This window comes from Bufo bufo, chromosome 5 (assembly GCF_905171765.1).
Source record: "Bufo bufo chromosome 5, aBufBuf1.1, whole genome shotgun sequence".
NCBI classification, from domain to species: Eukaryota; Metazoa; Chordata; class Amphibia; order Anura; family Bufonidae; genus Bufo; species Bufo bufo.
The window spans coordinates 13,144,915-13,217,003 of NC_053393.1; positions in this window are offsets into that span (position 1 = coordinate 13,144,915).

Below are 72,089 nucleotides of genomic sequence, written 5' to 3' on the forward strand. Positions count from 1 at the left end.
ACCATCACCTCCGAAAGGCTCAGAGACATTTCCAGATGATTTCAGCGTTCTTGTCATATGCATCTTCTCTGCTTCTCTCCTTGCTTCTGACATCAGTAGCAGCATGACGACCACGAAGTAGCCATGAGTCGACATATTTAGAGGGATCAAAACAACGTAGAGGAGGACCATTAACTCTGATAAACAGTAGTCCTGAAATGGTTGTTGTCAGAAGGGAAGCTCTGTTGGGAGTAACTATTAAATTCATTTGTGAGAATCCTCTTTCACACTCACTGGATGAAATTGGGATACTTTCAATGGCATTTATAAGAGGGCACAGGTCATCAGGCAAAGTTTTCTCAATCAAATATTCTCTGAAAGCATGTATCATTTTCCTTTCATTCAACTGGAATCTAATGGACAAATTTCTAATTTCATCCTCTCCAAAAGTAAGCTGTTTCTCAACATTGTCAGGCCAATGTTTGGAGTCAAGCACCCTGGTGCAGTTGGCAAAAGCAGAATCATTTTCAGTGAGCAGTCTACTCTCTATTGAAGATTTGAATTTTTCATACAACGCATCAGGATCTATGGGAGGGTCTTTCTTAGCTTCTTTTCTGTAAAGGGAGATTCCCTGGAAACAGAGCTTTTCAGAGGCAACAGCTGCTTCTTTATAATAAGAACCTGGCTCTGTTCTTCTACTTTTAAAGAGTTGTACAACAGTTTGTATTTTTTTATTTGCCCTGTATAGATTTATTCTTCGCTCTTGCAACACCAAGCTTAATTCAGACAACTCTTGAAGAGCATCGCACATGAGTCCCAAATCCAATAAGAAGTTTGTGCTGGTAATTTTTCTCAATTGGCCTTCATACATACAGCGTTCAGTCTTGTCCCGGGCGGTATTTTGCTTTGCTTCTTCAAAATGACGAACCAACACTCTGTAGCTTTCCCACACTGCTGACACAGAACGAAAAGTAGATGCCACCCATCTCGTACTGAGAACTCGTCCTATTTTCAAAAGCTGCGCCTCTAGGGAGCTAGCACAGGCTTGCAGTTCTCTGCTGTTTTTGGGAGATGCATGATATAGTACATACAACTTATCCATAAAGGCCTTAAACCTATTAATTCCTGATGTTTGTTTGACCGTATCTCCAACTGACAATTCTAATCTGTGATTAGCACAGTGCCACAGAATAATTGAAGGAAATTTCTCCTTCAACAATGTTCCAACACCGCTCTTATTGCCTAACATCACGGCTGCACCATCACATGTAACACTGATCAAATGTTGTCTTAAGTAGTCGTCCATTATCCCATAAGAATGCAGGCAGTTAAGGAGAGAAGTGCAAATTCCTTTTGCGTTCACGCTTTCCAGTTGAACCAAATCAAGAAAGAAATTTACAGGGAATCCATTGCACTGTTTGCAAGAAGAAATCGAACATATACAATCAGTGTAGATTTTTGACTTAAAGTGGTTGACTCATCAATAATAAGGGCGATTTTACTTTTTGATCTTACAACTTCATTGACCAAGTTTTTTCTCATTTCTTGTGCGATGTGATTCACAATATTAATGCAGGCATTTGTTGAGTGAAGAATGCAGCCCATATTAACGCCATTTAACTCCTGCAGATCTATTTCAGAGCAAAAACTATTGAAGGACTGGTTTTCTTTGGCTATCTTGTATGCAGTGCGAAAGATCTTCATAGTTATGTCTTTCTCTTGGGCCAAGTGTTTTAAACAAATCGTTTCAAGATGTTCATTTTTTCGTTCCAAAAGAATTTTTAAGGCGGCTTGTGTACAGAACTTTCTTTGTGCTCAAACATTTTTTTTCTTAAAGAAGTGAGCTGCTGTGATCGCTTGGTGCCATAACTGGTTACCTCATTATTTGCCCATTCCTTTGATATCTTCATGCCATTTTTTTTTTCTACGCCAAGACTACCAACTCTTTTGCACACCTTGCACCCAAGCTTCTGATCATGGAAGTCAAGCCAATCGTACTTCTCGCAAAAAGAGTTTTTTTGTTCCAAAGTCCAGCAACTTGGCCAGGCAGTTTCAAGACTTTCAGAATAATCTGGATCAGTGCAAGAAGGATCATCAAGTGTGTCTGAAGTAGAAGGCAGAACTTCATCAGAAGACACAGAATCCAATTCAATTGGTGAAGAAACACATGAAGATGCAGACTGTAAAACAGTTTGACTGCTCTGCGTTCCCTCTCCTTGTTCACTTATTTGTAATTTTTTATTGCCGTGGGCAAAAAAGCTAGTTATCTTTTTCATGGTAAAAAATTTGGGAAAAAATGTACTTCTTTCTAAAGAAGTCTAGTAGATGATTAGATGGGGGTGATGGATGAAGATGATCTGAAAATATAGATGAAAACTAACTAACAACGAAGGTAATGGCTTCGTATATTGTAAAGCACTAAGTTGTCAGGTCATATGAATAAACTAAAAAAGGTTATGTAGTTCTGAGAAATCCTCAGTTCCTGTTCTTCTGGTAACTCCACACAGTAATGAGAGGCTTTCTCCATGGTGTGGAGAAAGCCTCCTGAGGGGGCGAGCAGGAGTGTCAGGACGCCCACTAACACACAGCTCCTTTCTCTATCTGCAAATCTCCATCTCCATCTCCATTAGTGAACCTCTGTTAGAAGCAGTCCCCTCCAGGCCCCAGTATAGACTACAATTGAGGGCTAATGGGCCATGGAGAGGGGTCTTTCTAGCAGAGGCTATCTCAGTGTCCTTTAGAGAGTGTGTTCGAAAGAATCTCTCCAACACTCTGGTTCCTATTCACAATATAGCAACACAACATAGCTCGCTGATACCTAGGCCAAGTTGGCTCCTCTTACCTCAATTAAGGTTGCTGGCTGGCAGGCTGTGGGCTTGCTGGCTGCGGCTGGCAGGCTGTGGGCTTGCTGGCTGCGGCTGGCAGGCTGTGGGCTTGCTGGCTGCGGCTGGCAGGCTGTGGGCTTGCTGGCTGCGGCTGGCAGGCTTTGGGCCTGGCTGGCAGGCCTGTAATCCAGAGAGGGATTGTAGAAGCTATGTAAGTAGTCATAAAAAACAGTAGAAGGGCCTGTTGGACAGTGGATGATGGTTATTTGGAGGTTGGAGGGAGAATAACTATTGTGAGAGGACACATGTCTGGGCATAACTACTGTGAAGGGGGCACATATCTGGGCATAACTACTGTGAAGGGGGGGGGGAGGCACTTTACAGTAGTTATTAATCCCCTTCAGCAGTCCCCCCATCAGTGAATGGGGGACTGCTGAAAGGGGTTAATAACTACTGTGAAGGGCCTAGCCGTCTGGGCAACCCCACAGATCATTCCCCCACCCACCTTGTACTTGTTCCACTGATCCGCTACTTGCGGGCTACGTGGGCATGAGTTCAGTCACTTTGGTGTGCAATCCCATCCTGCAGGGCGTGATCCCGCAAGACCCGTGACCTACAGCGGCGGATCTTGCGGGATCACGCGCGGCAAGACGGCATTGCATACCGAAGTGACTGAACTCATGCCCGCGCAGCATGAGTGGTTTTTGAACTAATGGTGGTCTGTGGATGGCACTGTTATGGGGGCTCTGTGGATGGCACTGTTATGGGGGCACTATGGGGGCTCTGTGGATGGCACTGTTATGGGGGCTCTGTGGATGGCACTGTTATGGGGGCTCTGTGGATGGCACTGTTATGGGGGCTCTGTGAATGGCACGGTTATGGGGGCTCTGTGGATGGCACGGTTATGAGGGCTCTGTGGATGGCACTGTTATGAGGGCTCTGTGGATGGCACAGTTATGGGGGCTCTGTGGATGGCACGGTTATGGGGGATCTGTGGATGGCACTGTTGTGGCTGTGGGGATCTGTGGATGACACTGTTGTGGCTGTGGGGATCTGTGGATGACACTGTTGTGGGGGGGGGATCTGTTGGTGACACTTACATATAGCACCTTATGCTATATATGTGTCATCCACAGATCCCCCCATAACAGTGTCCCTGTGAGGTAAATCCCCAATACAGGGTCTGGGGGCCGGCATCTGGTGTTGAACTTGTAATGGCAGCGGGGCCCGGTGCAGTCACTGTCACTGTATTCAATTTCTATTACACCGCTCACTGTCACACTGTAATATTGAGGCATTCATTATTAATTTAATAACAGATTAATGCCGCATTAATGTAGGCAAAAATAGGCATTATAATATCCATTGACAGTTAAACAAGAGAAATCTCTGCGAATGCGATCCTCTCTCTCCCTCTCTGTACTCACAAACTCAGTGACAGGCAGGTCGGGCAAAAGCGCAACTCACTGACGTCACGCGCCTACTCCTCCCACTTTATGAATGAAGCAGGCGGAGCAGGCGCGTGACGTCAGTGAGTTGCGCTTTTGCCCGGCCTGCCTGTCAATGAGTTTGTGAGTACGGAGACCGGAGAGGATCGCAGAATCACAGACGATTTCTCCTGTTCACAACTGGGTTAGTTTCTTTGCGGCGGCGGGCGGACGCCCATGAGGGGGGCGGGGCGATCCAAAATAGGTGGCGGAACGCCGTTCCGGGGCGTTCCGCCAGAAAAAAAGGCCTGGAAAGCTGTATATACTAAACTTGAATTTAACACTTGCAGATCAGGAAAATAGTGATTTTTGGCAAAAAAAAGTGTGTTTTTAAAACCCCAAAAAATGATGGGTGTATTTCTAGCTTAAATTGCACACTGACTAATCAAGATGTTGTATATTGCCCAAAAATGTTTGATTTTCAATGTCCCAAAAGCTCAGATGCAGTGCTGGTGCACTGAGCTTGCATAAAATGGCCGCCGCCGCCCACATAACTGACTTATTAAAGTTTTTTTTTTTTCGGTCCTTGGGCTTGAAAGGAATCCGTGTTCTTTTTTATGTCAAAACCAATTTTGCTTTTTGCTGAAGTTTCGTTTCTCTGTTAGGAACTAACTCTGATTGCTTGGAAACTAATTGCTGTAAAGTTTCTATTCTCTGTAACCCTGAATCTTATCTCTTTGGCAGTTGGCACTACTCCCGGACAATATTCCTAATATGGAAGTTCCGTTTTTGTTTATCTTTTTCTGTCTAGAATAAAACGTGTTAATATGATAGGTTGAGTACATAACTTACGATGATATGCTAATAAGGGGGGTAAAGCCCCCTCTATATAACCTGTGTGCATTAAAAATAAACCTCAGAGTGTTCATTCAGTACATCACTGTTGTGTCTTTTATTACCTACTGAGTGAAGCGCTCTCCTGACGTCAGAAAAGGACTCAAACCAAGCCGATACTAGAAGTTTGGTGCCAGGGGTACCAAGTGGGACTCTGTGATTCCTATCAGTTTCAGGAATCCAGGTATATCCAGGTAACTACACATGTTACAAAGGGAGTACACATGGGAGGAATGTACAGAATTTCACCAAAGGTTATTGTCACAAATACAGCAATCTGAACATATCCCTCACTCAGAACCAAGTGTACTCCATAGGAGATGTGTACTGGATCTGTGGAGATGGAAAAATAAGATCCAGATTGGAAGGTGCCTGGAAAGGTGAATGTGCGCTTGCCAAAGCTATAATGAACATGCACATTTTTACTGAATCAGATATTACAGACAAAGGGGTGCTAAAGATAAACAAAAGAAGCACCCCCCTTTCAAGTTTTGATCCCCATGTGTATATAGATGCAATAGGTGTTCCCAGAGGGGTCCCAGATGAGTTCAAAGCTAGAGATCAAGTAGCCACCGGATTTGAATCAATATTTCCCATCATTACTGTGAATAAAAATGTGTATTGGATAAATTACATATACTATAATCAGCTTAGGTTTGTAAACTATAGCAGAGATGCATTACAAGGGGTAGCAGAAGAACTACAAGCAGACTCAATCATGACATTCTAGAATCGAATGGTGTTAGATATGATTCTTGCAGAGAAGGGCGGAGTGTGCCGAGTATTGACTGATCCAACCTCCTGCTGCACATACATACCAAATAATACTGGCCCCACTGGTAAGGTCACAATAGCTATAAAAAAGCTTGAAGATCTGTCAATAGAACTGAAAAAGAACTCAGGTATAAATAATCCATGGGATCAATACTTTGGGTGGTTCACAAGTTGGAAACAAGGTCTCATGCAACTAGGGATTGTCATACTAATAGTAATTGTAGTAATAGGTGTAGTAGCATTATTTGTTATTCCTTGTGTGAGACGAATGCTAGAAAAAGGGCTCTCTAATATGTCATTATATCAGACTACTCTACCCCAGGAGGATCGAAGCCCAGATGGGTATAAGAATTACCTAATATCATATAGAGAGAAAAAGGACAAGAAAGAAAAGAACCATGTAGTGTGATACACTAAAGGTTCTTAAGAGGGGATTTAAAAGGAATCCATGTTCTTTTTTATGTCAAAACCAATTCTGCTTTTTGCTGAGGTTTCGTTTCTCTGTTAGGAACTAACTCTGATTGCTGTGAAACTAATTGCTGTAAAGTTTCTATTCTCTGTAACCCTGAATCTTATCTCTTTGGCAGTTGGCACTACTCCCGGACAATATACCTAATATGGAAGTTCCGTTTTTGTTTCTCTTTTTCTGTCTGTAGAATAAAACGTGTTAATATGATAGGTTGAATACACAACTTACGATGATATGCTAATAAAGGGGGTAAAGCCCCCTCTATATAACCTGTGTGCATTAAAAATAAACCTCAGAGTGTTCATTCAGTACATCACTGTTGTGTCTTTTATTACCTACTGAGTGAAGCGCTCTCCTGACATCAGAAAAGGACTCAAACCAAGCCGATACTAGAAGTTTGGTGCCAGGGGTACCAAGTGGGACGTTGAGATTCCTATCAGTTTGGGGGCTCGTGTCCGGGGATCGAGAAGGTCATCTTCCGGTTCGGTAAGAAAGACATCTGTTATTGTCCTCTGGCCGATCCGAGAACCACGTCTCGATCTAGTAAGTAGAACCTACAACTTCTAGTATAATTACTGTATCAGGGATACAGGGAACAGACTCCGGGAGTCTGGGGGAGTCACCCGGGGACTCCGGGAGTCCGCCGTGAGGATCACTCTGAGAAAATATAGTGCGCACTACATAATATTATCTCAGGGAGACAAGGATGGAGCTTGGTTTGACTCTTTTAAAGTTGTTTTAAAGTATAAGATTATTAGAGTTGAGATAAGGATACTGATGTCCGGGTGGTAAGTGTACGGACTGAAGTTCACTATTTGCATAGAGTTATAAGGACATTGCATTGTTGTTTTACTGTGTTGCGGAGGTCTGCAATACGCCCCACCCCCGGCTAGGAGCAATCCATTAACCCGGGGATAGGTGAACACAAGTGGCAGACCAAAGCAACAAATTATATGTTTGATGAAACTCTCTGATATTTTGTGATCAGACCTGAGTCCTTTGCCTAGTTGACAGGATTAATTTCTCGGAGCCTTAACGCTTCAGTACAGCCAGTCCTAGGAAAGTAGCATCATTAAAATATCAGACGGAATGGGGGCACAAGGGTCTAAAACAAATTATCCCAAACCTGAGACGGGAGAAGCATGCAAAGTTTATGTTGCACGGTGTAGTCCCACAAATTACTTCCTAGTTAACCCATGGGTGGATAACTTAGCTGGATGGACTAAGTTCATGCAAGCTGCTAGCCCCTTTTCCCAGGGACGGCGAGACAAAGAAGCATGGCCACATTTTGACCATGACCCGTCCTAGGATATGGATTACATGATACAAAGGGGTAGGGAATCCTGCAGAGTAAGTAATGTTATATGTGTAATATTATTATAGAAGACAAAAAAAAAATAATTGTTCAATCATTTTCTTTCCCCAGCAGTGTAATGTGAGAATCCAGCTTTTAACAAGAATTATTATATATGTACAACATTAACTAAGAACACCTGACATATAAAATGATTTGGGTTTAACAAAATGACTGTATGATTATAACATGTATATTGTCTTCTTATAAGAGTTGATTAATCACAGAGTGAAGATCAGAAAACATTGGAAAACAGCACAACAGCAAGATATACTATTAGTAATTCTGGGTGTGGTGTGGCTATCTTTCTCCAGGAAAGCTGTGTTTGTCTGTGCTGAACGTTTTGGGATGAAACAAAGACAATTGTGTGATTAGGTTGGAAGACAAATGATTCAGTGGAATGTGAATGGGTGTGGCTTTGAGTTGTAGTGGAGTTGAAAGTGTGAAAGAGCCCTAATGGATGCTTTTAGCAGAGCTGTGTGTGCAATTCAGTTTTTATGTGTAAGGGCGTGGTTATGAGCTGTTTTGTGAAGATGAGTACATGAAAACATGTATGTGAATGTGTATGGAGTACGATATTTGTTTTCATATAATATGCGCATTGAGAATTTTATTTTATTTTTCTTGGAAGTTTTTGGTTTTTATTGGTGCCAACAGCATTGATCAAGCTGTAATTTTTTTTATTGAAGTCAATGAAAAGTTTTTATGGGCCTTTTGTGCGTTTATGTCTGTATTGTCAGATCTGTTTGTTTCAATGTTTGAAGTTATGTGTTACATGTTAAGTGTTGTGCTTCACATCAGAGCTCTGTCCTCATGGGCAGCTGGGACACTAATGACAGACAGAAGGAGGACCACAGCGTCCGACTAAAAGGGGTGGACTTTGATGACTGAGAGTAGGATTCATGGTAGATAGCAGTGCAACCTCAAGTGTGTTAAGTAAAGATTTGTTCATTAAGCTTGACTTACAAGTGTCAGCCAAAAATCAGGGCATAAGAGTACACTCAGATCTCATTCCAATCTCTACACCAGTGCCACTGATTCTTGCAAACATACAGAACCACCCAGAACTTAACAACATTAACCCTGCATTATGGTCTTCAAATGAATATGACACAGGATTCATAGATTGCACACCTTACAAAGCTACTGTGAAACCAGGTGTCATCTCAGTGTTCCAGAAACAATACCTACTGCCAAAAGAGAAACTCGATGGACTTAGGCCAATGATAAAAGAATTCCTACAAAAAGGGAATCCTGGAAGAGGTTATTTCACCCTACAGCACACCTGTAAACCCAGTGACAAAGGCAGATGGTACTACCCGCTTTGTACAGGATTTAAGGGCCATCAACAACATCATTGTGCCTAATGCCCCTATTGTACCTGATGTCACTCAATTACTATCTGCCATTCCAGCAGACGCTGTTTGGTTCAGTGTGATAGATCTGAAAAATGCATTCTTTTCTGTCCCAGTTGACAAGAAGACCAGACTAATTTTTGCTTTTTCCTTTGACAGACGTCAACTGACCTGCGGCAGAATGCCCCAGGGATGTGCTGATTCACCTGTAGTGTACAGCATAGTCCTCCAAGCCACGTTAGAACCATGGTACCCCCCCAAGGTTCCGTGTTGTTGCAATACGTAGATGATTTACTGTTGTGCAGTATGTCAGTGGAGGCCAACATTGAGGATGGTATAACACTGTTACAATGGTTATTTGAATGTGGACACAAAGTGTCATTAGGGAAAATGCAATGGTGTAAACAGCAAGTCGAATACTTGGGGTTTGTCCTCACAAAGGGGGAAAGCAGGATCAGTCCAGGGAGAGTTCAGTCTGTAGCGGGATTGGTCACCCTGCACTCCAAGAAGGAAATGCTATCCTTCCTTGGAATGATAAACTACTGCAGACAATGGATCCCAGACTGTTCCTACTATGACAATATCTTGAGGCAGGCAACACTACAGGAAAACCTGATTTAATAAAATGGTCTTCAGAAATGTACAATGCATTTGATTATCTGAAATGTTCATTAATGTCAAGTCCAGGATTGGGCCTCCCTGACTACAAACTGCCCTTCCACATGTTTGCACGACAAAATTGTAAAACCATGGCGGGTGTACTGACACAAGAACAGGGAGGCAAGTTGCGTCCTTGTGTATTTTTCTCAAAGGTAATGCCCACCCCTGTTCAAGGGATGCCGGCATGTCTGTGTTCTCTTGCAGCCTGTGCTATGATGGTAGAGTTGGCAACTCCTTTCAAAATGTGACGTTACACCATTTTTGCACACTACACATGATGTTGTAGGCCTACTCAAGGGCATCCACACTCAACACAGCAGGCAGCTGAGATCATTGCACTCACTAGAGCATGTATTCTACATGCTGGGAGACCTGTCACCATCTATACTGATAGTAGATACGCACATGGGGTAGTGTGGGACCATGGTATGATTTGACAGAGGAGAGGATTCACGGCAGCAAATGATAAGGATCATGTCTCACAGGGCAATGCGCTGGCAGATAGGGTGGCGAAACGAGTGGCCAAATGCAACCCCACAGGTCCATGTAACCATTGGGAGATGCCATGTTTGGCACCTCCAACCCCTGAGATGTCACAAATACTTACTGATCTTCAAAGGTATGCCACTGAACAGGAACAGCAAGACTGGTGTTATCCAGTATTGCAGAAAAATCCTAAGACAGGATTAGTCTGCAAAGAGGGGGCAGGATATAACAGCATTGAGAATCCTTACAGATACTCATGGGAAGGCCTTTCCCCACCCGCCCAACAATAGTGCAGGAATGAGACATTGATTTAATAAGGGAAGAAAATGTCACCAAATTGATACAGGTACTTAATAAAACTGAGAAAAAATGTTGCTTGTAAGTCTCCCTCTCTTCCACAGGTACCCACCCACCCATACAGGGTGGGGGATGAGGTAGTGATCAAAACACTGAAGAAAGGAAAATCCCAAGGTGACTTCGTATATGGCCCACCCACTACCGTGGTCGCAGTAACCAGAACAGCCGTGCTGACTGAACAGTCTCCAACTTGGATCCACGCCACCCGAGTGAAGCTTGTGAGAACAAGAGAGGAGGCAGGAACGGAGGCAGACAGCCTTGGCCTTGAAGAAGGACGAGAGGTACTAACGGGGGCAGACAGCCCTGACCTCCAACAAGGCCCAGAGATACTAACGGGGGCAGACAGCCCTGACCTCCAACATGATGAGCTCCTCACTCTTTTCTGGAAAATGGTTGAATGTACTGACTAAGATTGCTTAAATAATCTTGTTGATTTTACCAATTAGTAGTATGGGAGAAGTAGCCGCAACTAGCAAGGGTGGCGTCATCACTTTTTGGTATAATTCATCTAACACCCACGTAGCTACCTACACCTTTTGTCTCTGCGATTTACTAAAAAAGTGTACACCTTATCACTACTGTTCCAACGACTATGTAGAAGGACAGGCCTATATATGTATAACAGACTCATACTGGGGAAAAGGTTGTGCATACTGGGGATCAGTGGGATGGAATACAGGGACTGAATGGGGATACAAGCCAGAAAGCGCCCTCAAAAGGAGGGATAAAAATTCTAAGTCCCTTTTGACTAGAATGACACTCCTTGAGAGAGGGACGTGTTATGTGGACACCTCCCCATTGAATTATTGCAAAAAAGGTCAGCGGAAATGAAAATTGTACTGACAATAGAAAACCCTGGTAAATATGATGAAGGCGATTATGTACTGGGATAGTACTTCCATAAAATGTGGGGAGCGGCGACTTCCCGGGTAACACAAATGTTCAGACATGATATTTATAAGTCTAAGGAATACCAGCCCATCACAGGTGTCCCCAAAAACCCACTAGCCCCACATATAGTTTCTCTAAAAAACCTGAGGGCCATATCTAATCCCACATATGAGGATACTTTGGCCATGGGGACGGGTTTTTCTGATGCTAATTTGTGGCTGGAGTGGATGAAGTATAGTGCAGCCTCTGTGAATAAAAGTAACTGTTACATATGCGGTGCTGCCAAGCCACACCTAGGTACCGTACCCCTAGTGCAGGGATGCACAACCTTTTTTGGTCTGGGGGCCGCATTGTCACATCGCTCTATTTCAAGGGGCCGCAAATAAAAAAATGTTGCTCGGCGCTCATCTGCCTATTACACAAGCCAGTGCAAAGTGACTGGGGAGGAGTGATCACTGCCACAGTCGTGCTGCAGATAATCGGACATCTTTCATCCTGATAAAATATGCAAATCAGCCGACAAATGAGCAATTCCTTGTTTATCGACTGATCAGCTGCACGATTATACCGGCCAGATATAAGATATAAGCGCTCCTATGAACACTTGTTCCCAGTAATTGTCCCAAATATCGTGCTGCAGCATAGCCCCTGAAACCGAAGAGTTATACTTACCTGCTCCCCGCCTCTCCGGTTCTTCGAACTGCCTCCGCTGTTTACACCTGGCAGTGCATGGACATGGTCATACACCACTCCAGACAATGACTGGCTTAGGCGGTGATGTGGCCACAAGCAGCGTGTCACTGCTGAAGCCAGTCATTGACTGGAGCCGTGCAAGTGACCATGGTTATGCACTGTCAGGTGTAAACAGAACAGGAACCGGAAGATGGAGGCAGCGGAGGCAGCGCAGAGGACCAGAGCGGAGTGGAGCAGATAATTATGAATTTTCTATTTCAGAGGCCATGCTCTAGGCCTCATTTTTACCAGAAAAGGGGCGACATTTCCTTCCATCCTGCCTCCTATTTATAAATCAGCGGTTTCCTTCACTGCAGAGGACGGAGCTCACTGGTTATCACCATCTCCTGCCAATCCAGTTATAGGCGTCCTGCAGTAACCAGTAAGCACATTACCTTGCTAGTGGGGAAGGCGCCTATTGGTTAACGCTTGAATGACCAGACCCCACTAAACTCATTTTTTTTTTTTTTTTGTGTACTTATAATCCCTATCCTGCCATATTGCCATACATTATGTTATTAATAATTTTCGTTCAGTCGATTTAGCAAAAAACTTACTTTTATGATATGGTAATTACCTTTCTACCAGCAAGTAGGGCGTCTACTTGCTGGTAGCAGCCGCAGAAAACCGCCCCCTCCTTCTGTTGATTGACAGGGCCAGCCGCGATCTCCTCCTCCGGCCGGCCCTGTCAGCATTTCAAAAATCGCGCGCCTGTGTTGATTCGGCGCAGGCGCTCTGAGATAAGGAGGCTCTCCTCCTCAGCACTCCCGCGCCGATGACGTCTTCTCTTTCGGTGATGTCATCGGCACAGGCGCACTGAGGGAGTGCTGAGGAGGCGAGCCTCCTTATCTCAGAGCGCCTGCGCCGAATCAACACAGGCGCGCGATTTTTGAAATATCCCCCAAGAGGTCATAAAAAGATCTTGAGGGACACTGTCACTTTTTTAAATTTTGCACTTTTTCATAAAAAGACTGTGGTGGGACAGTGAACACTCTTTTATTAAGCACTTTTTCCTTTATATTTTATTTTATTTTTTAATTTATTTAGTTTTCAAATTTTTTAAAATCATTTTTTTACTTTCTTTAAAATATATTTTTACCACATAATTTGTCCCCAAGAGGTCACTGAAAGACCTTTGGGAGATAATAAGTGACTTTTTTTGTACTATTTCCACTGTAACTGGAGCATCCAAAGGAGCCCCAGTTACAGGGAATACCAGCCTGCTGCGGAGGCTTTGTACAGGGCAGCGCTCCTCTGTTCCCGAGACACCCAGCGATCACGTGATCGCTGGGTCTACACTGCAGAGCGCTCATAGAGGAGAAGGCAGAAGCGCTAATAAAGCGCTTCTGTCTTTTGCTCGGCTTCCCCGCTCTCACTAATAGCCGGGGACCCTTTCTGCTCCTGCTACAGTGCAAAACCTGTGATCCATCTGCTGTGCGGTGCTCTGTGCAGAAACACACGAGATTGCAGGATCAGCTGTGTTTCTGCCCAGCAGGGCGGGGGCCGCAAACCATGGCCCCGCGGGCCGCAGGTTGTGCACCCCTGCCCTAGTGTTACCAGAAAGTGTTGAAGAATGTTTTTTGACTCTTTTTGTTAATATGTCTTATAACCACAGTGCATGTACAGAATGGAAATCAAAATACCCTCTTTTGTTAAAAAATCCTCGCCCAGGGGCAGGTATCCAGGTATATCCAGGTAACTACACATGTTACAAAGGGAGTACACATGGGAGGAATGTACAGAATTTCACCAAAAGGTTATTGTCACAAATACAGCAATCTGAACATATCCCTCACTCAGAACCAAGTGTACTCCATAGGAGATGTTTACTGGATCTGTGGAGATGGAAAGATAAGATCCAGATTGGAAGGTGCCTGGAAAGGTGAATGTGCGCTTGCCAAAGCTATAATGAACATGCACATTTTTACTGAATCAGATATTACAGACAAAGGGGTGCTAAAGAGAAACAAAAGAAGCAGCCCCCTTTCAAGTTTTGACCCCTATGTGTATATAGATGCAATAGGTGTTCCAAGAGGGGTCCCAGATGAGTTCAAAGCTAGAGATCAAGTAGCCACCGGATTTGAATCAATATTTCCCATCATTACTGTGAATAAAAATGTGGATTGGATAAATTACATATACTACAATCAGCAAAGGTTTGTAAACTATACCAGAGATGCATTACAAGGGGTAACAGAAGAACTACAAGCGGACTCAATCATGACATTCCAGAATCGAATGGTGTTGGATATGATTCTTGCAGAGAAGGGCGGAGTGTGCCGAGTATTGACTGATCCAACCTCCTGTTGCACATACATACCAAATAATACTGGCCCCACTGGTAAGGTCACAATAGCTATAAAAAAGCTTGAAGATCTGTCAATAGAACTGAAAAAGAACTCAGGTATAAATGATCCATGGGATCAATACTTTGGGTGGTTCACAAGTTGGAAACAAGGTCTCATGCAACTAGGGATTGTCATACTAATAGTAATTGGAGTAATAGGTGTAGTAGCATTATGTGTTATTCCTTGTGTGAGACGAATGCTAGAAAAAGGGCTCTCTAATATGTCATTATATCAGACTACTCTACCCCAGGAGGATCGAAGCCCAGATGGGTATAAGAATTACCTAATATCGTATAGAGAGAAAAGGGACAAGAAAGGAAAGAACCATGTAGTGTGATCCACTAAAGGTTCTAAGAGGGGATTTGAAAGGAATCCGTGTTCTTTTTTTATGTCAAAACCAATTCTGCTTTTTGCTGAAGTTTCGTTTCTCTGTTAGGAACTAACTCTGATTGCTCTGAAACTAATTGCTGTAAAGTTTCTATTCTCTGTAACCCTGAATCTTATCTCTTTGGCACTACTCCCGGACAATATTCCTAATATGGAAGTTCCGTTTTTGTTTCTCTTTTTGTGTCTGAAGAATAAAACGTGTTAATATGATAGGTTGAATACATAACTTACGATGATATGCTAATAAGGGGGGTAAAGCCCCCTCTATATAACCTGTGTGCATTAAAAATAAACCTCAGAGTGTTCATTCAGTACATCACTGTTGTGTCTTTTATTACCTACTGAGTGAAGCGCTCTCCTGACATCAGAAAAGGACTCAAACCAAGCCGATACTAGAAGTTTGGTGCCAGGGGTACCAAGTGGGACGTTGAGATTCCTATCAGGGGCTCAAGGCAGGATAAAAACACAATGGGCCAGATTTATCATTACTCTGACAGCTCACTCCACTTTCACATATAGCTAAAGTCAGTTTTAGCCAAGTCAGATTTATGATCGGCCCTTTAAGACTGTAATAAATGTGGTTTGACGGTTTATCCATCAGTAAGCAGCTTTACAAAAGTCGCACGTCTTTACGAAAAAGTCGCATGTTCTATTAAAAAGTGTCATAAGATAAGCATGGTCCTCACTAAAGTGAAATTGCGCATTTTTTTGTGACTTTTTTGCGACTTTTTACGGACTTCATGGAGATAATTAATGATAATGCTCTCGGTCTAAGGTTTACATCTGAATCTAGTCATGATTCACTACCATTTCTAGATGTACTAATTGAGCAAGGCCCAAGCAATAACATAGTTACCTCTGTATATCGCAAAAAGACAGCTACCAATAGTTTGCTCCGCTGGGAGAGCTCTCATCCCTATGCTCTACGCAAGGGCATACCCAAAGGCCAGTACCTAAGACTCAGGTGCATTTGCTCCACCATGAGAAAATTTAAAAGTGCAGCAAAGGATCTAAGGTACAGATTTAGGGAGAGAGGATACCCAGATGGAGTACTTAAGGTAGCATATGAGGCAGCTTGCTCGGAGAACAGAGACATGCTCCTCATACCAAAGAAAATGAGGTTGGAGCCTATCATACCCTCAAACACGACTAATATCATAGGGACCTTTGATGATGCCCATCAGGAGGTCAGAAGGGTACTTTCAAAGCACTGGGATATCCTTAAAACGGACCCAGATCTGGAGGATATGATAGGGCCATACCCTATGATCACTTACAGGAAGGGAAGAAGCCTCAAAGACAGACTGGTTAACAGCCACTACCAGCCTCCTACTAATCCAGGCAATTGGTTGTCAAGGAAACCTACTGGCACCTATAAATGTGGTAGATGCAGGGCGTGTAGCCAGGTACTTAAGAGCAAGACCTTCACATGTTCACATACAGGCAGAGAATATGTCATCCGTGACTATGTGAACTGCCTAACTATGGGTGTAGTGTATCTGGCACAATGCTCCTGCCCCCTTGACTATGTAGGGAAAACAAAAAGAGAATTCAGGCGACGGATTAGAGACCACTATAATGATATTGAAAACAACAAAGACACATCAGTGGCACGTCATATTAATCTCTGCCATGGCGGAAACTCTGCCTGCCTTAAATTCATAGGCATCCAACAGGTGCCTAAGCCCAGGAGGGGAGGAGACTGGGACAAAATGATTTTGAGGGCTGAAACAAGGTGGATCTATAAAATGAAATCAGTTACACCAAATGGTCTAAATGAATATCTTTCGTATAAACCCTTCCTGTGATATGTGCAGTGTATACCTGTATGTACGTGTAGGCAAATAGCGCGTATATGTACATGTATATATGCATAAACAAATGGACCCAGTATACCTCCATATTCATTTACTGTCCTCTACTATATAAAAACAATATATTTTTGAATGATCTTGTCAACCATATACAGGGAGTGCAGAATTATTAGGCAAGTTGTATTTTTGAGGATTAATTTTATTATTGAACAACAACCATGTTCTCAATGAACCCAAAAAACTCATTAATATCAAAGCTGAATATTTTTGGAAGTATTTTTTAGTTTGTTTTTAGTTTTAGCTATTTTAGGGGTATATCTGTGTGTGCAGGTGACTATTGCTGTGCATAATTATTAGGCAACTTAACAAAAAACAAATATATACCCATTTCAATTATTTATTTTTACCAGTGAAACCAATATAACATCTCAACATTCCCAAATATACATTTCTGACATTCAAAAACAAAACAAAAACAAATCAGTGACCAATATAGCCACCTTTCTTTGCAAGGACACTCAAAAGCCTGCCATCCATGGATTCTGTCAGTGTTTTGATCTGTTCACCATCAACATTGCGTGCAGCAGCAACCACAGCCTCCCAGACACTGTTCAGAGAGGTGTACTGTTTTCCCTCCTTGTAAATCTCACATTTGATGATGGACCACAGGTTCTCAATGGGGTTCAGATTAGGTGAACAAGGAGGCCATGTCATTAGATTTTCTTCTTTTATACCCTTTCTTGCCAGCCACGCTGTGGAGTACTTGGACGCGTGTGATGGAGCATTGTCCTGCATGAAAATCATGTTTTTCTTGAAGGATGCAGACTTCTTCCTGTACCACTGCTTGAAGAAGGTGTCTTCCAGAAACTGGCAGTAGGACTGGGAGTTGAGCTTGACTCCATCCTCAACCCGAAAAGGCCCCACAAGCTCATCTTTGATGATACCAGCCCAAACCAGTACTCCACCTCCACCTTGCTGGCGTCTGAGTCGGACTGGAGCTCTCTGCCCTTTACCAATCCAGCCACGGGCCCATCCATCTGGCCCATCAAGACTCACTCTCATTTCATCAGTCCATAAAACCTTAGAAAAATCAGTCTTGAGATATTTCTTGGCCCAGTCTTGACATTTCAGCTTGTGTGTCTTGTTCAGTGGTGGTCGTCTTTCAGCCTTTCTTACCTTGGCCATGTCTCTGAGTATTGCACACCTTGTGCTTTTGGGCACTCCAGTGATGTTGCAGCTCTGAAATATGGCCAAACTGGTGGCAAGTGGCATCTTGGCAGCTGCACGCTTGACTTTTCTCAGTTCATGGGCAGTTATTTTGCGCCTTGGTTTTTCCACACGCTTCTTGCGACCCTGTTGACTATTTTGAATGAAACGCTTGATTGTTCGATGATCACGCCTCAGAAGCTTTGCAATTTTAAGAGTGCTGCATCCCTCTGCAAGATATCTCACTATTTTTGACTTTTCTGAGCCTGTCAAGTCCTTCTTTTGACCCATTTTGCCAAAGGAAAGGAAGTTGCCTAATAATTATGCACACCTGATATAGGGTGTTGATGTCATTAGACCACACCCCTTCTCATTACAGAGATGCACATCACCTAATATGCTTAATTGGTAGTAGGCTTTCGAGCCTATACAGCTTGGAGTAAGACAACATGCATAAAGAGGATGATGTGGTCAAAATACTCATTTGCCTAATAATTCTGCACGCAGTGTATGTCTAAATATGAATAGATAACTATATGGTAGTCTAGCCTATGACTATCTATTTGATATGTTCCTCTATGCGAGGGTTTGTTTACCCTGGGTAGTATGCTAACGGAGACATTATAGTATCTTAAAATGCATCATAAGATCGATAATAGTTAAGGATGATACAATGTCTATTTGTATAATTGCTAACTCCCTCTTTTAAATTTCATCTAGCCCAAGATGACATATAGTCATCACCAACCAGTATCCTACTATACAGAGAGTCGGCCGGGGACGCGGCGTGAGATCCCCATGACAACTAGCCACTCCCCAGTACCATGTCACTTCCGGTTAGCAGCGGAGGGCAGCGAGACCGCCGAAGTGAGAAGGCGGCACCTGGCTGAATTCATCCCCGCCATGATCTGACAGGTAACTGGGGGGGGAGGGGAACTATAGAATGCGCAGCCCACATTTTTCCGATTGGTCAATTAAAACATAGGTGGAGCGGGACGCACATAAAGAGACGCGATTGCATTAACACTTTGCCACTGCCGCTTGATCCTAATAGGCGCACAGCCACTGCTCCAGGCGCCCGAACATTCCTTTTTTGCTCCCTGAAGAGCCAGGTTCCTACCTGGCGAAACGCGTCGGAGGAGGACACAGATCATACCTACTAGGGAGGTAAGAGCATAGGGACATATATTCTAGGCCCGAGGTTCCAGAGGCTGGGGGTCGTCCTTTTAAGGACGAGTGCCCCGACTACAGCCAGAGAGGCTCTTCCACTGACCAGACTAGGCCAAGTAGGGCTAGTATATAGGGAAAGTCACTGGTCCAGTGAGGCCCATCCTCAATATACACCATACACCCCCTACAGGCATTCTAGCAGGCCTATATCCTATCTATAGAATACCTATCCTACCTTCCCTAAATTAGCGCAGGAATTCACTATATTCCACAGTCTCATTTATTTTATGGATATAAAATTTAAAGTTAAATCTTAACCTAAATACAATAAGGCACACTCAGTACAGATTATAAACTTTTTTGAGACTACTGAGGATTTTTTATGAGAGGGTCTACCTAAACTTAGACACCAACCATAAACGTATTAAAGACTTTTTAAATAGTCACAATTGTAAATCTGTCTAGAGATTCATTTACATAAGAAAACATACCCACTTTCAGAAAACTGGCGAGCATAGTTCAGAGCAGAAAAAAAGTCGAAAATTTTTGCGCAGTTTTAGCGATTGCGCAAATATTTGCGACTTTTTCACTCCATTATTCTGACTTGAGCTAATGATAAATCTGGCCCAATGTATGTAGATCGCTGAGTTAGATTCTCTCCTATTCTCTCCCTGAAATCACCAGCAGCATCCTCTCCCTACACTAGTAACAGCAGAGTGACGTGCAGCGCTACGTGACCCAAGCTTATATAGAGGCTGGGTCACATGCTGCACTGGCCAATCACAGCCATGCCATTAGTAGGCATGGCTGTGATGGCTTTCTAAGGTCAGACAGTTAAACGCTTGTTGATTGGCTGCTCTGCAGGCTTTCAAAAAGCGTCAAGAAAGCGCCGAACACCGAACCCAAACCTGAACTTTTACTGAAATGTTCAGGTCCAGGGTCCAAAAATCCTAAAGTTCGGTACGAACCCGAACTTTATAGTTCGGGTTCGCTCAACCCTACTCTTTACCATTTTTGTGGCTGCACCTACACATTTTGTAGCACTTTTAATTGATTTTTCACTATAGAATGGCAGCTGCAGTGCACACCAGTCAGTCTACTGCTTTGGACTGCAACAGTGACACGATGACTGTGATCAGTAGTGATGAGCGAAGTTATGAAAAATTCACAAAGCGCATTCCTTTGTAGCTGGTGCGTTCATCGCTGATTTTAGCATCTGATGTTACAATTTAGGCCTTTCAGGGGTTAATCAGGTAAAAAAAAAAAAAAAACTTCATCTTATCCATTTGCACTCAGAGTGGCCGTTGCGGCCATCTTGATTGAAGACACCATGTGAAACCTGCGTGGCGACGTGATGAAGTGCGAGGCAAATCAAATTTTACCTGAAATTCGGATCAAAGTCAGTTCCGACACCTAGATGTCACACATGCTCAGTTGCATTCTTCAACTTCCACCAGCTGTATCTACTGTTAGAAGATGTGAAAGATACAGGGAGAGAGCTTCAGCAGAGAGGACACATCCCCTGAGCTGTCATAGGGAGAGAGCTGCAGCACAGGGGAAACCACACAGAATTGTGCTGCAAAAAGGACACGACCCTGAGAAAGACATGGGAAAGGACAAGTCTCCCTGATCTGTTATAGGGAGAGCTGCAGCAGAAAGGACATGTCTGCTGAGAAAGGACACGTCCCTTGAGCTGCTAGCGTGAAAAAATTGTAGCAGAGCAATTGCAACAATCCATGTTGGGTACAGGGTGATTAGAAAGAGACTGTCATGTTCTTTATCATGTCTGATTTTCATTTTTTTACACTAATCATGGGAGAACCCTGCCGCAAGCCTATGACTGGGTTATTGGCTATTCGCCAGGGCCTACTGCCCACTATAATAAAAATCCCCTACCCCCAGCCCCTTCTTACCCAAAATGAACACTAACAGACTGGGTTGGATTAAATCGGGCCACAGCAGCCGTTTATTAATAAAATAAATACATAACATATATATAAATATATATATAACAATAACATTGACATACCCCCTGACGAGGGAGGTCATAGAAGCCCCAAATTTCTAAACATATGTGTATGTATAAAAACACGCCAACCCGGCACTTCCATCTTGCCTCCAGCCGCAAAACTCCAGCTCGGAGACACCAACTGATGGACACCTCTCTGAACGAACCAAAATGCCCCAACTATGAGAGTCCAGCCCCCTCCTGGAGGCCCTCCCATTTTCCACACCATCCAAGACCACCAGCTTCTATGACCTTCCCCCGCCAACAACGCGCAGCTTGACTCCTCCCTCAAGCCTGCGCGTTCCTCCACATACCTAGCGCCCTCTCAATACCACCCTGCAGGCCCAAGGACCACAAATCAATTCCCACCGCGTTCAAATGAACCCCGTCGGCCCTCCAAAATCCTCCGGTACCCGCTTCCAAATCCACATGTCTAACCACTACCGTCCTATTCCTGGCCACAAACTTACCTACCGCCCTATTCACTTTTATCCGTGCCTTATTCAACCTCTCCACCGACCTGGCCTCCCGCCACGACTGCCGATACACCATGTCCGACCAAACAGTTATCCCTAACTGCCGTCCGTTGGGCCGTACATCAGCCCGCAGGGCCCCCCAAAAAACAAACGAATGCCCCAGGATCCAGACTAACGCCGCCTCACCACCTGCAATAAAAGAAGAGACGAAAATAAAACACAGACAAAAATCGGCATCCATAACACAAAACTCACAAACCCCCCAAACGTACATATGACTTGAAACAAACCGATTCCCACCTCCCAATCTTCTTAATCACTTCGTCCCCCAGACCCATCCTTGCAGCCTCAGTCGCCGCCCCAATCCGGAAGGAATGACCCGTGAAACCTCTGGAGTCCATTCCCAACGCTGCCAGACATTTTCTGAACACTGTCACAAACTGGAATCTGGACAAAAACAAACCATCCTCATGCCGCAACAAAGGACCCTCTCCCGCCCAGCTAGCCCCCGCCCTATACTCCCTCAAACAATTAACCGGGCAAACTAAGCACCCCGCGACCGCATACAACGACACACTACAACCCTTGCCTTCCCTATCAGTCTTAGACACCCTAAGTCGCACCACTACCCTATCCCCATACAAATCAACATCCCCCCCCCCCCCAAACCCCCCGGACTAACTATACTCTTACTCACCAACTCCCCCAACCGGAAAGCCCCAAAAAAGGCCAATGAAAAAGCCAGTCTAAACAGGCGCACCTCACTAGCCGATCTACAAACCGAATCAACACAAACCCCTACCTTCAACAAAAAATCCAAGGAAACCGGCCTCCTACAGTCGGCCACTCGACCTCCCCGTCGAAAACCCTTTAGCACCTGTTTTACCAAAAAAGTCTTTGTAACATCCGGAAGGCCCCTCAATCTAAAACCAAAAACCAATCCAGCCAAACAACGGTTAACCCTTGCCACCGACCAACCCTCCTCAACAATATGCCCCAAAAACAATACCAACGGGGCCTCCTCACCATCAACCCCCACTCCCAAACCAGCACACCACAGCTCCCAAGAACGCCATGCCTTACCATAAGCCAACCAGGTACCCTCACTCATTGACTGCCTAAACAAACCCGCTATTGTACCTCCAAGAGATCCCAGAGCCACACCGGGCACTCCAACCCCTCCTTCTCCGCCTCCGGCGCCAGCTGACGAAAACGCTCCAACAGCAAACAAGAAAGTGAATCAGCCACTCTATTAGCAACTCCTGGCACATGCACCGCCACAACCCACGTGTTCAGAGGCAAACACATCAGCACCAAATGCTGCAACAGCCTAACAACAGGAGGGGAAGACGCCGTAAGACTATTGACCGCCTGCACCACACCCAAGTTATCACAATGCCATCTCACCTTCTTGTCCCTGAACTTGTCACCCCACAGCACCACCGCCAGCACTATAGGAAACAATTCAAGCAAAGCCACATTCCTCACCCATCCCCTCACAAACCACACCTCAGGCCACTTACCCACGCACCACTGCCCCGGGCCCTCACACAGTACACACCAAAACCCACCCCCCCAGCTGCGTCCGAGAACAACTCAAAACTCTCAACAACCTACCCCATAACCAATGCCCTACCACTAAACTGCCCCAAAAACCCATCCCAAACCTCCAAGTCTCTCCTCAACTCCTTTCCCATCCGAATAAAATGGTGACCCGACACTACACCTGTCGTTGCCGCCGCCAGTCTCCTACAAAATATCCGACCCATCGGAATAATTCTACAAGCGAAATTCAACTTCCCCAACAAAGATTGTAACTCCTTCAAACAAATTTTCGGCCCACCCCTCGCCGACCTCACTGCGGCCTTCAGATCTAACAATTTGTCCTCAGGTAGCCTACACTCCATTCGCACTGTGTCCAGCACTATACCCAAGAAACACAGCTCCGTAGTGGGACCGACCGTCTTCTCCGCCGACAATGGCACACCAAACGATTCAAACACTGACTGCAACGACGCCAACAATAACCCGCACACCCTGGAATCCGCCAGACCCAAACACAGGAAATCGTCCAAGTAATGAATAAATGAATTACACCCCGCCACATCCTTCACCACCCATTCTAAAAAGGAGCTAAACTTCTCAAAATATGCGCAAGAAACCGAACAACCCATTGGCAAACACTTGTCCACAAAATAACCCCGTCCCAAAAACAACCCAACAAATGCAAACTATCCGGATGAACCGGCAACAGACGAAACGCCGCCTCAATGTCCGTCTTTGCCAACAGGGTCCCCGGCCCCCACTTCCTCACCCAACCAACCGCCGTGTCAAATGATGTGTATACTACCGAACATAACTCCGGATCAATGCCATCATTCACCGATGCCCCTTTTGGGAACAACAAATGGTGAATCAGGCGGAAAGCATTCGGCTCCTTTTTCGGAACCACCCCAAGCGGAGAGACCCGCAAGTCCCCCAAAGGTAACTCCTCAAGAGGCCCATCCATCCTCCCCAAAGCCACCTCTTTTGCCAATTTCTGAGTCACCACCTCCGGGTGCATCAAAGCCGACTGCAAATTCTTAAACCTCCCGCCCCCAATTTCCGCCGGACAAGATGGAATCACAAACGCCTCCTCAAATCCCTTCCTTAAAAACTCCGCCCCCTCCTTATCCGGGTACCTACTTAAATACTGTCCCATCACGCCCACCCGCACTGGCGTCCACCCCTTTTCCAACCGCCTCACCGCCCCTTGACCTTGGCCCCCGGAAACAACGACTGGCCCCATGACTCCCCCCACACACCGAGCATTCATGCTTAAACTTACATTTTTGTCCGAACTCACAACTCCCCTCGTTGAATAAAAAACACAAGCCATTGGCCGAGGCTGCCGCAAAACCTGACTGCGCCGCCCACCCCCCCTGCTCCGCACGAAAAAGCTGCCCCTGTCTCCCTGGCGCCATCACCCTCATCCACAACCCTATATCTTTATGGTCCCACCGCATGCTGGAGCGGACCGCCTTCCTCTGACGAAACTGCTCGTCATACCGCAACCACCCAGACCCCCATAAACCCTATAAGCCTCCCCTATCGCATCCATGTAGCAAAAAAGGGGGAGAACAACTATCCGGCGCCTTCTCACCAATCACACTCGCCAAAATAGCAAAAGCCTGAAGCCAATTGCTAAAGGTACGGGGAATCAGCCTATAACGCCTCTTCTCCTCCTCCTCCTTCTTCCCCACATCCTTCCTAGCAACATCCAAATTAAAACGTTCTAATGGGAGAAGCGAGAAAATATCAACATATTCCCCCTTCCAAATCCTGTCCCTCAACTCCTGCTTTAAATGCACCCCCAAAGGGCCTTCAAAGCAAACATATACCTCTCCCCTCGCCGCATCATCCACCCTCGGCCTATCCCCCTCGCCGCCCGCTTGCGTTAGTACCGAAACTCCCCCCACTCCCACCCCGCTCGTCACCCCCCCCGTGCCCCGACCCCCCCGATGCCTGCACTGATCCACCCGCTGACCTGCCGCTTTCCCTCACTGCTCAGCCTATGCGAACACCCCAAAGGTGGATGGCCGCATATCCACGTTCCTCGGCTATCTATTACCTGAAGACCCTACAATAGTGAAGGGACACGACCACCGGCTCCCTACACTGACACGGAGGGAGTCAGGGTCACCTGGATCCAGAAAAGACAAAATCATAAATACATAAACAGCACTTATCTTGCAGACGACTGACGACTGAGGACTGGGAGCTGGGAACTGGGAACAGCATGCACACACACTCCAGGAAGTTGTATCAGCCGCACACTACTGCATTATGGGGAGGAACTTAAAGGGAAGCAATCAGTCCAACTGCATGACAGCTGAGATAGACTAACGAGATGAGAAACTAAACCAAAACAAAACAAAGAAATTCAAGGAGGAGGATCTGAGAAGCTCCTGTGAGCGCTTCTCAGCTGTCTGGCTGTGACAGTACCCCTCCCTCTATGAGTGGACTCCAGACACTCAGAGCCCACCTTCTCAGGATGGGACCTATGGAAAGCCCTGATGAGACGAGAGGCCTTAATGTCCGTCACTGGGACCCACATCCTCTCCTCAGGACCATAACCCTCCCAATGAACGACCATAACCCTCCCAATCAAGGTTCCCTCCTGGAAGTTAGGTCCTAGGTTTATTGGGCCTTACAAGATCCTGTCTGTCATCAATCCTGTTGCCTACCGTCTTGATCTTCCTCAGACTTGGAAGATCCATAATGTTTTTCATAAGTCCTTATTGAAACCTTATGTTCAACCTATTGTACCCTCGCCTGATGAGGGAACCGCGGACAAGACGAGAATCCACAATCCTAGAGACCTGAAATTCAAGATTTCCATCAACCATAATCGGAGGAGGAGGCAAAGGCGAGGGTACAATAGGTTGAACATAAGGTTTCAATAAGGACTTATGAAAAACATTATGGATCTTCCAAGTCTGAGGAAGATCAAGACGGTAGGCAACAGGATTGATGACAGACAGGATCTTGTAAGGCCCAATAAACCTAGGACCTAACTTACAGGAGGGAACCTTCAATTTGATATTCTTGGTAGACAACCACACCAGATCACCAACATTCAGGTCCGGACTAGGCACACGTCTCTTATCCGCCACACGCTTATATCTCTCACTCATGCTCTTTAGATTATCCTGAATCTTTTGCCAAATAGATGACAAAGACGAGGAGAATCTGTCCTCATCAGGCAAACCAGAAGAGCCCTCTCCCGAGAAAGTCCCAGACTGCGGATGGAACCCATATGCACCAAAAAATGGTGACTTATCAGAGGACTCCTGACGACGGTTATTTAAAACAAACTCAGCAAGGGACAAAAAAGAACACCAATCCTCCTGATTCTCCGGCACAAAACAGCGCAGATATGTCTCCAGATTCTGATTGACGCGCTCTGTCTGGCCATTCGACTGCGGATGGAAAGCAGAAGAGAATGACAACCGAACCCGCAAGCGAGAACAGAAAGCCTTTCAGAATCTGGAAACAAACTGCGTGCCACTATCAGAGACTATGTCTGAAGGAATCCCATGCAATTTGACAATGTGGTCAATAAATGCCTGCGCCAGCGTCTTAGCATTGGGCAAACCAGGAAAAGGGATAAAATGCACCATTTTGCTAAAACGGTCCACCACCACCAGAATCACAGACTTCCCCGAGGAAGGAGGCAAGTCCGTTATGAAGTCCATGGACAGATGTGTCCAAGGACGGGAAGGAATGGGCAAAGGAAGGAGAGGACCTGATGGCCGTGAATGAGGGACCTTGGCACGAGCGCAAGTCTCGCAAGCTGCCACAAAACCCTCAACCGACTTACGAAGCGCAGGCCACCAGAATCTCCGAGCGATGAGATCCAGTGTGGCTCTTGCCCCCGGGTGCCCAGCAAGGACCGTGTCGTGGTGTTCTTTAAAAATCTTGTGTCTCAAAGCGAGAGGCACAAACAACCTCCCAGGAGGACAAAGATCAGGAGCTTCTGACTGGGCTGCCTGCACCTCTGCCTCCAATTCAGGAAAAAGAGCAGAGACCACCACACCTTCAGCCAAAATGGGACCCGGGTCTTCAAAATTCCCACCTCCTGGAAAACAACGTGACAGGGCATCTGCCTTCACATTCTTAACCCCAGGGCGGAACGTAACAACAAAATTAAACCTTGAAAAGAACAAAGACCATCTGGCCTGTCTCGGGTTCAGACGCTTGGCTGACTCCAAGTAGGCCAGATTTTTATGGTCAGTAAACACGGTAATAGGGTGTCTGGCTCCCTCTAGCCAATGGCGCCATTCCTCAAAAGCCAACTTGATGGCCAACAATTCCCTATCTCCCACATCATAATTTCTCTCTGCGGAGGAGAGTTTCTTTGAGAAAAAGGCACACGGTTGCCATTTGGCAGGAGAGGAACCCTGAGACAAGACCGCACCCACCCCTACCTCAGAAGCATCAACCTCAACTATGAAGGGTAACGAAATATCAGGTTGTACTAGGATGGGAGCGGAAGCAAAACTCTCCTTGATATTAGAAAAGGCCTTACGCGCCTCTACCGACCAGGAAGAAAAATCTACCCCCTTTCTGGTCATATCAGTGAGTGGTTTAACAACAGAGGAATAATTCAAAATAAATTTCCTGTAATAATTGACAAAGCCCAAAAAACGGATCAGCGCCTTCTGATTCTCAGGAAGCTCCCACTCAAGCACAGCGCGGACCTTCTCGAGGTCCATGCGAAAACCAGAAGCAGAGACAAGAAACCCCAGAAATTGGATTTCTGGAACCGCAAGACCTGACGTAAGTGTTCCTTATGAGTCTTGAAATCAGGAGAAAAAATCTAAATGTCATCCAAATACACTAATACAAAATTTTCCCATTAAATGATAAAAAATGCTGTTGACGAAATGCTGAAAAACGGCTGGGGCATTCATCAAACCAAAAGGCATAATCAAATTCTCAAAATGGCCCTCAGGGGTATTGAAAGCCGTCTTCCATTCGTCTCCTTCTCTGACCCTAACCAGGTTGTATGCCCCTCTTAGGTCTAATTTGGAAAAGACTTTAGCCCCAACAACCTGGTTAAACAGGTCCGGGATCAGAGGAAGCAGATAAGGATCACGAATAGTGATACTGTTCAGCTCCCTGAAATCCAGACAAGGTCTTAAAGAACCATCTTTTTTCTTAACAAAGAAAAAACCAGCGGCAACAGGTGACTTCGAGGGTCGTATGTGTCCTTTTCTCAGACTCTCAGAGATATAAGCCCGCATAGCGACCCTCTCAGGTTGGAAGAGATTGTATAAATGAGATTTAGGCAGCTTGGCGCCTGGGATGAGATTAATAGGGCAATCATACTCCCTGTGCGGAGGTAAACCCTGAACTCCACTCTCAGAGAAGACATCCAAAAATTCAGAGAGAAAAGGTGGTACAGTCTTAGTAGAAACCTCAGAAACAGATGTTATGAGGCAATTCTCTCTGCAAAAGTTACTCCAACCATTTATTTGCCTCGCTTGCCAATCAATGGTGGGGTTATGTTTAGTGAGCCAGGGTAGCCCCAACACTAGAGGAGTAGGCAAACCGCTAAGGACGAAACATGACACATCCTCAACATGAGCATCACTCACAATTAAACGGATATTGTGAACTATGCCCTTTAATGATTTCTGAGAAAGTGGAGCTGAATCAATAGCAAAAACAGGAATATCCTTTCCCAAAGTGCATACCTGCAAACCATGAGTTATTGCAAATTGATTATCAATGAGGTTGACAGCTGCTCCACTATCCACAAAAATCGCACAAAAAATGCTCTTGCTCTCTAGCGCCACCCTAGCAGGCAGGACAAAACGGGAACTACAAGCAAACGGAAAACCTTCAATTTCCGCCTCAACCCTGCCAATAGTAACAGACGGAACATTTTTAAAAGATTTTTTCCTTTTTGTCTCTTTATTACTCCCAGAAAACTGCCTGAATCTCCTAGAGGGACAAACATTTACCAGATGATTTATACCTCCACAACAAAAACAAACCCTCCCCTGCGGGCTGAATCTTCTATTGTCAGAGGCAATCAACCCCAGCTGCATGGACTCCTGCTCAGAAGGGGCTGACAGCGACTGAGACCCCTGTGCACAGAATAAGACCGCTGCACTGTCCCGGGACTGTGTATGACAGGAAGGAGAGATCTCTCCTCTCTCTCTAAGACGCCTGTCAATACGAACAGCCTGAGACATAGCAGAATCCAAGGAGGTAGGTCTTTCATGAAATGCAAATGCATCTTTCAATCCCTCTGAAAGACCATAGCAAAATTGACTTCGGAGTGCAGCATCATTCCAACCTGTATCTTCTGCCCATCTCCGAAATTCTGAGCAGTATATCTCTGCGGATTGTTTACCCTGGCATAACAGACGTAGTCTAGACTCAGCCAGAGCAATACGATCCGGATCATCATATATCTGACCCAGGGCTAAAAAGAATTCATCCACTGAACGAAGGGGCCGTGCCCCCTCCGGCAGCGAAAAGTCCCAGGACTGAGCGTTACCCCTGAGCAGCGATATAATGATCCCCACCCTCCATTCTTCATCACCAGAAGAATGGGGAAGAAGGCGAAAATGGAGTTTGCAAGCCTCTCTAAAACGCACAAAATTCTCACTACCCCCGGAGAACGTATCCGGGAGCGAGATCTTAGGCTCAGCACAAACTCCATGAACGCAAGCTGAACCGGTCACTTGAAACTGAGAAAAAGTCTTACGGAGATCAGCTACCTCCAAAGAAAGACCCTGAAAGCGTTCAGCCAAAAGTGAAACCGGATCCATGCTTGAGACGGTTTTGGCGGCTGATAATGTCACGGATGGTGTACAGGAAACAAGACATTACCATATAAACAATGTCTCTCTGGATCCACAACTAAGGAACAAAGGGACACCCCTGCAATAGACCTGCCGCTCTCCCTCACTGCTCAGCCTATGCGAACACCCCAAAGGTGGATGGCCGCATATCCACGTTCCTCGGCTATCTATTACCTGAAGACCCTACAATAGTGAAGGGACACGACCACCGGCTCCCTACACTGACACGGAGGGAGTCAGGGTCACCTGGATCCAGAAAAGACAAAATCATAAAAACATAAACAGCACTTATCTTGCAGACAACTGACGACTGAGGACTGGGAACTGGGAACAGCATGCACACACACTCCAGGAAGTTGTATCAGCCGAACACTAGTGCATTATGGGGAGGAACTTAAAGGGTAGCAATAAGTCCAACTGCATGACAGCTGAGATAGACTAACGAGATGAGAAACTAAACCAAAACAAAACAAAGAAATTCAAGGAGGAGGATCTGAGAAGCTCCTGTGAGCGCTTCTCAGCTGTCTGGCTGTGACAGCCGGATTGGGACAGATGCACACTGGCGCAATGTTAATGGTTTTTAGTTCGTGACGCCAATTGCCGCTTGCGCAGGTACTGTAACAGGGCCCTTTAAGATGTTATGAGCACACGTACTAGGCTAGGAATGCCAGAGGGGGGATATTATCTAGTGTCAACGGTGTCTCCTACCTGTAGTACGGCTAGACTCCTGTATCCTGGCTCACATGCAATAAAATGAGTGTTGTAAATAGGAATGATGGAATTCCACACAGATAATAGGGTCCAACTTGTCTTTACTTGATGTTATAAGTGGCAGCTTCAGATCCATACAATTATACAGCAATAGTCTAGGGTCCCAGCAGGTGTTGGCAATATGTGGCAGGAATAATATATATCTATTCTGCATCTGAACATACGCCTATAGATCTGGCAGGTATCTGTCTTCTGCTCTGTCTTGGGTTCTGCTTGGTTTGGGCCTGACTAGCTATGGAGGTACTTATCTTCTCCTTGTTTCTGGAATCTGTACTTACAGGACTGCTCGCAGGGAATGGTGGTTTCGTCCTGGAGATCTAGAAGTTCTGCAATTGCTGCTTTCTTTGTTCATCCAGCTGAGGTAAGGAACTCAGGCTGGGAAGGTTGCTTTAGGCCTCAGGTTAGGCCTGAATCCTTGGTTGGGATCCCTGTCTTCTGGGGGCTCCTATTCACACAGCCTGCCCCAACATGGGGTGGCTGGTACACTGCCTAGAACCTTCTGTCCTCCCTCTGAAGTAAGAGTGGGCACATTCCACTCCTCCTCAGATGGGGGAAGCTAGCCTGGAATAGTCCATTCCAGTCTAGGTATACTAACTTTCCTACAGACTATCTGCTACATACTGCTGCCACTTGCTGGTGTACATGAAAATTACAGCAAATATATAAAATACAGATAAATACATGGCAATGCACAGTGAGATTACATCAGATATTAACACATTCACATCTTAACATCATGAAGCTGGGTGACAGAGTTTAGTGACATACTCTGGGATGTTACATACCCGCTTACTTTAAGTGAAGCCGTCCTCGGCGCAAGATAGGCGGTAAAGGAATAAGCTCTGGGTACCCAATTAATACAAAGTGCTGCATGAATTTACACATAAGACATTACATAGACAAACATTTAACGGTTTGCTTGAGGTTCCTGCCCGCTAGCATAAGGTGTCCAACACACAGTTTCCTTATCTTGGTATAACCAGTGAACCTATAATACTGCAAAAAGCATACATTACTGACTGACTTTGTATGTTCTGGATCCTTTAAACATCAAAGAAAGTATGGGGGTGTCTTTACTCCCTAATCCCACCATTGTGTAATGCAAAGCCCGCAAATAGAAGGGTGGCTTTATCCTGTTGTCCCTTCCCTGCATCATAGCCTGAAGAAATTTGGCTTATAGCACGATCACTATGATGACTAAGAGGAAGCTAAGTAGTGGCTCTAAGGCTTGAGGTACCATACCTTAGGCAAAAAGGCTCAGAAGGGGAGGTATGCGCCGTCTCCGTGTCTTCTGGCAATGTCACAGGAGGAGGGTCTTTAATCCCGTGCGCTCCTGGAATAAGACACCTACCTCCAGATGGGAACAATCCGGAACATTTAACAAGCGGGAAGGAGCAGCCTAGGGCTTCTAACGATTCCCGAAGCAGCAGGGGTACCTGTGTAATAACTAGACCTGTCAGGACTTACCATTTGGTCCTACCCTGGGTACCTATGGGTATACTTCACCAGGTGTAGGCCATTGGTGTACAACGTCCATATGATGACAGTCCGTATAAGGGGGAGAGAACAAGAGCTGTGAAAAGGCACACTTTAGGTAAGTTGCTACAATTTTTGTTAAGTGCAATGGTAAGTGCAATCATTTGGAATAGTGCATAATTTCACATTGTGGCACCTGGATGGATAATACACACAATGGGCAGGTTATCTTGAACATTAAATAACATTTGTAATCTGGTTACAATGGCATAAGTTATAAAGTGCAAGCTTTTATGTTGCAATAAAACATTTTATAAAATAGTACAAATTTATAAATGCAAGGATAGGCTCAACAGTAACTTGAGTCCTTATTCCTGGAAGTGCTTGAAGTAGAATCCTCTGGAATCTGATAAAAAGTTCCTTTGCAATCCACAGGGCAAAAGAGTCAATTGTAATCCAAAGGGTTAAAATGACATAAAATAGCAGCAACAGGCTATCAGGTAACCTGAGAAAGGGGATAAAACATTCAACTTGGAGTTGAGGGGGTTAAGTGCTGATGGGGGAAGTCCTAACTGACATGACCATCTGGATGAGGACAACAATGGCAACCTGGAACACAAAAGGTTAAAATAGCACACAAACAATGCCAAACAGGTCCTCACCCGTCAGGTTGCAGTCCACGGAGTGGCTCCCAGAACAATGTCACTGGTGGTTGACTTTTCTGATGGGGACACCCTACAGGTAGGTGTCTATCTCCTTGTCACTGCTGGAGCTGCTGAACCTCATGAGAGGAACATCTTGCCTCTGCTGATGGCTTAAGGTGGTGTTTACTGTAGTGCGCCAGCGACCTCTACCGGTGACTGTAGGTATAGTCTGGACAGCTAGCCTGGAGAATGTGGCTGTGGCTTGCTGCAGACCGGAATCCCTAGCCGGTGCAGGAAGGGGCAACACTTCTGGCTTCAGTGGCTCAAGGAGTGCTGGAGCAGCTGACTGGGGCTGCTTCCATGGGAGCACATAGGGGGGTATAAAACATGGTTGCACCTTAGGGTTGAAGGTTAACACGGAATTGTTAATTTGTCCTACCCTCAGGGTTGGTGGAGGTGACAAATCTGGAATTAAAGGTGCAGGAGCTGGTTCCGCTTTTTCTTTGAAGACCAGCCGGCCATCTGGGGTCTCCTGTAGACATCTTGTTCTAGCCGCAGAGCCTGGATCTTCCTGCCAGGTCTCTGGGGTGATGGCAGGGGAGAGAGGTTTCTGGAGCAGGGTGACTCCAGCCGCAAATAGTCCTTGCATGGACCGCATGGGGGTACACTCTACCTGGTCCCCAATGTATAGATTGTGCCTTTCCTGGGGCAAATAGTGGCGCTTTACAGATCTGCGGCCCACAAACACCTCAGTTCCTGAGTGGTTATCCTGGAGAAAACCCATACCTCTTTCAACAGAGAACCATAGGACGGTTCCTGTGCGTCTGGTCAGGACGGGATCTCCGGACTGGGGGTGGTCAAGGACTTCCTTCACCCATTCCTCTACGGCCGACTTGTACTCCCAAGCCGTCTGGGCAAATGCGGTGATCTCATGCGGCACCTAGGGGTTGAGGCTGCTGAGCTGGCTATAGCTGGGCGGTGGAGTGGAATCCCTGGCCGCCTCCACCGCACCAGTAGGTGGCTGTGGCTTGGTAGGCCTCAGGTTGATTGGCGGTGACGGGGTCTCTGGACGTGGCGGTGGAGCGGACATGGACCTGGCCTGGGCCTCAGGGAGCGGGGTAGCTCCTACCTGACGTCGCGGCCGGGTGGCCGGTTCCAGTGTCCTCCGCTGGTCCTCTCCGGATTCAGGCGCCATCTGGATCACATGCTTCTCTTCTGCTGGAGGAGTGACGTCAGCGACGTTCTCTGCGGGAGCGGGTATCACATCCACTTCCATCCGGACAGGTTCTTCAACTTCTGCCGATGCGCTATATACAGCAAAGGGATCCACGGCCTCTTGGTACTCAATTACCACGTCGGGGACGCCGCTGTCAGGAACCGGGACTTCTTCACTTTCCTCAGACATCTCCGGTAGCTCTGGTAACGTCACTGCAGCAGGGTTCTGCAGCGCAGGGGTATCCACGGCCTCCTGGCAGGCAGCAAGAGCTGAGGGTCCGCGTCTCTGTACAAGTTGAGAGACCCGGATCTCCATAGGTTGTTCTGAGTATACTTCTTCCCCAGCGATGGACATGGCATTCCACCTTGGTTTTGGATAGGCCATCTTGTTCTCCTCCTTCTCCTGGCAAATGGTAGGTTCTGAGGGTGCAGCCCAAGGGGTGGAGACTTTATCACCTTGGTGCACAATAGAAAGTTCATGGTGGGCAGGCTTAATTTTTCCTGCTCCTGAAGGGGTGTATTCACTATCTTCGCGCCGCTCCTGAGGGGGTGTAGTCATATTTTCCCGCTTCTGGGGGGCGTATTTCTCATTTTCGCGCTCCTTGGAGGGCGTTTCTGACTTTCTTTGTCTTTCAGCATGAAGACGCCGCGCCATTTTGGGACGAATATGGCGAATCTTCACAATGCCGAATTAACACTTTGTGCACAGCAGCGCACGTGCAGCGCTTTCCTGGGCACAGCAATGTAAGTAAGCAGTTCACTTTATAAGCGGTTTTGGTGCAATCTTCAGCCCTGATTATTATACTGTGCAGATGCGATTTTGAAGTCCGTTTTTGCGCACAATTAGATGCGGTTCTGCTGTTTAGGGATGGACACACAATTTCAATCCGATCCTGTTCATAGTGACGCCAAAATATGCAGTAAGCCGGATTGGGACAGATGCACACTGGCGCAATGTTAATGGTTTTTAGTTTGTGACGCCAATTGCAGCTTGCGCAGGTACTGTAACAGGGCCCTTTAAGATGTTATGAGCACACGTACTAGGCTAGGAATGCCAGAGGGGGGATATTATCTAGTGTCAACGGTGTCTCCTACCTGTAGTACGGCTAGACTCCTGTATCCTGGCTCACATGCAATAAAATGAGTGTTGTAAATAGGAATGATGGAATTCCACACAGATAATAGGGTCCAACTTGTCTTTACTTGATGTTATAAGTGGCAGCTTCAGATCCATACAATTATACAGCAATAGTCTAGGGTCCCAGCAGGTGTTGGCAATATGTGGCAGGAATAATATATATCTATTCTGCATCTGAACATACGCCTATAGATCTGGCAGGTATCTGTCTTCTGCTCTGTCTTGGGTTCTGCTTGGTTTGGGCCTAACTAGCTATGGAGGTACTTATCTTCTCCTTGTTTCTGGAATCTGTACTTACAGGACTGCTCGCAGGGAATGGTGGTTTCGTCCTGGAGATCTAGAAGTTCTGCAATTGCTGCTTTCTTTGTTCATCCAGCTGAGGTAAGGAACTCAGGCTGGGAAGGTTGCTTTAGGCCTCAGGTTAGGCCTGAATCCTTGGTTGGGATCCCTGTCTTCTGGGGGCTCCTATTCACACAGCCTGCCCCAACAGGGGGTGGCTGGTACACTGCCTAGAACCTTCTGTCCTCCCTCTGAAGTAAGAGTGGGCACATTCCACTCCTCCTCAGATGGGGGAAGCTAGCCTGGAATAGTCCATTCCAGTCTAGGTATACTAACTTTCCTACAGACTATCTGCTACATACTGCTGCCACCTGTTGGTGTACATGGAAATTACAGCAAATATATAAAATACAGATAAATACATGGCAATGCACAGTGAGATTACATCAGATATTAACACATTCACATCTTAAGATCATGAAGCTGGGTGACAGAGTTTAGTGACATACTCTGGGATGTTACACCAGCACCCCAGAACCTGCTAAAGGACCAGCCAGGGGCTGTCCGTAATCTGAAAGGGGCCTGTGCACCTGCTCCGCATCCTGATGCACAGCCCCGTACTTCCTGGTGCCGCTTGCTCTCCCACGCCGAGCGGGCCCCCCCCCCCACGGACCGAGGAGAGGAGCCCGCAGTACCTGGTCCCGTATCCCTGCCGTCTGCAGCTGCACGCGGTGGAGGGGGCCGCCCCCCTCCCTTCACTGAGTCCCGCCGTCCGCCTGGATTCCTCCCGAGCCAGGAGGACTTAGGAAGGGGCTGAGAATGTCCCCCCGGCCCGGAGGGTCCCTAGAGGGGCTCCTTACTCGGCGCTGGACTCTGGGGGTGTCCTCTGCTATCAGGCGCGCCGGCGGCCTAACCCGCCGCGGCCGTTTTTCGCTTGGCGGCGGGCAAACTGCACCCGCCGCCTCCCCATGCAACAAGCTGGCTACCTGCTCCTGTAGCCAGCCCGAACCACGGGCCTCCCCCGCTGCCCTCAGCCTCGCCAAAACGTCTTCCACCTCGGACATGGTGAGTAGAGCAGATGTCCTCTCTCCTTCTCTTCCTGTAAAATGGCGCCGGTCCGCATGCGCCCACCCCCTTTTTTATTACCTATACCCTGCCCTCTCAAACTCCCGCCCCACTCACTCACAGTAACCCTTACTCACCCGGCCCTGGCACCCAAAACCCCTCATGCCGGCCTACCTCTAGTGTCCGGCCTCTCTGGAGGAGTTCGAGAGGAGGATGGGAGTGATAGTGGCTCTGGTTGCAATAGCTGTTCACAGTGGCAATCCTCACTCCACTGATCCCTAGGTCCAAGCAGAGACAGAAGGGCGCACCTTTTCATCCCTTGGGGCAAACCTTGATGTTGGGGCCCCTGCCTGATGGTAGTTGGGGTGCTCTTAGTGTTATGAGTGTTGTACGCTGCAGGGCCAGAGATATAGATACATGCGGAATAGATACGGACTCATTCTACGGACTTCTGAATGGAGCCTTAAAGGGAGTCTGTCACTTAATCTAAGCGTTTTAGACCGCTCAGATCAGGTTATATGTAGACTCCTTTGCCCTTATTCCAATGTTACCTTTATTTGTGCTGTCCCTTGCCGAGATCTTCCAAAGACTTAACCCCTTAAGGACTCAGCCCTATTTCACCTTAAGGACTTGGCCATTTTTTGCAAATCTGACCAGTGTCACTTTAAGTGCTGATAACTTTAAAACGCATTGACTTATCCAGGCCGTTCTGAGATTGTTTTTTCGTCACATATTGTACTTCATGACACTGCTAAAATTGGGTCAAAAAAGTAAATTTTTTTGCATAAAAAAATACCATATTTACCAAAAATTTAGAAAAATTTGCAAATTTCAAAGTTTCTGTTTCTCTACTTCTGTAATACATAGTAATACCCCCAAAAATTGTGATGACTTTACATTCCCCATATGTCTACTTCATGTTTGTAGCATTTTGGGAATGATATTTTATTTTTTGGGGATGTTACAAGGCTTAGAAGTTTAGAAGCAAATCTTTAAATTTTTCAGAAATTTACAAAAGCCCAATTTTTAGGGACCACTACAGGTCTGAAGTCACTTTGCGAGGCTTACATAATAGAAACCGCCCAAAAATTACCCCATTCTATAAACTACACCCCTCAAGATATTCAAAACTGAGTTTACAAACTTCGTTAACCCTTTAGGTGTTGCACAAGAGTTATTGGCAAATGGGGATGAAATTTGAGAATTTCATTTTTTTTGCCTAATTTTCCATTTTTAACCCATTTTTTCCACTAACAAAGCAAGGGTTAACAGCCAAACAAGACTGTATCTTTATTTCCCTGACTCTGCCGTTTACAGAAACACCCCATATGTGGCCGTAAACTACTGTACGGGCACACAGTAGGGCGTAGAGGGAAAGGTGCCCCGTATGGTTTTTGGAAGCCAAATTTTGCTGGACGGGTTTTTTGACATCATGTCCCATTTGAAGCCCCCCTGATGCACCCCTAGAGTAGAAACTCCATAAAAGTGACCCCATCTAAGAAACTACACCCCTCAAGGTATTCAAAACTGATTTTACTAACTTTGTTAACCCTTTAGGTGTTGCACAAGATTTAATGGAAAATAGAGATACAATTTCAAAATTTCACTTTTTTGGCAGATTTTCCATTTTAATATTTTTTTTCCAGTTACAAACCAAGGGTTAAAAGCCAAAAAAAACTCCTTATTTATGGCGCTGATTCTGTAGTTTACAGAAACACCCCATATGTGGTCGTAAACTGCTGTACGGGCACACGGCAGGGCGCAGAAGTAAAGGAATGCCATACGATTTTTGGAAGGCAGATTTTGCTGGACTGGTTTTTTTGACACCATGTCCCATTTGAAGCCCCCCCGATGCACCCCTAGAGTAGAAACTCCAAAAAAGGGACCCCATTTTAGAAACTACGGGATAGGGTGGCAGTTTTGTTGTTACTAGTTTAGGGTACATATGATTTTTGGTTGCTCTATATTACACTTTTTTGTGCGGCAAGGTAACAAGAAATAGATTTTTTGGCACTTTTTTTTTGTTATTTACAACATTCATCTGACAGGTTAGATCATGGGGTAATTTTATAGAGCAGGTTGTCACGGACGCGGCGATACCTAATATTTATACAATTTTTTTTATTTATGTAAGTTTTACACAAGGATTTCATTTTTAAAACAAAAAAAATGTTTTAGTGTCTCCATAGTCTAAGAGCCATAGTTTTTTCAGTTTTTGGGCGATTATCTTAAGTAGGGTCTCATTTTTTGCGGGATGAGATGACGGTTTGATTGGCACTATTTTGGGGTGCATATGACTTTTTGATCGCTTGCTATTACACTTTTTGTGACGTAAGATGACAAAAAATTGCTTTTTTTACACCGTTTTTATTTTTATTTTTTTACGGTGGTCACCTGAGGGGTTAGGTCATGTGATATTTTTATAGAGTCGGTCGATACGGACGCGGCAATACCTAATATGTATACTTTTTTTTTTATTTATTTAAGTTTTACACAATGATTTCATTTTTGAAACAAAAAAAATCATGTTTTAGTGTTTCCATTGTCTAAGAGCCATAGTTTTTTCAGTTTTTGGGCGATTATCTTGGGTAGGGTATGATTTTTGTGGGATGAGATGACGGTTTGATTGTTACAATTTTGGCGTACATACGACTTTTTTGATCACTTTTATTACCTTTTTTGGGAAGTAAGGTGGGCAAAATTTCAATTTCATCATACTTTTTTATTTTTTATTTTTATGGCGTTCACCGTTCGGGTAAAGTAACATGACCGTTTTATAGATCAGGTCATTACGGACGCGGCGATACCAAACATGTGTAGGGAATTTTATTTTTTTCATTTTTAATCAGTGATAAATGTGTTTTTTGATTTTTACTTTATTTTCACTTTTTTCACTTTTTTTTTTTGACCCAGACCCACTTGGTTCTTGAAGATCCAGTGGGTCTGATGTCTGTATAATACATTACAGTACAATATATATTGTACTGTACTGTATTTTACACTTTGTCTGAACAGATCTATGCCTTGTACTGGTCAGAACTGCGCAGACGGGGAAGGGTAAGGACGGGGCTGTCGGGGGGCTCTCTGGGAGCTCTCTCCCTCTCCATCGGGGGGCTGCAAAGGCACTGCAGCCGCCCGATGGGAGAGGGAGGGAGCTCCCTCTTACTGTTAACTTTTTCCATACAAAGGGCAAAGGAGTCTATAACCTGATCTGAGCGGTCTAAAATGCCTTTAAGTTACAGCTGGTCAGACCATGTCCAAGTGTGACGGGGGTCTCAGCAATGTGCCCCTTATTGCAGTAAAGTCTATCAGCCTTAAACAGCTAAAACCTTACTGACTGACTCCAGTGTTCGGCTATGCAGATTCTGGACCTTCTAGACTTTATTTTGCTCTCTTTTCCTGAAGTATTGTTAAGTGGAGACAGTTTTCTCTCTGATGTCCAAGAGATAGTGATTCCCTGGGACTCAGGCCTAGTACTCTGGGGAGTCAGCATATGCAGCTTCTCACACTTCCTCACAGACAGGAACTGACTAAACTAGGAGTGGACCTAAGGGCAATCTCGACTAATCCATACAAAATTATAATGGTGCAATACAATACATTAGATAACATTACATAACAGTTAGGTATTCGATTCTGAGGTACTGCAACCCCTTTAAGTTTTAATTGAGCACTAAACTATATAGCACAGTATCAATTAAATAGGATGGGACTGATTTGGGTGGCATCAACATTACATAAGACATTGTACTTTGTTCAACTCTGTCTTTAAATATTCCTGAAATTTCAGAGAAGAAAAGACCAAAGTGATCACCTGACAGCAGCCCTGGGGTGACACCATAATTATGTCACCCATCCAACCAATTAGAATCTGTGCTTCATACTATTCATCTTTCTGGGCTGACACCCAACGCTCCCAGTGCCGCATTTCTCACAGCGAGGCACAATCCCATGGTGATTGACAGATATACCTCCAAAGTGACTGCTGTTCTACATAGTTCCTCAGTCTGCTTGACTATGGTCTTACTTCTCCAAAATCAGCCCTGCCTAGCATAGCACACATTCTTAGCTGGTCTGTCTACTCCCTGCCCCTGAGTACAATGATCTGGTCCCTCTACGTCCTGCCCTGCCTGAAGGCAAAACCACTTCTCTGAACTGTTGTCTTTTCTCCTGTGTCACACACCAGGGGTCATGACCACTCAAAGAGAGAACAAGGGAGAACATCCACCCAACGTTGTGGTGCCAATTAACCCTTTTAATAAGGTCCTTTTGCCCAGAGGAATACCATAAAACACATCTTTGTGCCCCTAAATTCTCTGATGTTAGGATAAACCTATACATGACAAGCCTGCAGCCAAGAATACAGTTCCCACCATCTATCCACTAGACATAGTCAGGAGACACATCCCTCAACCCTCTGCCCAGGTCTGACACTCTCAAAGAGTCAAACGCCACCATTGTCCACTGAACCCTACAAACCCCATGCCGAACAATGGCTTGTCGTCAAAGAAAAACACAACAGGCAGATTTATTAATCCTTTAGATGGCGAAAACTTAATGTAGGTATTCAAAAGATGAACCAAAATTATCACAGGGGCTCAGGCTGGAGGATAATTTGGCTCAGGTCTAGATGCTTTTGTCTAACTTTATACAAACTATTGGGTTTGTACTTTGTAAAAGAATTGTATACCAAAAGATTACTGCTATAGTTGTTTCTTATATATTTGAACGTTCTTAGAACACATTTTGATCAAATTTTGTGAGACTATCTTCCATGAGAAGATGACCCAAATCAAATGGGTCCCTAGTCTACATATGTAACCTACCAATGCAAGCAGACTCTGTTGAGGGACGTGTGGTCACATTACAGGATTAGCAGGTGCTTATGTCATACAAGAGAACTGTTCCTGTTCAGGCACACGTGTGCTATCGCGTATTGATGGAGCACACGTATACATATTGTATTGGTAGAGCACACGTATACATATTGCATTGGTAGAGCACACGTATACATATTGTATTGGTAGAGCACATGTATACATATTGTATTGGTAGAGCACATGTATACATATTGTATTGGTGGAGCACACGTATAAATATTGTATTAATATAGCACACGTATGCATTTCGTATTAGTACAGCACACGCATACATATTGTATTGGTAGAGCACACGTATACATATTGTATTGGTGGAGCACACGTATACATATTGTATTGGTAGAGCACACGTATACATATTGTATTGTTAGAGCATTCAAATATATATTGTATTGGTGGAGCACACGTATACATATTGTATTGGTGGAGCACAAGTATACATATTGTATTGTTAGATCACTCACATATACACTCACTTAAAGAATTATTAGGAACACCATACTAATACGGTGTTGGACCCCCTTTTGCCTTCAGAATTGCCTTAAACTACCTCAAGGTTGTGCGTGTTGTGGCTTCACAAATGCTTTGCTGCATACCTCGGTTGTAACGAGTGGTTATTTCAGTCAACGTTGCTCTTCTATCAGCTTGAATCAGTCGGCCCATTCTCCTCTGACCTCTAGCATCCACAAGGCATTTTCGCCCACAGGACTGCCGCATACTGGATGTTTTTCCCTTTTCACACCATTCTTTGTAAACCCTAGAAATGGTTGTGCGTGAAAATCCCAGTAACTGAGCAGATTGTGAAATACTCAGACCGGCCCGTCTGGCACCAACAACCATGCCACGCTCAAAATTGCTTAAATCACCTTTCTTTCCCATTCTGACATTCAGTTTGGAGTTCAGGAGATTGTCTTGACCAGGAGCACCCCCCTAAATGCATTGAAGCAACTGCCATGTGATTGGTTGACTAGATAATTGCATTAATGAGAAATAGAACAGGTGTTCCTAATAATTCTTTAGGTGAGTGTATATTGTATTGGTAGAGCACACGTATACATATTGTATTGGTAGAGCACACATATATATATATTATATTGGTAGAGCACGCGTATACATATTGTATTGGTGGAGCACACGTATACATAATGTACTGGTAAAGCACACGTATACATATTGTATTAGTAGAGCACAGGTTTATATGTTGTATTGGTAAAGCACATGTATACATAATGTATTGGTAGAGTACACGTATACATATTGTATTGGTAGAGTACACATATACTGTACATATTGTATTGGTAGAGCACACGTATACATATTGTATTGGTAGAGTACACGTATACATATTGTATTGGTAGAGTACACGTATACATATTGTATTGGTAGAGCACACATATACTGTACATATTGTATTGGTAGAGCACACGTATACATATTGTATTGGTGGAGCACACGTATGAATCCAGAGGAAACAAAACAGGCTGGTTTTGAGAGCTCCATTTATATAAGCAGGCATATAATGTGAGTTTGCGCGTCGAGTGTTTGATTTAAGTGTGCGACTTCAGATTCAGGGACTTCAGTAAATCAGTTTCCTATTACTGCATTATATTATATTTTTCGCTTTCGTTGTGTAATCCCCATTTGGTATGTGTTCCATTATTGACAGCGCAGTCCAGTGCACATCTTGTCTGATGTATGCAGTCCTAGAGCAGCCGTTCTAAAATGTGAGCAAAATACCCATTTGGAATCGCAAATCGAGTCTCTAAACGGGCGAGTTTCAACACTGAGAGGCATTAACAATTTGGAAAAGTGTTTGCTTCTCACTGAGCAAGCACTCTATGGGGTAGATGAGGGAGAGGGTTAAGGCGAGGAGGCTGAGGAAAGTGAGGTAGCTAGCTGGGTAACAGTTAGAAAGTGGGGTAGAGGGAAGAGTGCCAGGGAGGCTAGCCCTGATCTGTCACACCCCAACAAGTTTGCGCGTTTGGCGGATGAGGGGGATGTCAGTCCAGGGACGGCACTGCTGCAGCCGGACACTTCCTCTGCCAGTCAGGGGAATGTCAGCTCCAGTAAGCAGAGGACCAGGAGAGCAGAGCAGGTCAGACAGGTGCTGGAAGTGGAAGACTCAATTATTAGGGGCACAGATAGGGCGATCTGTCACAAAGACCGGGATCGCTGAACAGTGTGCTGTCTTCCTGGCGCTAGAATTCAACACATCGCGGATCGGGTTGATAGATTACTGGGAGGGGCTGGAGAAGATCCAGCGGTCATGGTCCATATCGGAACCAATGACAAAGTTAGAGGTAGGTGGAGAGTCCTAAAAAATGATTTTAGGGATTTAGGTCAAAAGCTTAGGGCAAGGACCTCAAAGGTAGTGTTTTCCAAAATACTGCCTGTACCACGAGCCACACAAGAAAGGCAATGGGAGATTAGGGAGATTAACAAGTGGCTCAAGAACTGGTGTAGGAAGGAGGGGTTTGGGTTCCTGGAGAACTGGGCCGATTTTTCTATCGGCTACAGGCTCTATCATCGGGATGGGCTGCACCTCAATGGGGAAGGGGCAGCTGTGTTGGGGGGAAAGATGGCTAGAAGGTTGGAAGGGTGTTTAAACTAGGGACTGGGGGGGAGGGTAATTACGTTATAGGAGGGGAAGATAGAAAAGATAGAGACCGGGGGCAGGGTAATGGGACTGGGGGAGGAATGGAAGGAGGGACTAGAACAGTTCAGAAGGAAAGGTGTAGGGTAAAAAAATATACATAAACCTCTCAAATGTATGTATACTAATGCCAGAAGCCTGACTAATAAAACTGATGAACTGGAATTAGTGATGTGTGAGGAGGACTATGATACAGTGGGAATAACTGAGACATGGCTGGATGATAGCTATGACTGGGCAGGTAATGCACAGGATTACAGTCTGTTTAGGAAGGATTGTCAAAACCGGAGAGGGGGAGGGGTCTGCATTTATATAAAGTCCTGTCTAAAGCCCACAGTCCGAGAAGATATAAGTGAGGGACATGAACATGTGGAGTCACTGTGAGTAGAGATACATGGAGGCAAAAATAATAATAAATTACTAATAGGAGTTTTTTATAATCCATCTAATAAGCCAGAGTCCACAGAAAATCTACTACTAAACGAGATAGACGAGGCGGAAAATCATAATGAGGTGGTTATTATGGGGGACTTCAACTACCCAGATATAGACTGGGAAACTGAAACTTGTACATCTCATAAAGGAAACAGGTTCGTGGCTATAACCAAAGACAATTACCTCTCCCAACTGGTTCAGAACCCGACTAGAGGGACGGCCATACTGGACTTAGTATTAACCAATAGACCTGACAGAACAAAAGATGTGCAGGTTGGGGGACACCTGGGAAATCGTGACCATAAAGTAATACCTTCCAATTATCCTTCAAATGAGCGTTTCTACAGGGAGGAACAAAAATACCAAACTTCAAAAAAGCTAAATTTAGCCAACTAAGGGCTCTTTCACACTTGCGTTCTTTTCTTCCGGCATAGAGTTCCGTCGTCGGGGCTCTATGCCGGAAGAATCCTGATCAGTTTTATCCTAATGCATTCTAAATGGAGAGAAATCCGTTCAGGATGCATCAGGATGTCTTCAGTTCCGGACCGGAACGTTTTTTGGCCGGAGAAAATACCGCAGCATGTTGCGCTTTTTGCTCCGGCCAAAAATCCTGAACACTTGCCGCAAGGCCGGATCCGGAATGAATGCCCATTGAAAGGCATTAATCCAGATCCGGCCTTAAGCTAAACGTCGTTTCGGCGCATTGCCGGATCCGACGTTTAGCTTTTTCTGAATGGTTACCATGGCTGCAAGGACGCTAAAGTCCTGGTTGCCATGGTAAAGTGTAGTGGGGAGCGGGGGAGCAGTATACTTACCGTCCGTGCGGCTCCCAGGGCGCTTCAGAGTGACATCAGGGCGCCCCACGCGCATGGGTGACGTGATCACATGAATCACGTCATCCATGCGCATGGGGCGCTCTGACGTCACTCTGGAGCGCCCCGGGAGCCGCACGGACTGTAAGTATACTGCTCCCCCGCTCCCCACTACTACTATGGCAGCCAGGACTTTAATAGCGTCCTGGCTGCCATAGTAACACTGAACGCATTTTGAAGACGGATCAGTCTTCAAATGCTTTCAGTTCACTTGCGTTTTTCCGGATCCGGCGGGCACCTCCGGCAAATGGAGTGCACGACGGATCCGGACAACGCAAGTGTAAAAGAGCCCTAAGAGAGGCCATAGGCCTAACTAACTGCGACAAAGTCCTCAAAAATATAAATACAGCCACAAAATGGGATATTTTTAAAAGCATCCTAAAATCTAATTGTGAGAGGTACATACCTTATAGGAATAAAGGGTTAAGGAACAAGAAGAAACCAATGTGGATAAATAGAACTTTAAAAAAAGCAATAAATGACAGAAAAAAAGCATTTAAATCACTAAAACAGGAGGGTAGCGAGGAAGCACTGAAAAACTATAAGGAAAAAATTGGATATGTAAAAAACAAATAAAAGCGGCCAAACTAGAGACCGAGAGATTAATTGCCAAAGAGAGCAAAACTAACCTTAAAATGTTCTTCAATTATATAAATGGTAAAAAGTATAAATCTGAAGGTGTCGGCCCTTTACAGGGGGGAGTTGCAGAGAGCGACGAGGAGAAAGCAAAGCTGTTAAATATTTTTTTCTCCACTGAGGAAAATAAACTGTCAGATGAAATGCAGAATGTAAAAGTAAATTCCCCATTAAAAGTGCCCTGTCTGACCCAGAAAGAAGTACAGCGACTTAATAAGATTAAAATAGACAAATCGCCAGATGGCATACACCCCCGTATCCTAAGAGAATTAAGTAATGTCATAGCCAGACCCTTATTTCTGATATTTACAGACTATATACTGACAGGGAGTGTTCCACAGGATTGGCGCATAATATGTGGTGCCAATATTCAAAAAGGGTGCAAAAATAGAGCCCGGAACTATAGGCCGGTAAGTTTAACATCTGTCGTGGATAAACAGTTTGAAGATTTTCTAAGAGATGCTATCTTGGAGGATCTCAATGAAAACAAGCAAATAACATCATATCAGCATGGCTTCATGAGGGATCGGTCATGTCAAACTAATTTAATCAGTTTCTATAAGGAGGTAAGTTCTAGACTTGACAGCGGCGAATCAATGGATGTCGTATATATGGACTTCTCCAAAGCATTTGATACTGTACCACATAAAAGGTTAGTATATAAAATGAGAATGCTCAGACTGGGAGAAAACGTCTGTAAGTGGGTAAGTAACTGGCTGAGGGATAGAAAACAGAGGGTGGTTATTAACGGTACACACTCAGATTGGGTCACTGTCACTAGCGGGGTACCTCAGGGGTCAGTATTGAGCCCTATTCTCTTCGATATATTTATTAATGATTTTGTAGAAGGGTTGCACAGTAAAATATAAATTTTTGCAGATGACACTAAACTGTGTAAAGTAATTAACACTGAAGAGGACAATATACTGCTACAGAGGGATCTGCATTGTTTAGAGGCTTGGGCAGATAAGTGGCAGATGAGGTTTAACACTGACAAATGTAAGGTTATGCACATGGAAAGGAATAATGCAAGTCACCCGTACATACTAAATGGTAAAACACTAGGTAACACTGACATGGAAAAGGACCTAGGAATTTTAATAAACAGCAAACTAAGCAGTAAAAACCAGTGTCAGGCAGCTGCTGCCAAGGCCAATAAGATAATGGGTTGCATCAGAAGGGTCATAGATGCCCATGATGAGAACATATTCCTACTACTTTACAAATCACTAGTCAGACCACACATGGAGGACTGTGTACAGTTCTGGGCTCCTGTGAACAAGGCAGACATAGCAGGGCTGGAGAGGGTTCAGAGGAGGACAACTAAAGTAATAACTGGAATGGAGCAACTACAGTACCCTGAAAGATTATCAAAATTAGGGTTATTCACTTTAGAAAAAAGACAACTGAGGGGAGATCTAATTACTATGTATAAATATATCAGGGGACAGTACAGAGATCTCTCCCATCATCTATTTATCCCCAGAACTGTAACGAGGGGACATCCTCTACGTCTGGAGGAAAGAAGGTTTGTACACAAACATAGAAGAGGATTCTTTACGGTAAGAGCAGTGAGACTATGGAACTCTCTGCCTGAGGAGGTGGTGATGGGGAGTACAATAAAGGAATTTAAGAGGGGCTTGGCACTCCGGTCAGATTTTGCGTTGGGGATCATCCTGCCAGTCCACCTGCTTATCTGAGGTTCGACCTGCTTCCTCGCCTACTGTACTTGAAGACCTGCCTGGACTTCCTCAGCAGTATGCCATTTTTGCAGATGTCTTCAGTAAGAAAGAGGCCGAGACCCTGCCTCCTCATCGTCCTTATGATTGTCCGATTGACCTTCTGCCTGGTGGCACTCCTTCTCATGGTCGAGTCTACCCACTCTCACTTCCTGAGACCCAAGCGATGACTGATTACATCAAGGAGAATCTCGAAAGGGGGTTTATCCAGAAATCTACTTTGCCAGTTTGTGCCCGGCTCGTCTTTTCGCAGAAGAAAGATGGATCCTTACGGCCCTGAATCTGTATTTTATGCAGTTATGGACTGGCCCCGCCCACAGGGTCTTTGTGCTATACAGCGCTTCCTTGAATTTGCTAATTTCTATTGTCAGTTCAGCCCGAATTTTTTATCTCTTAAATCTCCAATCTCCGCTCTTACTAAGACAGGGTTGAATTCCAGGGTCTGGACTCCTGAGTCTGAAGCCACTTTCGTCCAATTAAAGAGGTCCTTTGCTTCTCCACCTGTTCTGCGTCATCTGGATGTCTCCTACCAATTCTTTTTAGAAGTTCAGGCCTCCTCCATAGGAGCCGGTGGTGTTTTACTACAGAAAGGTTCAAATGGCAAGATGTTTACATGTGGATTTTTCTCCAATCTCTTCTCCTCTGCTGAGAGGAATTACTGTATAGGAGATAAAGAGATTCTGGCCATAAAACTTGCCTTGGAGGAGTGGTGTTATCTATTGGAGGTGGCCCAGCACCTAGTGATTATCTTCACAGACCACAAGAAACTTACATATCTGAAGATGGCCCAATGTCTGAACCCTCGCCAAGCTAGATGGGCACTCTTCTTCTCATGTTTTGATTTTAAGCTTCACTTTCACCCGGACGCTCTGTCTCGGTCATTTGATTACTCTGACCAGCAGGAGGAGCCCCAGTACATTGTAAGACATTCCTCCCGAGAAAACATTTGTGCCATCTGCCAAGAGAAAATTTATTTTATCTTGGGGGCACAACTCCAAACTGGCTGGTCACCCAGGGATCCGCAAGACCACAGAACTTTTGTCTTACCACTACTGGTGGCCCACACTGTCTAAGGATGTGCGTGATTATGTGTCTGCCTGTATCGTCTGTGCTCAGAATAAAGTTTCCAGGACCAAACCACCCAGGCTGTTGTTACCCCTTTCTGTTCCTGATGCCCCATGGCAACACATTGCCGTGGACTTTGTTACAGATCTGCCTTCTTCTGCCAGATGTACAGCTATCTGGGTGGTCGTGGACCGCTCCTCCAAGATGGCGCACTTCCTTCCTTTGGCTGTACTGCCTTCAGCTGCTGAACTTGCTAAACTGTTCGTGAGACACATATTCCGCTTGCATGGTCTACCTTGGCATATTGTTTCCGATCACGGAGTCCAGTTTACCTCTAAGCTCTGGAGAGCCCTTTGCCGGCTGCTCGAAATTGAGCTAGACTTCTCTTCCGGTTAACATCCCCAGACCAACGGGCAAGTAGAGTGGGTCAATCAAATATTAGAGAACTATCTCCGGTATTTTGTTTCAGCCCAACACGATAACTGGGTGCAATTGCCACCTTGGGCTGAATTCTCCTATAACAACCACTCTAGTGAGTCGACTGGATCCTTTCCTTTCTTTGTCGTTTATGGATAACACCCTCGTACACCTCTCCCTGTTCCTACATCTTCTTCTCATGATGGGGAGTGGAGGAAACTGCCCACCGTACAATGAGGAAGCAACAGGGAAGCAACAAGGCCAGGAGAAGGAATAAGGGAGCAGGTAACCTCCTACAGTGTCCCTAATTCTGACTCTGACTCCTAACCGTATGAGCCAACCCAGATGGTAGGAGGCCCTACTAACCCTCAAGAAATCCCTGGACTAGGAGCAGGGTAAAGACGACCTGTTCCTCCAAAACATGGACGAACAGGAGTCTCCACCGAGAAAAATTGTGGGGGATTGGGTCAGCACAACCCGTATGTAGGTGCATATCACTATGGCGAAATACATATACAAACGGAAAATGCAAATGTGATCGCACACTACATCCAGCACTCTGCCCTGCCTCCATGCTGGATGAGACATTGGTGTACATTTTGGCCAAAGCGTAATAAGCCACTCACCGCGTCAAGGTCGTCTCATTTGAGTGGTCCCTAACACTAGTTCCTACCTGTTCATGGGCCATGACAGCCACACAAAGTCCAGGGAATGCAGGTCAGCATGCAAGTCAAGCACATTCTGCTTTTAACCCCGTCCGGTGCCATTACAGCTTTCATCGGATCCAGGGATGCAAGTACCAACATGCATGCTGAGCCCACCATATACTTCTCCTGGAGCCAAATGGCTACTGGTAGGTTCTATATAAGCAGACTCAGTTTTATACTGACTTTAAAACCAGCCTCCAGGACAGATTGACTGGTCAGGTGTGCATGACTCAAAGGAGATCGCCACGCCTCCAATATATACTACAAAGAAAAATTGTGGGGGATTGGGTCAGCACAACCCGTATGTAGGTGCATATCACTATGGCGAAATACATATACAAACGGAAAATGCAAATGTGATCGCACACTACATCCAGCACTCTGCCCTGCCTCCATGCTGGATGAGACATTGGTGTACATTTTGGCCAAAGCGTAGTAAGCCACTCACCGCGTCAAGGTCGTCTCATTTGAGTGGTCCTTAACACTAGTTCCTACCTGTTCATGGGCCATGACAGCCACACAAAGTCCAGGGAATGCAGGTCAGCATGCAAGTCAAGCACATTCTGCTTTTAACCCTGTCCGGTGCCATTACAGCTTTTATCGGATCCAGGGATGCAAGTACCAACATGCATGCTGAGCCCACCATATACTTCTCCTGGAGCCAAATGGTTCTATATAAGCAGACTCAGTTTTATACTGACTTTAAAACCAGCCTCCAGGACAGATTGACTGGTCAGGTGTGCATGACTCAAAGGAGATCGCCACGCCTCCAATATATACTACAAAGAAAAATTGTAATGAAAGGAAACTGAATACAGCAAATGGAATTGGCAGGTAAGCGACAAATACAACACACTTACCTGCCACAGGCACACCGACTGGAACCTGTGCACAAGTGCTGATGTACACACACATTAAGGACACAGCACATACAACAACAAGACAGGTATCCAGGACACACATAGCTGCGTACGGACAATTGGTCCCCCCTCCGGGGAACCAGAGACCCCCTTCCAGAGGATACAACATTAGACAGGGGAATGTCTAGCAAACATGCTGGACACCAAACACCACCAGATATGTAACACCAAACTAGACATACAAACTCCCAGAACATAATCCACTCCAGACAAATAGGGACAGGAAGGGAAGGAGACACTGGGATGACATTGGTGACAACTAGAATGGCCCTCAGATGACAAAGAGCTAGGAGCAAGATTCTACTCAAACAAAGGCAGGCATCCAAAGATCTCAGTCTCACAGCAACAAAATATAAAGAGACAAGAGACCACACCAAGCATACCTAAGCACACACCTTAACCCCGAGCACACCAGGAAGGAAGCAAAAGCCTTAAAGGGAAAGCGCACACACATGCAACAACATGTTGCCGCAGGCAACAGCATGCGTGGCAACCATGTCACGGCGCACACAACATAGGCCGTGACACTGCCCCCGCATGCTCCCAGGGCCGGACTGGGGATAAAAACCAGCCCTGGAAAAAGTTGCATACCAGCCCCACAGCATCGCGTCATTATTTACTTGCTTATAAAAGGGGAAAGCATTCATTTTAAAACATGTGTGTAAACACGAATATGAACTTTGCCCCACAATAGCTCTTTTGTAGAACCCCCATTGTTCATATCACAGTAGACCAGCTTTTCACAACCAGGATACCTCCAGCTATTGCAAAACTACAACTCTCAGCATGCCCAGACAGCGTTTGGCTGTCAGGGCATGCTGAAAGATGTAGTTCTGCACCAGCTGAAGGCATCCTGGTAGGGAAACACTACAGTAGACCATTATCCCATCCAATTGGGTCAGAACTAAGAATAATCAAACAACTTTACTTTAAAGAAAATGAAAGACACCGTTTCAAACTCTTACTTTATTTTAGTTACTCAACACACACAAAACCAGTAGATGATGAATAGTGCAAAAAAAAACTTAAGAGGGGAAAAAAAGTGCAAATAAACCTTTTGAGGTAAAAAGTGCAAAATGTTATACTAAACAATAATTATGTATTTTAACCGTTCCAATAACGTTTTTGAAAAAAGAAAGTGCAAATAAACATTTTGAGGTAAAAAGTGCAAAATGTTATACTGAACAATAATTATATAGTTTAACAGTTCAAATAACGTTTTTGACCCAAAAAAAGTGCAAATATGTTGCTGTTAATTCTTTAACAGTGCAAAAAACTTTCTATAGATGTCATAATAACATCCCCATTTCAGAAAAGAACTAAAGTTTAAGATCCACCAGTATCATGGTAAGCAACCCAACACTTTTCAGAATGAAACATTTATACATTACTCAAAAAACCAATCACGCTCCTATCACTATCAGCCTCAGCCTATACATGCTGGAATCGCTTAGATCTCCACATGTACTGGCTGCCTGGGCATGATATAAAGTGTTAGTGCTTTAAGCAATCACTCCTATCATGCCCAGGCTGGCAGCCAGTACATGCGGAGATCTATGTGATTCCAGCATGTAGAGGGTTTTTACTAAATCTCTCAGTAAATAGGCATTTAGTATAAGCCCTGTATGAGCTGGAATCACTCAAATTCCAGCATTTAGAGATCATTATTTCCAAGTATCTGGAAACTCTGTCATTAAAAACTGGCATTGGTACATCCCTATTAACTAGTCCATTGACATGCTTGTTGTGTTATGTAAGCAACATCCCTTGAAGCAAGCTACTTTTTGAAGCCAAAACATCAATGATGGTGTCATTGTTTAGTCCAACCAAGGCATCTTTTTCCACGGACATCAGCATAAAGGCCTCCAAATGTGGTTGGGAGAGGGAATTTCGAAGCCTGTTTAAGATAAACTTAAGTTTCGAAAAAGACCTCTCACATGCTACTTGGGAAGAGGAAAGTGTCAGGGTCAATTTGTATGCATTGAAAAGTGAACAATATGCTAGACTGTATAAGTTGAAATGCAGTAACACATTGTAGCAGCAGGCTATACAGCTCTTACAAGTCTTGCACTTTCCACTTTTCTCACTAACATTTGAGTATAGTTGTCCCTCAGTTTCAGACATAAGATGAGAATGGATGGCGTCTTCATCTTGACCTTCATTGTTGGCATCTGTATACTCTTCATCAAGAGACATTTTTAATGGGTGCCACTTTGATGCAAAATCAAGAAGCTCACTTTGCAGTTTCTCTTTAGTTGCCATAGGGTCAAATCTAATTACAAGGCTGCTCAGTCGTTCGAGTGCATTGTTGGGAAGGTGTGCTAAAATGTCTTCAAAATGCTTGGGATCCAAACATGCCAAATCTGCAAACAGCTGACCATGTGTAGTAAATCGGCTCTGCAAACTATTAATAATCTTGTCTATGGTCACATTGTACACCTCCACTCGGAACTGATCATCCGCCAACAAGATTGGTTCATCTACTGCAAGCTCACCAGCCATTCTTTTCTTGCGTTGTATCCTTCGCAGTGGTGGAAAGTCTTCCTCAATCTCAACTTTGCAGTGAGTTGTATCCAACCTGTTGTTAGCCCAGACTGCAAACTTCTTTGCAGCATCTTTAATCATTTTAAAATCACGATCATGTTTTTTTAACATATCTACGGTTTCTGTCACCATCCGGTATGCCTGCAGTACATCCATACCCTGTGTTTGAAGGTACAGGGATAGTGGAGTGGTATTTTTGAAAATGAATAAGTAAAGCTGTGCTGTTACAACTATGTTGAATTTCTTAAGGGAGTCCAAGTAAGTTCCAGCCTTGTATGTTATGTCAGCATTAAACCGATCAGAATGTGATATCTCTGTCATGGTCTGGATCAAATCTACATACAAGGCTTGACTTGGATCATTAAAGGAACCAAACACTTTTTTAAGTACGGCATCTCTGGACCACCATCTTGTTTCTCCTATCACAGAAAGCGATCGAAATCGTTCTTCATGACACTTTTCCCGCCATACATTCATCCTGAGGTAGGATTCGCGGAGAAAGACAGCACATGAATTTAACAAACCAAACAATGATATTGCCTGAACAGATATCTTTGTGACATCCATCATCACCAGATTTAGTACATGTGCATAGCACCACACATGGATCTGGCCAGGTGCTTTCTTACTCAGCCATGTGTTCCCAACACAGTTGGTAATATCAACATCCAAGGATTCCAATACATTGCTGACCATTTCACACAAAGCCTTCCCTGTAGTGGATGTGCAAGTCACCACAGCGACCAGACGTTCATGGACCACATCTGTGACATACCGAATTATTATTGAACACTGGTCTGAGACATTTGTGTCCTGTGTTGTATCCAGCTGTATTGAGAACATGCCAGCATCTCTGATCTCTTCGGCAATATCTTTTTTCAAAAGTGCTGAAATTACACTGATGATATTGTTCACTGTAGTTTTTGAAATGAGTGTAACAAATCCGCCACGGCCTTTGCTACTCGTTGCACTTTCATGCTGCTTTTTACTTTTTTTTAAGACTGCATCAAGATGATTTTTTAGCTAGGGATCAAATCTCTAAGAAATTTCCATGGTCCAACTTTTCATCATCTAAAGTATATGCTGCTTCAGTTGATGCACGATAGCTTAGGCCTCTTTTCCCAATCAGCTTGATGGTTTCCATCACTCTTTCAAGGATGGCACGTTTTCGCTTTACTTCCCCTTTTCTGGCTGTTGTTTGTTTCTCAAAGAAACGACTGGATATGTCCATATTCTTTGATTTCAGCAATAAAGATTCAGCACTATTATTGTGGAGGTTGCTTCTTTCGTGCTCTTCAATTCTCTGATACATGTGCTTTTCATCAATGCAACCATCAACAAAAGCACTGCTGTCTGTCTTCCTACTGAAAGCAAGACACACCGTGCAGAAAAAAGCACCATATCCATGTGAATATGTCAACCAGTAACGCTTCTGTCCATCTCTCCTCTGATATAACTTTTTTGAGGTAAAAGGAAGTACATCTGGTTGACATGGATGAAACGATAAGAAGGTATCCACATTTTCAGATTTTGGTCTGATAAACCACATTTTGGCATCAACTGTGTCAGACGCACTCTCCTTACTGGCCACTACTTCTGGAATTTCTTCCCCTCCTAATGATTTTCTAGCAATTACTTCTTCAAGTTCTTCATCAGTTTCTAGCGCAATAGCAGCTCCAATACAGTGGTGAATATATTCTCCTTCATTAGTATTAATATCTTCACTTACACTGCTTTGCATAGTACTATGCATTGCTGTGCTACAGCTAGCATCACTGTCTTCATGTGGAGATGCAGGTAGATCCTGTTTTTTTGCCACTATCTTGAACAAGCTACTAACTTTTTGACATTGGCTTGCATCTTGTTCTAAAAGTCTTTTTTTTTTTTCACGTTCTTTTTCTGCACCTCCTTTCTGTTTCCTTTTTCCTTCACCTGTCTTATCCATAGCAATATGACAATCACTAAAAAAGAGATACTTGCTTAAACAAAAGTGTGTATGAACTCAGCATCATGCTAGGGGATAGAGAAGCCTGACATTTCATTTACCGGGCTTCCGTAGTGTTACAAACTTGATGTTGTGGGCGGCCTTTGACTCAAAGGGCACAGCGTCAAGTCTGCAACATGATGACAGAAGTTGGGCAAATAAAATGTCAAGCTTCCCTGGCAGGCTGTAGTGATAAGAGCTTATGGAGTAGAAGCCTGGTATTTGATTTACTAGGCTTCTGTCATGTATGGTACAGCTGTGCCCTTTGACCTCAGGGCACAACCGGTGCATAATTACTTTACAGAAGACTGCCAAATGAAATGCCAGGTTGGCCATACCTGCAGTCAGTCAGTATGAGTAGAAACCTCAGGTTTCTACTCATACTGACTGACTGCAGGTATGGCCTGGCTGACCCACAAGAATAGTATAGGCTTGCAGCCCGGCCCAGGAGTTTTTGGCTTTGAGTGGCCAAACACGGCTGATACTAGGGTCATGCAAAATTATTTCTTGGGGCCCCCCTAGGTCGTGGCTATCTTTATTAACTTCACCCCTTTACAAATGTATTTTCCATATATGACAATACATTACAAAACTACAACTCCTATCATGCCCTAAAAGAGAGTTGTAGTTTTGCAAAAGCCAGAGAGCCACAAGTTGGGGAATACTGATGTAGAGTGTGACGACATGTTGATGAGTTTATAAGTTAAATGTGTATTGGTATTGAGTTGTGTTTGAGTGCGTTATGCTGTATAACATGGATATGAAAAGACTATCAGCACCATCCCTCATTATCTCCCATTGTTCTCTGAGGGAGCTCAGAACAATGACATTCTGGCCAGTCTCCTGCTAAGGGTGTCTGGAGCTCGTTAGCATGAGAAGACCTGTGGTGTTGAGCAGACCGATGGTCTGTGAGGCGGGGAGGTTAGATGTGATGGGATTATAATCTGATCTCATCACTTGCTGTATAAAAGTTTGTGCAGTTTCTCAATAGACCAGAGTTTTGTTTACCCTACACTGAGTCCCGACCAGTGACTGCGGAAACTGGGAGCTACAAATCAGTGGTTTCCAATATCTCCTCAGCAAGAAAGAAGACAGCGGCGGACATACTCTTCCATCCTGAGTACGGGGTCCGTCATATAGAGTATTACCAAGACTACAAAAATTCACGAGTCACTAGTAGACATGCTTCAGTGTCTGATTAACCCCCCAACAGCACTAAAAGTGGTAACATATGTTAAGACAAATTTCTAAACATACATATCACCATTATACTGTTACTGACCAAATCCTGTACACTGAGACCAATGTTACCACTAATACCAGTATACAATAAGAAATATTATCACCATACATATCACCATTAGGCCTCATGCACACGGCCGTGTTCCGCGGTCGGGACCGGTCCGTGGTAACCCGGCCAGTATTCCTGCTGACAGCAGGAGCGCACGGTGTCATTGGTTGCTATGCTGCCGTGCGCTTCATGCCGCCACTTCTGTACAGTAATACACTCGTATGATCTATACGAGTGTATTACTGTACAGCAGCGGCGGCATGAAGCGCACGGCGTTATAGCAATCAATGACACCGTGCGCTCCTGCTGTCAGCAGGAATACTGGCCGGGTTACCACGGACCGGTCCCGACCGCGGAACACGGCCGTGTGCATGAGGCCTTATACTGTTACTGACCAAATCCTGTATACTGAGACCAATGTTACCACTAATACCAGTATACAAGAAGAAATATTATCACCATACATATCACCATCATACTGTTACTGATCAAATCCTGTACACTGACCATTATTTCCAATAATACCAGTATACAAGGTATACCGTATACCGGTGCACTAGGACCACTACAATTACCCCCGCATAGTGACTGGATACTAACACCACACTGAAACTAAATAAAATCCACTAAACAAAGACCAATATGACCATATAGTGGAAAATACCAGCACTACACAGATTCTGCAAACCATAAGTAACCACTAAGAAAGACGAGACAGAGGGGATATGATAGAAACTGCTAAATACATAAAGGGAATCAACAAGGTAAAGGAGGAGAGAATATTTAAAAGAAGAAAAACTGCTACAAGAGGACATAGTTTTAAATTAGAGGGGCAAAGGTTTAAAAGTAATATAAGGAAGTATTACTTTACTGAGAGAGTAGTGGATGCATGGAATAGCCTTCCTGCAGAAGTGGTAGCTGCAAATACAGTGAAGGGGTTTAAGCATGCATGGGATAGGCATAAGGCCATCCTTCATATAAGATAGGGCCGGGGGCAATCCATAGTACTCAGTATATTGGGCAGACTAGATGGGACAAATGGTTCTTATCTGCCGACACATTCTATGTTAAGTGATTAAAAGTTCATATTTAAAATTATTGACTCACAGAGCGACTTCTCAGAGTGAATCAAAGGTGACGTCTTCTTTGATTGGAATCGGTCTCTTTTTCTGGCCACCACTCGTCTCCGCAGAAACTGCAAGACAAATATTTTAGGCTTCTTATTCCAGCACCATCCCCACCTCTTTACAAACTCCCAATGTGTATTGCCCTACACAGTAATAGCGGAGCCCACTATTTGTCCATACATGGCGACACAGAGAAGGGGAGTCTGTACTATATGGTGACATAGAGGGGGGATCTTGTACTATATGGCGGCAGAGGCGTGGGGCCTGTACTATATGGAGGGACAGAGTGGGGGTGCCTGTACTATATAGCGGCATAGAGGGGGGTCTTTACTATTTGGTAGCATAGAGGGAGAGACTGTACTATCTGGGGGCGCACAGAGGGGGGTCTGTACTGTATTTTCGGGCACAGGGGGACTGTTCTATATGGGGGGACTGTACTATATGGGGGGGCTGTACTATATGGGGGCACAGAGGAGGGAAATTTTAATAAATGGCGTATGACAGACTTGTATGACTTTAAAGGGGTTAAACAGTAATTAAAAATGTATCCCCTATCCACAGGATGGGAGGGACTCCCCCGGGCCCCAGCGATCTCCAGAATAGGGCCCGTATTTGTCTTGGCAGACAGTGGTGGACCACTCAGCGCTGTTCACTATAGCGGGCGATTCGCTTAGCGACCGTCCTTGCCAAGACAAATACAATTTGGAAGATGGGGGAAGAGTGAGCTGGGCCCCATTCTGGATGTCGACCCCCTGTGACCAAATACTTATTATTATATCCCCTATCCTGTGGAAAGGTAATACGTACGTTTTTAATAACTTGATAACCACTTTTTTTTATTAAACCACGGGCCCACGGCCACTTACCTTATGAGTTTTTATTTTTTTCTCAGATTCCTCCTCCAGGCTCCACTCCAGTCCAGAGGCTCTAGTAGTCGACCTCCACTGGCTCCACACTACTTTACTGGCACAGTCAGTGGCAGGTGGCAGAGTGGCAGTGGCTTAGCCTTCCCAAGTTCCCAGCGGCCAGCCGCCTGAGCCTGCCTCTGCTGCTTTCTTGGGGTGCTTCTGCAGGATGGCAAATGGGCCTGTGGCAGTGCTGCAAGTGCCACTTTACTTGGCAGTGGCACTTGGCAGAGTGGGCACTGCTGCCAATAAAAGGTGACAGTCACGACACTGACACAGTCAATCTCTCTGAGCTCTCTCTCAGTCTGTCTCACTGTCCAGTAGTAGTGAGTGACTGCCTGACTGCCCTGTTTGCGCCAGGGGGTAGTGCAGTAGACAGACAGTGAAGCACCTCCCCCAGATGAAGCGCCGGCGCCTAAAGATATGGAATAGACACTCAGACAGTGCCACCACAGTTCACGCTGAGGCTGAGCTGATGACGTGTGATGTCACGTCATGATACATTGCACACTGTGCGGCCGCTGCGGCGCACTGCGGTCCTGCTGTCCTGCTGCCCGGCGACCTCCGGCTCCTCCCTCCTCAAGTTAGTGAGTGTACAGTGTCAGTTTCACAGTGTCTGAGGCTGGCTGTCGCTGATGATTCTTTCTGATCAGGCCGGCCCGGGCTGCTGGCCAGACCCGGCCAAGGAGAAGGAGCCTCACGATCGTCATCGCTCGCTGATCTTGTCGCCGGCACCACACGGCCGGCCGCAGCGGCAGTCAGGGCTACCGGCCTACCTGGATTTTTCCCGGTATCCCGGTAGGCCAGTCCGGCCCTGCATGCTCCAACAACAACTCATTGCCGCAGGCAATAACACGAGTGGCAACCGTGTCACGGCGCACACAACATAAGCCATGACACAAGGGCCATGACACTTCTGGGGTAACAGCTGGGGATTCCTCTTGTAGGGATTTTTTGAAAATTTGGCGTGACACCAAGGACTGTATCAGCAAAGCGGAGACCCGTGTGAAAGCGAATGCAGACCAGAGAAGAAAAAAAACGTCTCAGTTCTCGTCTGGAGATAAGGTATGGCTCTCTTCTAAAAACATCCGCTTAAGGGTTCCCAGTTTCAAATTTGCCCCTAGGTTCCTTGGACCCTTTGAAGTATTAAGGAGGATCAACGAAGTAACATATAAATTACGTCTGCCTCTCTCTTTCTGCGAAATTCCTAATGCCTTCCACGTATCCTTGCTAAAACCAGTAGTCCTTTATTGCTTTTTGACGGCTCCTTCTACTCCAACTCCGGTATCTGAAGATTCTGACGAGACATTTGAGGTCAAAGACATCCTGGACATCAAGAAGCGTGGCAAGAATACCTACTATCTTGTGGACTGGAAGGGCTTTGGTCCTGAGGAGAGGTCTTGAGAACCAGAGGAGAACATTCATGCTCTGAGCCTGTTTAAAAAGTTTTTTCATTTTTGCATCTCTGGGACGAAAGCTTCTAGCGACCAGGGCATATTCAGACACCAGTAAAGGGCGTAGCCACCGAGAGGTGGGGTCGACCCATTCGGGGCAAGTGCTCTGCCTGTAGGCAGGGGTAGATAGAGGGATAGAATAGGGACAGTAAGGATTTCTTGGTGTCCCATAATTTACAACATTGATCCTCTACTTTGAAACAACTGAATACATAGATTGTGAGTAAAAGTTTCCTTTATAAGAACATCTACAAACCGTGAGTAGAAAGGAAAAAACTGTAACCCCACCTTTGCTGTATATTTTTCTACCAGTGAATGCAACTGTTGATGACATTAATTACTATAGTATGAGGGGTTGAGTTTCTGGATATTTTAACAGGATTTATTAAAAGTTCATTTTTAATGGTGGAAGGGTTTTTGTGTTGAATAAATATTGTGACAAGGTTCAATATTCTAGGCTCAAAGTGTCACACTCTAGTCAGCTAATTAATCACACCTGCAAAGGGTTCTCCTGAGCCTTTCCATTGTCTCTGTCTGGTTCTGTAGGAATCACAATCATGGGACAGACTGCTGACCGGACAGTTGTGCAGAAAACCATCATTGACACCTCATAAGGAGGGAAAGCCTCAAAAGGTAATTGCAAAAGAAGTTGGATGTTCAAAAAGTGCTGTATCAAAGCGCATTAATAGAAAGTTATGTGGAAGGGACAAGTGTGGAAGACAAAGGTGCACAAGCAGCAGGGATGACCGCAGCCTGGAGAGGATTGTCAGGAAAAGGCCATTCAAAAGTGTTGGGGACTTTCACAAGGAGTGGACTGAGGCTGGAGCTAGTGCATCAAGAGCCACCACACAGACTGATCCTGGACATGGGCTTCAAATGTCATATTCCTCTTGTCAAGCCTCTCCTGAACAACAAACAACGTCAGAAGCGTCTTACCTGGCCTAAAGAAAAAAAGAACTGGTCTGCTGCTCAGTGGTCCAAAGTCCTCTTTTCTGATGAGAGCAAATTTTGCATCTCATTTGGAAACCAAGGACCCAGAGTCTGGAGGAAGAATGGAGAGGCACACAATGCAAGATGCTTGAAGTCCAGTGTGAAGTTTCCACAGTCTGTGTTGATTTGGGGAGCCATGTCATCTGCTGGTGTTGGTCCACTGTGCTTCATTAAGTCCAGAGTCAACGCAGCTGTCTACCAGGAGATTTTGGAGCACTTCATGTTTCCTTCCGCAGACGAGCTTTATGGAGACGGTGACTTCATATTCCAGCAGGACTTGGCACCTGCCCACACTGCCAAAAGTACCAAAACCTGGTTCAAGGACCATGGGATTACTGTGCTTGATTGGCCAGCAAACTCGCCTGACCTGAACTCTATAGAGAATCTATGGGTCATTACCAAGAGAAAGATGAGAGACATGAGACCGAACAGTGAAGAAGAGCTGAAGGCTGGAAGCATCCTGGTCTTCTATAACACCTCCGCAGTGCCATAGGCTGATGGCATCCATGCCACGTCCCATTGAGGGGCCCAAACCAAGTACTAAGGACATATGCATAATTATACTTTTCAGAGGTCCTACATTTTTCTATTTAACATCCTTTTTTATTGATTTCATGTAATATTCAAATTTTCTGAGATTGTGACTTTGGGGTTTCATAAGCTGTAAGCCATAATCATCCAATTATAACAAATAAAGGTTCGAAATATCTCGCTTCGCATGTAATAAGTCTCATATGTTAGTTTCACCTTTTAAGTTGCATTACTGAAATAAATAAACTTTTGCACGATGTAACGGACCGTTTCAGCAGACAAGGGGTTAAAATCCGTTTAGGCGATATGCCCCTTTTTGAGAGACAGGCACAGCTACTGCAGAACACCCAACTCCCGAACTGGATACAAAGTAGCACTCCAAACTGGAACCTCACGAATAGCTGCTAGCAGACGAACAGGAATCAGCTTACCCTCCTGGCAATCAGTCTCTAACAGCATACAGCGGATCCCCCCAATAACGAGACAAGGCTCCGTGTTGAGGGTCAAGCAGTGGTCTGACTGTACTTCACGTACAGCCTCTTTTATTCATAAACCACAAACATAGTACTGCCCACAGGGTTTTGAAATGCAACCAATCAGTAAATTACAACACATACAATGTAGGGACAGCAACCAATCGTTCACGCCCCCAGAGGACCAGAAGGGAGACTGCGTCACAGGACAGATACAACATATCCCCACAATGCATCATGGTTCCCTCCTCTCTGTCCCGGAGACAACCTGAGGAGCAATCCAATTATCTCTCAGGACAAAGGGAGATCGCCAATACACATGTGAGGACAACAGAACAGACATCACCATTTTAAACACACAATGGGACAATGGCACAATAGAAACACACCCAGCATTTCCTCCCAAGCTGACAAGTTACACTTATTATAAATTGTTACAACTTTGTGAGTTTACATTGGCCATACATATAACTTACATTAATTTAAACAGTATAACTTGGGGACAAACCTATCCAAAATTCACTTGAATAGGTTCAGGGGTTTAAAAGTTAGTATGGGCCATAATCCTGAGGCAAGAGGCTGACAAACAGGCCTCTCCAAAACCCAGTGGCGAGGTTGGTTTCGCCACACACCCCCCCCCCCCCCCAGGGAAGACTAACCAGATACCTGACCTCACGCCGGTCGGTACCTGAGTTAGTCTGGCAGCCCACCCACAACCCAATACTGGACCTGTTGCATTTGGTAGCCTGTCTCTGTCCAGTGAGTCCACCAAGGTTATGTTGGAAGCTGGTACTCCCGGTCTCTGTGTTGCTCCCTGGCTTAGAGTCTGGTTGTTGGAGGGGGAGACCGACTGTCTCTACCCCCTGTGCTGTAAGTGCAGAGACCACGGTCCCATCTGCACTGTTGTGGGGGTTACTGTCTCCCCCTGGTGCGTTAAGCTGCCGCTGGGGAGAGGGGGTAACGAGCTCCTCTCCCATACATACTTCCAGCCGCTGGGGAGGGCGAACGACCGTCTCCGCTCCCAACACAGTGTCCTGCTGCTGGGGAAAGGAGACTGGGCTCTCTATTCCCTGCTGGACACTCTGCCGCTGGGGGACAGGACCGACTGTCTCTGCCCCCTGTAACTCCGCCTGCCGCTGGGGAATGGAGACTGGGCTCCCAATTCCCGGCACATCACTCGGCCGCTGGGGAATGGAGACTGGGCTCCCAATTCCCCAAAAATCATGCTGCTGCTGGGGGGCAGGAACAACTACCTCTGCCCCCTGTAACTCAGCCTGCCGCTGGGGAGGGAGGACGCTGCTCTCCTCTCCCTGCACTTCACACTGCCTTCCCGGCATATCACCCTGCTGCTGGGGGGCAGGAACAACTACCTCTGCCCCCTGTAACTCAGCCTGCCGCTGGGGAGGGAGGACGCTGCTCTTCTCTCCCTGCACTTCACACTGCCTTCCCGGCATATCACTCTGCTGCTGGGGGGCAGGAACAACTACCTCTGCCATCTGTAACTCAGCCTGCGGCTGGGGAGGGAGGACGCTGCTCTCCTCTCCCTGCACTTCACACTGCCTTCCCGGCATATCAATCTGCTGCTGGGGGGCAGGAACAACTACCTCTGCCCCCTGTAACTCAGCCTGCCGCTGGGGAGGGAGGACGCTGCTCTCCTGTCCCTGTGCTTCACACTGCCGCTGGGGAATGGAGACTGGGCTTCCAATTCCCTGCAATTCACACTGCCGCTGGGGAATGGAGACTGGGCTCCCAATTCCCTGCTGGACACTCTGCCGCTGGGGAGGGGAGACTGAGCTCTCTCTGTCCCGCAACTGTAACTTCCGGTGGAGGTCCACCCAACGTGGCAGCTGACCGTCACCTTCTGCCCAGTATAGTAGGGCATCATGGTTCCCTCCTCTCTGTCCCGGAGACAACCTGAGGAGCAATCCAATTATCTCTCAGGACAAAGGGAGATCGCCAATACACATGTGAGGACAACAGAACAGACATCACCATTTTAAACACACAATGGGACAATGGCACAATAGAAACACACCCAGCATTTCCTCCCAAGCTGACAAGTTACACTTATTATAAATTGTTACAACTTTGTGAGTTTACATTGGCCATACATATAACTTACATTAATTTAAACAGTATAACTTGGGGACAAACCTATCCAAAATTCACTTGAATAGGTTCAGGGGTTTAAAAGTTAGTATGGGCCATAATCCTGAGGCAAGAGGCTGATAAACAGGCCTCTCCAAAACTCAGTGGCGAGGTTGGTTTCGCCACACACGATATTCTAATTTTCTGAGTTTCACCTGTAGAAACCACTCATTCTAAAAATGACATTTTAGAAACTACACTCCTTAAATTATTCAAAACTGGTTTTACAAACTATGTTAACCCTTTAGGTGTTGCACAAGAATTAAAGGAAAATAAAGGTGAAATTAAAAATTTTCAGTTTTTGTGCAGATTTTTTATTTTAATCTAATTTTTTCTATAATACACCAAGGGTTAACAGCAAAACAAAAGTCAATATTTATTACCCTGATTCAACATTTTACAAAAATACTCAATTTTTTTATGTTCATAAACAGCTGTATGGTCACACGGCAAGTCTCAGAAGGAAAGGAGCAACATATGGTTTTTGGAGAGCAGATTTTGCTGGAATGTTTTTTTTGGGTGTCGTGTCATAGTTGAAGGCACAGGCACACTAAAGCACCCCTACAGTAGGAACCTCCCTTTTTTAGAAACTACACCCCTCAAAGAATTTATTGAGGGGTTTACTGACCACTTTGACCTCACAGCCGTTTCATAATATTTAGAAACACTTGGCTGTGAAAATTATAAAATTATATTGTTTACAAGAAAAAGTTGTTTAAACCCAAATTTTTCACTTTAACAAGGGATAACAGGAGCAAATGCAGCCCGGAATTCGTTACCCATTTTCTCTTGAATACGGCAACACCCCATATGTGGTCATAAACTGCGGTACGAGCAGACGGCAGAATTCAAAAGGAAAGGAGCGGCATCTGCATTTCCTAACATGGAATCATAGAAATAGATTTTAAGGGCCATAACTTTTTTTGGTGACTGAACTGTGTGGGGGCTCATTTTTTGTGGGACGGGCTGTAGTTTTTAATGGTACCATATTTGGGTACATATGACTTTCTGATCGCTTTTTATAAAAAGAATTATGAAGTGAAGTGGGCTAATATTGCAACTTTGCCATTTTTTTAAATTTTTTTATGGGGTTCTCCGTGTGGTATATTTGATAAGATAATTTTATTCTGTGGGTTGATGCGGTTATGTCTATACCAAATTTATAGTTTTATTCATGTTCTACCACTTTTTATTAAACATAATTCTTTGCATCAGCAAATCAAAGACCCATAACTTTTTGATTTTTCAATCAATGTAACCGTGTGAGAGCTTGTTTTTTGTAGGACGGGCTGTAATTTTTACTGGTACAATTTTGGGGTCTATATGACTTTTTGAGCGCTTTTTATTCCATGTTTTAGGAGGTAAAGTGGGCAAAAATTGCAATTCTGTTAGTGTATTGCAGGGGTCGGCAACCCCCGGCACGCGTGCCCGGCATGGCACGCGAGTCTGTCTCTGCTGGCACGTGTGAGCGGCTGTCAATTTCGCCCCATAAGACGCACTTTTTCTTCCCCCAAAATGGGGGAGAAATGCCCCTGCGTCTTATGGGGCGAATGCTTGCCGTTTTACATCGCAAGCTGCGATGTAGGAGCGAGCGGGGACTCGGGGAGGGACTGGGAGGAGGATCTGGGGGCTGGCAATAGCGGCGGGGCGGTGCAGTCAGTGTAGTATAGCCCCTCCCCGCCGCTCCGGTATACTAATATAAGATGTCATATTCATTTATTGGTTATTAAACATGCCCCCTCAGTCCTATTACTACCTTACATCCTAATCGCATCTGTAGAATTCAGGCAGGCCAGGCGGGCGGCAGCGTAACTCTTGTCATGTGCCTGAATGAAGCCGGCGGCGCAGGCAAGTGACGTCAGTGAGAGACGCGCCGGCCGCCCGGCTTGGGCTGTCTGAATTCTACAGGAGCGATTAGGATGTAAGGTAGTAATAGGACTGAGGGGGCATGTTTAATAACCAATAAATGAATATAACATCTTATATTTGTATACTGGCGGCGGGGGGGGAGGCGGGGGCGATCTGTGGATGGCACAGTTATGGGCTGGGGGGGGGTCTGTGGATGTCACTGTTATGGGCTGGGGGGGGGTCTGTGGATGTCACTGTTATGGGCTGGGGGGGGTCTGTGGATGTCACTGTTATGGGTTGGGGGGGGGGGTCTGTGGATGGCACTGTTATGGGCTGGGGGGTCTGTGGGTGGCACATATATAACAGTGCCACCCACAGATCCCCCCAGCCCATAACAGTGCCATCGGCAGATCCCCCCCTGTAACAGTGCCAGCCACAGATCCCCCTGTAACAGTGTCCGTCATCCACAGATCCCCCCCATAACAGTGTCCGTCATCCACAGATCCCCCCCATAACAGTGACCGTCATCCACAGATCCCTCCATAACAGTGTCCGTCATCCACAGATCCCCCCATAACAGTGTCAGCCATCCACAGACCACCATTAGTTCCAAACCCACCAAACACACAGCACACCTTTTGGTTAAAAATATTTTTTTTCCTATTTTCCTCCCCAAAAACCTAGGTGTGTCTTATGGGCCGGTGCATCTTATAGGGCGAAAAATACGGTACGTGATTCGCCCACCCACCTCTGACATTGCCGCATTTCATTGGCTTGCAAAGGCGCGCTGAGGAGGCTCTCAGCGGTCTGCCCGATCTCCCGCCTGCAGTGCCTGGCGGATCCCTCGTACAGCAGCAGAAATTGTTCCCTGCCCAGTTTCATCAGGAGCCAGAGCTCAGTGGAGAGAGCTGAAGGATCACCCTGCAGGTTTACGGTATGTGCCCCATGCTTTCTGCCTGCTGTCTGTATGCTGCCCAATTTTACTTTATTTGTTCCATGCTGTATGTATGTTGCCAAGTTTTACTTTATGTGCCCCATGCTGTGTGTATGCTGCCCAGGATTACCCAATGTGCCCCATGCGGTCTGTATGCTGCCCAGGAGTACCCAATGTGCCCCATGCTGTCTGTATGCTGCCCAGGATTACCTAATGTGCCCCATGCTGTCTGTATGCTGCCCAGGAGTACCCAATGTGCCCCATGCTTTCTGTATGCTCAGGATTACTTAATGCGCCCCATGCTCTCCATATACTGCTCAGGATTACTTAACGTGCCCCATGCTCTCCATATACTGCTCAGGATTACTTAACGTGCCCCATGCTCTCCATATACTGCTCAGGATTACTTAACGTGCCCCATGCTCTCCATATACTGCTCAGGATTACTTAATGTGCCCCATGCTCTCCATATACTGCTCAGGATTACTTTACGTGCCCCATGCTCTCCATATACTGCTCAGGATTACTTAACGTGCCCCATGCTCTCCATATACTGCTCAGGATTACTTAACGTGCCCCATGCTCTCCATATACTGCTCAGGATTACTTAATGTGCCCCATGCTCTCCATATACTGCTCAGGATTACTTAATGCGCCCCATGCTCTCCATATACTGCTCAGGATTACTTAATGCGCCCCATGCTCTCCATATACTGCTCAGGATTACTTTACGTGCCCCATGCTCTCCATATACTGCTCAGGATTACTTAACGTGCCCCATGCTCTCCATATACTGCTCAGGATTACTTTACGTGCCCCTTGCTCTCCATATACTGCTCAGGATTACTTAATGCGCCCCATGCTCTCCATATACTGCTCAGGATTACTTAATGTGCCCCATGCTCCCCATATACTGCTCAGGATTACTTTACGTGCCCCATGCTCTCCATATACTGCTCAGGATTACTTAATGCGCCCCATGCTCTCCATATACTGCTCAGGATTACTTTACGTGCCCCTTGCTCTCCATATACTGCTCAGGATTACTTAATGCGCCCCATGCTCTCCATATACTGCTCAGGATTACTTTACGTGCCCCATGCTCTCCATATACTGCTCAGGATTACTTAATGCGCCCCATGCTCTCCATATACTGCTCAGGATTACTTAATGCGCCCCATGCTCTCCATATACTGCTCAGGATTACTTAATGCGCCCCATGCTCTCCATATACTGCTCAGGATTACTTAATGTGCCCCATGCTCCCCATATACTGCTCAGGATTACTTAACGTGCCCCATGCTTTCTGTATGCTCAGGATTACTTAACGTGCCCCATGCTTTCTCTATGCTCTGGATTACTTAATGTGCCCCATGCTCCCCAGATACTGCTCAGGATTACTTAATGCGCCCCATGCTCTCCATATACTGCTCAGGATTACTTAATGTGCCCCATGCTCCCCATATACTGCTCAGGATTACTTAATGCGCCCCATGCTCTCCATATACTGCTCAGGATTACTTAATGTGCCCCATGCTCCCCATATACTGCTCAGGATTACTTAATGCGCCCCATGCTCTCCATATACTGCTCAGGATTACTTAATGTGCCCCATGCTCCCCATATACTGCTCAGGATTACTTAACGCGCCCCATGCTCTCCATATACTGCTCAGGATTACTTAACGTGCCCCATGCTCTCCATATACTGCTCAGGATTACTTAACGTGCCCCATGCTCTCCATATACTGCTCAGGATTACTTTACGTGCCCCATGCTCTCCATATACTGCTCAGGATTACTTTACGTGCCCCATGCTCTCCATATACTGCTCAGGATTACTTAACGTGCCCCATGCTCTCCATATACTGCTCAGGATTACTTAACGTGCCCCATGCTCTCCATATACTGCTCAGGATTACTTAATGTGCCCCATGCTCTCCATATACTGCTCAGGATTACTTAACGTGCCCCATGCTCTCCATATACTGCTCAGGATTACTTTACGTGCCCCATGCTCTCCATATACTGCTCAGGATTACTTAATGTGCCCCTTGCTCTCCATATACTGCTCAGGATTACTTAACGTGCCCCATGCTCTCCATATACTGCTCAGGATTACTTAACGTGCCCCATGCTCTCCATATACTGCTCAGGATTACTTAATGTGCCCCATGCTCTCCATATACTGCTCAGGATTACTTAACGTGCCCCATGCTCTCCATATACTGCTCAGGATTACTTAATGTGCCCCATGCTCTCCATATACTGCTCAGGATTACTTAACGTGCCCCATGCTCTCCATATACTGCTCAGGATTACTTAATGTGCCCCTTGCTCTCCATATACTGCTCAGGATTACTTAACGTGCCCCATGCTCTCCATATACTGCTCAGGATTACTTAACGTGCCCCATGCTCTCCATATACTGCTCAGGATTACTTAATGTGCCCCATGCTCTCCATATACTGCTCAGGATTACTTAACGTGCCCCATGCTCTCCATATACTGCTCAGGATTACTTAACGTGCCCCATGCTCTCCATATACTGCTCAGGATTACTTAATGTGCCCCTTGCTCTCCATATACTGCTCAGGATTACTTAACGTGCCCCATGCTCTCCATATACTGCTCAGGATTACTTAACGTGCCCCATGCTCTCCATATACTGCTCAGGATTACTTAACGTGCCCCATGCTCTCCATATACTGCTCAGGATTACTTAATGTGCCCCTTGCTCTCCATATACTGCTCAGGATTACTTAACGTGCCCCATGCTCTCCATATACTGCTCAGGATTACTTAACGTGCCCCATGCTCTCCATATACTGCTCAGGATTACTTAACGTGCCCCATGCTCTCCATATACTGCTCAGGATTACTTAATGTGCCCCTTGCTCTCCATATACTGCTCAGGATTACTTAATGTGCCCCATGCTCTCCATATACTGCTCAGGATTACTTAACGTGCCCCATGCTCTCCATATACTGCTCAGGATTACTTAACGTGCCCCATGCTCTCCATATACTGCTCAGGATTACTTAATGTGCCCCTTGCTCTCCATATACTGCTCAGGATTACTTAACGTGCCCCATGCTCTCCATATACTGCTCAGGATTACTTAATGTGCCCCATGCTCTCCATATACTGCTCAGGATTACTTAATGTGCCCCATGCTCTCCATATACTGCTCAGGATTACTTAACGTGCCCCATGCTCTCCATATACTTCTCAGGATTACTTAATGTGCCCCTTGCTCTCCATATACTGCTCAGGATTACTTAATGTGCCCCATGCTCTCCATATACTGCTCAGGATTACTTAACGTGCCCCATGCTCTCCATATACTGCTCAGGATTACTTAATGTGCCCCATGCTCTCCATATACTGCTCAGGATTACTTAACGTGCCCCATGCTCTCCATATACTGCTCAGGATTACTTAATGTGCCCCATGCTCCCCATATACTGCTCAGGATTACTTAATGCGCCCCATGCTCTCCATATACTGCTCAGGATTACTTAATGCGCCCCATGCTCTCCATATACTGCTCAGGATTACTTTACGTGCCCCTTGCTCTCCATATACTGCTCAGGATTACTTAATGTGCCCCATGCTCTCCATATACTGCTCAGGATTACTTTACGTGCCCCATGCTCTCCATATACTGCTCAGGATTACTTAATGTGCCCCATGCTCTCCATATACTGCTCAGGATTACTTAACGTGCCCCATGCTCTCCATATACTGCTCAGGATTACTTAATGTGCCCCTTGCTCTCCATATACTGCTCAGGATTACTTAATGTGCCCCATGCTCTCCATATACTGCTCAGGATTACTTTACGTGCCCCATGCTCTCCATATACTGCTCAGGATTACTTTACGTGCCCCATGCTCTCCATATACTGCTCAGGATTACTTAATGCGCCCCATGCTCTCCATATACTGCTCAGGAATACTGTATGTGGCCCATGCTCTCTGTATACAGCCAATGTTGGTCCTCAAACCTGCACACACGCAGATCCCCACAAATGCACTGCAGTATCTTGATCCACAAATAGCTTTGATTTTATTCCTGTCCTAATATATAGGACAGGAATAAAATCAATGCTATTTGTGGCTGATACAGCTGTGCACTTGTATGAGTCTGCATGCCAGGGGAGACTTCTGCTACAATACTTGTTTTCTTTTTCATTTCAAAATTGGGGCTGTTGCAGCCTGAAGTATGTGGATTGGTGTTGGTCTGCCACTCATTGCTGCTAATCTGAGGTCTGCTGTGCACTTGTGGTGTTCTGAGGTCTCCTGTGTACTGGTGGTGTTCTGAGGTCTCCTGTGTACTGGTGGTGTTCTGAGGTCTCCTGTGTACTGGTGGTGTTCTGAGGTCTCCTGTGTACTGGTGGTGTTCTGAGGTCTCCTGTGTACTGGTGGTGTTCTGAGGTCTCCTGTGTACTGGTGGTGTTCTGAGGTCTGCTGTGCACTGGTGGTGTTCTGAGGTCTCCTGTGTATTGGTGGTGTTCTGAGGTCTCCTGTGTACTGGTGGTGTTCTGAGGTCTCCTGTGTACTGGTGGTGTTCTGAGGTCTCCTGTGTACTGGTGGTGTTCTGAGGTCTCCTGTGTACTGGTGGTGTTCTGAGGTCTCCTGTGTACTGGTGGTGTTCTGAGGTCTCCTGTGTACTGGTGGTGTTCTGAGGTCTGCTGTGCACTGGTGGTGTTCTGAGGTCTCCTGTGTATTGGTGGTGTTCTGAGGTCTCCTGTGTACTGGTGGTGTTCTGAGGTCTCCTGTGTACTGGTGGTGTTCTGAGGTCTCCTGTGTACTGGTGGTGTTCTGAGGTCTCCTGTGTATTGGTGGTGTTCTGAGGTCTCCTGTGTACTGGTGGTGTTCTGAGGTCTCCTGTGTACTGGTGGTGTTCTGAGGTCTCCTGTGTACTGGTGGTGTTCTGAGGTCTCCTGTGTACTGGTGGTGTTCTGAGGTCTC